Below are 71402 nucleotides of genomic sequence, written 5' to 3'. Positions count from 1 at the left end.
AACGACTTGTGCGTCGTGTGGAGTCTCCAGGAAAGGAATGGGCAGCGAAACCTATCGACTCTATCGTGTTGACATTCGCTCCCAACTCAGAGCGCCCCGAAAAAATTGATCTGGGATTCACAAAACACGCAGTTGCAGATTTCACTGCAGCTCCTCCACGGTGTTTTAGATGCCAACGGCTTGGGCACGTGGCCAAAGTTTGCACAAAGGATCGACGCTGTAAGCGGTGCGGAGGCGACCACGACTTTAACACATGCAAGGAAGATTTGGCTTGCGCCAATTGCGGTGGTGATCATCCAGCGAATTTCGGAGGCTGCATTTCCGTGTGAGCGCTCTGCACCGTCGGATATCCTTTATTGCTGGTCCAACCCGCCCCCCCCTCCCAACTGAGACGCCTGTCCCAGGATTAGACGAGTTCCCAGTGTTGGAGTCTGATGTTGTTGCGTTGCCCAACAATGTCCCTAAGAGACCTGAGCCCAGCAAGACGCCAAAGCCCAGTGCGCGCGAGTCGGCTGTTCAATCTTCAGCAAAAAGTGTCCATGTTCCTGAGCGGCCAGATCACAGCCAGACTCCACGGCAAGGGGGACCCTCATATGCACAAGTGACAGAAAAACCAGCTACTGCGGCCAAGAGTGTGTCCCCGTCGGCATCTTTTGTCGATGTAGTAAGTGAGTGCGTTGCGCAAAATAAGGAGCTTAAAAATCAAGGTATGTCTGACCTTCTTCATGTTTTGTTTCGGGTCCTGCGTTCACATGTTCCAGCGATGACGCCTGGTAACCTGAAGGACTTCCTACAGCTGGTGCTTTCTTTTGAGTCCCTAATTACAACCTTCACAGCAAACTTCCTTGCGATCTAAAATGGATGGGGTTAAACCTCGTGGATCTCATATGCACCAAAATGTGCCGTTTGTCTTGGAGTGGAACTGCGCTGGGATTTTAAATCGGTTAGATGAACTCAAACTATTCTTGAAAGAGACTTGTGTTCCAGTATTGGCCCTGTCAGAAGCTGGCCTGCCAAGCGAGAGATGTTTGACTGGATATGTCGCCCATAAAAACTGCAGCATAAAGTCATTCCCTGTAGGAAGTGCTGCGCTTTACATAAGAAGGGAAATCCCACATGTTTCTCTAAGCGTTGCTGATATTTGCACGGATGACATTGAGGTAGCGGCTGTGAGAATACAGCTCGGCTCTCGAACCCTTTCTATTGCATCCATGTACGTGTCTCCGCGGAAGAGGGTAGCATTGGATTTGTTTCTACAGCAGCTCTGCGATCGCTGCCCAGCTCCTAGAATCATCTGCGGTGATTTCAACGCCCATCATGCCATCTGGGGTGACAGGAACACGAATTCTCGTCGACGCAAAACTCGTAGAGGTTAATGACAGTTCGTACCTGCGGGTTGCCAATGACGGAAGCCCCACTTTCTTCCGGCCTCCAGCCTAAGCGATAGCTATAGACCTTACATTGCATTCATCTGACATCCGCGTGAGTTGGTCAACCGCGCCTGACCGCATGGGAAGTGATCAATATCCGATTTCTGTGTTTGCTGTAGACTTTCGTATCCATGGTCCTAAAATTAGCAATGTGGTCAACTGGGACAAGTACACAGAGCACCTAGAACGTGTTTCTGCTGATGTTGTTGACAAAATGATTTCTAATAAGCTAGCAGCAACTACGGCGGTCAAGTACCTGATCATTTTCCGGCCCCGGATTTAAAACTCAGGAACTTTTGCGCAGCGAGAAGGGCGGAGCGCCAACTCGTGCGGAGTAATAATGACAGGCAACTGAAGACGACCTTCAATAGGCTGAATTCTGCTGTTAGACGGCACACGAACAAGCTGTACAGGTCTTAATGGGCCTCATTCTGCGCTAGTTTGACTGTGTTCTCACTGATGACGAGAACATGGCAAGTTATTGGCAGCCTTGCTGGAGAATCTCGCACTTCGAAGTCCTTTGAAGCTCTTGCAATACGCAAGGAAAAACCTATCGCGTGCTTGGCAGAGGAATTTGCAGACTCACTCGTACGCGCTGATTCTGGAATAGATATATATACACCACCTGCTTCCTCCAGGTCTATCATGGACGTCCCGTTCACGCTTCGTGAGCTCCAGACTGCACTCAATGGCCTGCGGCGCCGGTGTGCACCAGGTCCCGACGGCATCACCAATAAAATGCTGAATAATCTGCCTTTGCAACTCAGAAAGGAGCTCCTCAACTTCATCAATCGAGTTTGGGAAACTGGCGATGTTCCTCCGTCATGGAAGGCGTCACATGTAGTTCCAGTACTGAAGCCTGGCAAAGACATGACAGACCTTGCCTCGTATCGCCCTGTGTCATTGACCTGCTGTGTAGCTAAGTTGATGGAGAAGCTGGTAAATTAACGCTTATCGTGGTGGCTTGAGGGCAGCAAGGCACTGCCAACATGTATGACTGGATTCCGCCGAGGTCTCAGTGCCCAAGATAGCGTCTTAGACTTGGTCAGTCACATTGAACACCAGAGAGCTTACGGCCTTTCCACCTTAGCCATTTTTCTTGACGTTGCGAAAGCACACGACAGCGTGCTTTAGAGCTCAATTCTAAACACTTTGCAAGACATGGGCATACAGGGCCATATGTTAAGATTCATTTCCAAGTTTATAAGTGATCGCGCGGTTCGTGTACGGTTAGGGAGTAAGTTAAGCACCGAAAGGGTTCTATCACGAGGTGTGCCTCAAGGAAGTGTTCTTTCCCCCACGCTCTTTAACGTCTTAATCGCTGGCCTTCCCGATTCGTTGAAAAAGAGTTGCAGGCAAGTGCGTATGTCCCTTTATGCTGACGACCTCTGTATTAGAATTACCGGCTACCAACAAAAGCGATTTGCCCTGATAGCTCGACAGGCTCTACTTTCGGCACAACCTTGCCTTCAAGGTGTGAGGTTGTCACTGTCAGTAGAAAAATGCGGCTTTGTTCTGTTTCCAGGTGTAGAAAGACGTCAAGCGCGGTTGAAGATTGACCTCGGTCACTCTTGCATCCGTCAGTTCAACCACACGCGTTTCTTGGGCGTCATTATTGACTCCCGTCTACAGTGGCGAAAAGCTGTAGACGCGATTGTTTTATCTATATCTTCTCTTCTCAATGTGATCCGTAGAATTTCACGTGAGCAATGGGGAAACCATCCTTCTTCAATGGTCAAACTTCATGAAGCGCTGGTGGTCAGTCGCATAATGTATCAATTTCCTTTAATTTCCTCCTCGGCATCACAACTTCAACGTCTCGAAGCTGTCCACAGAAAGAGCCTAAGAAAAGCCATTGGAGCTCCCCAAGCGGCTGCGAATAAGGCAGTACTTCATGAGTCCCGATCGAAACCTCTTAGCCTTATCCCTTCTCAGAGGCTACTAATGCATCTTGACCGCCGAGGAGAGACGGTAGCTGGGCGATTCTCCAGCGGCTCTGCAAGAGATATGAGTCGAAGGCTTACTTGGCACTCACTACTCTTAGTTCTTTAGGCATTAATGTCCGAAGGCAAAGGAAACGGTTGAAACCCCCTGGTCTTTTCCGACCCTCGACTGTAAGGTCACAATTCCCCATGTGAGCGCAAAACGCAGCTCTCCTTTGGCAGCAACGCGTTCGCTTGTACTTTAACACTTGGAAACAGAGTATGCCTGCCATCTTCAAGTTTTCACGGATGGTTCTGTGGACAAGGTCAAACAAGCTAGCGCAGCGGCTTTTTACATTTCTTCTTTAGACTGTAAGTGGTCCGTACGCTGTACTGCTGTCGTATCCTCCACAACGGCTGAAAGTGTTGCTATTGCGGCAGCTTTACGAAAGTTAGGGTCTTGTCCGGCTCAGCCTGTTGTCATCCTAACTGATTCAAAATCTGCCCTTCAGAGGTTACAGCGCGGATTCCCCACTGACGCCTTGTCTATAAGCTCTCTGCGCTTGGTGCAGAATCTGCACAGCAGAGGCTTTACTATACATTTCGAATGGGTGCCCTCTTACATAGGAGTCAACGGTAATGAGGTGGCAGACAATCTCGCCCATAAAGCTCTCTCAAAGATTCCATCAAAAAAAGTTCCTCAAGATGGAAAAATTCTCTGCTCGAAAACGGTGCTCGATCACTTACTGTGGAGTGCGTCCCACAAACCATGTGTGACCAAGGGACTGAAAAGATCTCAGGCGACCCTTCTACATCGAATTCGCCCGGCCTCTGCTTTCACTCCTGCATGGATGCATAAGACCGGCATAGCATCGTCTCCGCTTTGCTATTTATGTGGTGTGTGCGGGGATATCGACCATTATATTATGTACTGCCCAGAGTACAACGCGGAAAGGCATGTGATGTTCGCTTCCTTCAAGAAGACAGGAACCCGTCACAGCACAGTTCAGGACATTGTCTACCCGAGTGGTAACCAGACATGCAGAAGGGAGGCTGCACGCCTTCTTTTAACATTTCTGCAGGACACGGATCTTGTTTCTAAATGGTGACAGCAGGAACGGACTATGGCCTACTGTGATGGAATGTGCGCGTACATGGTGTCTTCCGGAGTGGAATACGTTATACTGTGAGTGAATGTGTGTATGGATTGTTTCACTACAATGGCCTAAGTTCTACTGTGACTGAATATGTGCATACATGGTGAATTCTGGAGTGGACTGTGAAGTGGACTGTGTTGATTGATTGTGTGCATAGATGGTGACTACGGGAGAGAATGTGTGCTATTTTAAGAGACTGTGCGCATAGCGGTGTGGATGCGAGAGGCTTCAAGACATTGTTAATATAGAAGGGACGCTACGGTGGAGCAATTGCCGGCAGATAAAGCAAAGCTAACCGCACCTGTAGCATTCAACACCTCAACTCAACTCAACTTGGCCACGAACGAAGGCATCGAACTTGCCCAAAACAGGAATACATATGAGCACTATGCTTCATTCGTAGCTTGTAATATAAATTCACCGATTCGCAATTGACCACGTCTGGGGGTAAACCATTCCACTTAGCGAAGGTATGGGGAAAGAAAGAATATTTAAAAATATTAGCTTTGCAAGAAAACGCGGTAAATTTTTTTTTTAGAATGGTAGGAGCGCATAGGACGGGGAAATGTGTGCTCAACAAAAATTCCTTCCTCTAGTTTTATTTCATTGTGATTATATAAGTAGAATAACTTTAATTTTTAGCGATGACGACGCATGGTCAGCTGTTCAAGTCCTGCTGTTTGCAGTAGGGCTATTGGGGAAATATTCCAAATGTAACTATTAAAGATAAACCTGGTTGCATTTGACATTTTCTATTTTAAGTTTGTTAGTTTCGGTCCCGGGGTCCCACACTGCCGCAGCATATTCCAGAATTGACCGAAAAAGTCTTTTGTAAGCTAAAAGCTTTATATCTTGTGTGGATTGTTCCAGCGTCCTTCACAAATAGTGCAGTTGCCTTAGCGCTTTTTTATCTATATAGGATATATGCGCGTTCCATCCAAGGTGAGAGGTTATGTAAATTCCCAAGTGTTTAAAACCGTTTACAGCTAAGAGAGGTTCATTTGCTGTTTAGTATGTAAAACTTGAAGAATTTGTTTTATGTGTGACGGTCATTGCTACAGTCTTATCGGAATTCATAGTCATTTGCCACGTGGAGCACTATTTTTCTATTATGGACTGAGAAATTGTTTAAAAGGGGCTGATCTTTAGGAATAGAAATTTCTTGGTAAAGTATACAATCGTCTGCGAATAGCCGCATTTTAACATGTACGTTTTGAACTATGTCATGAATAAATACTAGGAAGAAAAAGGTACCCAGCAGTGGGCCCTGCGAAATACCGGATTCTACTGGGACAGCATCAGAAAGGACGCCATCAAAAACCACACTTTGACGTCTGTGCGAAAGATAGGTTTTGATTCATAAGAGTAGGCACTCGTGTTATAGTATAGGTTTTAACTTCTGATATAATTTGTGATGAGACACACGGTCGAACGCCTTCTAGAAATTAAGAAAATATGATCAACTACTGCGAGTCAGTCTTGAAGGAACTAGTGTTTGTAAAGTTTTTAGATTTGTAGATGGCTTTTACTTGTTTCAGATATCAGGTTAGGGTTCAAGAGCTTGATGTCTTTAAAACACTCAATATTTTTCGTAAGTCTCTTAATCCGCTAACCTTGGCGCACGAACTTCCGGAAGGTGGCGCAATCCGTTTTTAGACCTCCAGGTTGTATTTCGTGAAAACCACGTGTGCTGTGAAGGTGAATTCCGGTCCAGTAAGTCACTGCAGCAAATTCATTCGGCGCATTCCAAACTGTTTCCGATAGCAGTGTCAGTTCATGTTTTGTGAATGCGCGCAACAAATCCTGTGAGCACCTTCTCTACAGCAGTTTCGCTCAACAAGCATCTAGGCTGATGCCGGAAGGGTACCCGAAGCAAATGCAGGTATCTGTTGTTGAGTGTTTGTTTATGGGGGTTTAACATCCAAAAGCTACTCAGGATGTGAGGGATACCGTAGTAGAGGGCTCCGGATATTTCGACCACCTGGGGTTCAGTTTGTTTACCCCTTCAGATGGCGATGAGAGGAAACACCTTGTTGATGATGAAGTCGGGGTTTCTTGATGACCCGGTGGTTCTACTCGCAAACATTCACGTTACTCGAGGAAAGGAGAAGGTTAACTATTTATTTACAACATAAACAAGACGAGAAGAAACAAAGCAAGGAGAAAACTATTTACATGCATAAACAGTTGATCAGACGAATTCAGCCCCCGTTCAACCCAGAGCGCTTGTTTTTAAACCCTCTGTCTCCGCCCTTAGCGGGGACAGGAACCAATAAGATTACAAGCGACCCACCTCACAAATCAGTGATTAGGGAAAGGAAAATACGGTTTCCGCCAACTAATCACAGATTGGAGAAAGAGTGCTGATCATACATTAGGGAAAAGAGAGGTTGCAATCAAATACACAAACGGCACCATCGCGACAACCCTCTCCCAAGGCACCCACGGCACAGCGGTTACCACTTTCCTAACATTCGTTTTCTCTTTCGCACACGCGAAAAACCTATGCCGACGAGACAACCACTAGAGTTGTTTATAGAACACACCGAAAGAGAAAAAGTCAGTCGTTACGCGAATAGTGGGCTTCCGGTTACTCGGCTAATACTCAGTCGTATCTCGTGCATTCCCGAAGCCTCAGCAACCCCTTGACAACACACACATGTCGACACCTGTACCTGGTTAGGTTTCTTAAGACGGGCTATGCCCGTGACGGCGCGGAGTAAACAAGGACGTCCGCCGCACGAAGGGAAGGCAAGAACGGGACGGGACCCTTTGTTGGCGACTTCCGACCCCACTGGAGCGGCCTTCCTTGCGAAACAAGACCAACGAGTTCGCGGAAAGGTCAGCGAACTCGACAGGTTCTTTAACGTGCACTGATATCTGACAGTACACGGGCGTCTGGAATTTCGCCTCCACCGAAATTTGACCGCCGCGGCCGGGATCGAACGGGCGCCTTTCGGGTCAGCAGCCGAAAAGCGTAGTCGCTGAGCCACTGGGGCTGCATGCTGAGTCTTTGCTATGGCAGGAACGGAAAAGCGAAGATAGTGGCATACAGAGAACTCAAACAAGCAAAAATAAAAGTGTAGTTATTCCCTACATGCATGCATGCATAGTAGTCCCACGACGAAGAGAAGTCTTGGATGTACTGCAAAGCGATTTGCTGATTGCACCGCGGGACTGGTGTACGAGCTTCCACTATCGTGTTGAAATATGTATGTTGGACAAACAGAGCGGTGCCTAAATGAAAGAATAAGAGAGCATACTATATACTATACTATACTATATACTATACACTATATACTATCAAAATTATGTAGCTAACTCCAAGTACCGTTACCTGCCACTTCACCGCCTAGAAAAATTGTAGGGTGCTTAAATATTATTTTATGTATTTTTACTTTTACATACCGGAGCCCCTATTGAGGCTATTGCTGGAGTGGGGTTAACAAATCGTGTAAAAACGGCAACGTACAACATACATACACAAAAATATTACATATAACATGTTTGAATACATGTTTGAACAAAGTGATCGGCTGTAAATAAAAATAAACCAATGCACAATGAACACAACACAAAAAAAAATGTTGCACCGATACCTGTTAAAAATTAGTGTAAAGGAAGAAACCGCATGATGCCAATAATTAAGTTCCAATGTTGAATAGTACGAGGAAAAAAAGGTGTGAGTAAAATTAATAGTACGGGCGAATTACGGCTAAACATTAAGACTGTGAGGACTCCTGGTTGATCGGGGAATATCAGGGGTAAGATAGACATTAGGTGTGACATGATAGTGTGAATTGGCGATTCAGAGCAAGAATTTCAGTGAATCCAAATGACGGCGCATGGACAAGGGGGTTATATTCAAAGCGGACAAGGCACAAGAAGGTGAAAAACGGCGGTCATACCGACGATATATGAACCTGATGGCTGTCCTTTGGATGCACTCGATTTGATCAATTTCAAATTGTTTATGAGTATTACAGACAGGAGACGCGTACTCAGGAGACGGATTAAGAATTTGTGCATCAATAGCTTAATTTCTGTTGGTGCATTAGTTGATGTTCTCCTCAAATACCCAAGTGCTTATTGTTCTTTAGTTCAAATGAAATTAATATGTTTCGCCAAGGATATATTATTGGCGAATACGACGCCGTGATCCTTCTACTTGAAAGTCCTGTGCAATGGTGAATCATTGTAGTCATCATTGAACAGTGAAGGGGACGTGCAGTTAGTCTAAGATATCACTACACTTTTAGTAAACTTTATTTTCAAATTTCAATGTATAACACCACGTTCAAAACTAATAAGTGAGGTGTTTAGTTGCAATTGATCATCTAGTGTGTTAATTACTTGATATAATGCACAGTCATCCGCACAGAGGCGTATTTGTGATGTGGCATGGCTAGCTAAGTCGTTGATGTATATTAGGAATAATAAAGGGAAAAGCACGGACCCTTGAGGAACGCGAGATAATAAGTCGACAGGACTGGAGTTAGTAGAATTATAGGAATCAAACTGTGAGCGGTAAGAAAGAAAACTAGCAATCCAATTCACCATAAAGAATTTTTAAATATAGCGTTTAGTTTGCACAAGAAATTAAAATGTAGTGCAATGTCAAAAATTTTAGAGAAATCTATAAATATGGTGTCCACCTGGGCTCCAGTTCGAGAGGGAGAAACTATCGTGCACGTGTTCAACTATTTTTGTTACGGTGCTGATACCTTGTCTAAATCAATGGTAAAAATTTTAGAGCACATTGTAAGATTCCATAAATCCTTCTATATGTTTTTGGAATATGTGTTTCAATACTTTACACGAATACGATGTTAATAAGATTGGTGCGCAATTAGAAGCTGTTACTTGATTTGAAAAATGATAGCACCTTCGCTATCTTCCAGGACGATGGTACCACACAAGAGGTTAACGACTCACGAAAGATGATGGTTAGATATCGAGCAGTCCATAATGAATAGCGAACAAGAAATGAGTGGGGTATACCATCAGCCCACTCGATTTTTTGTGTCCAATTTCAGTGTCACGTTAAACGTAACCTGTTCACTAATTGCGATATCTCCAGTTCAGTTTAATATGTCAAGAGGACCAAAGCCTGGAACTTTGTCGGTGTCAGATAAAAACGCAGATTGGAGGTAAGCATTCAATGCGTCAGATATTTTTTATCGGTTCTTAGTGACATCGTTACGGATGATGAAAGACAAAGATGCCGACTGTTTTGGTAAAACTGATTGCCAAAATTTACGGGGATAGCTTTTAAGAAGACTATCAAGCTGGCAGTTGAAAAAATCTTTCGCGAGATTCGTTATTAATGGAAGTTCATCATTTGCTGTGTTGAACCTGACATTGCTGACAGGATCGCTTAAGCGTTTTGTGCGCCTCTGGCGGCGGACACGGCGTGATGCATGCAGAATGTCAGGAGACATCTAAGGGGCCTTGGGATTTTTCTTCTTTGTTTTGAAAGGGACAAAAAGCTGTATGCAGTTTTAACAATGTTTTAAAAGTAGCAGACTAAAACGTCGATGTGGGCCCTGTGGCTAAGCGTGAGAAACGGCGCGAAGGCATCGACAAGAATGTAAGTGATAGCAGCGTCGTCGGCACTATTGAAGTCAGAAAATGTAGCGAAATTGCAAAGTGGTAAAGAAATACAACAGTTTAACGAAGAAACCACCGCCTTATGGTCTAAAATGCTCTATATGACGTCGAATTCGCAACCTTTTTCACAAAAATTGGTCCCTACAAAAAGCAAGTCAAGAAGTGAATCATCCCTTGTAGCTTCGTCAACTAGATGTTTAAGGCCGAAGAACAAGGAAAGGTTTATCAGCTCACGGAAGATACTGGCTTCCCGAGCAGAGAACGAAAGTGTGGGCCGATGGATGCCTGGAGCGTTGAAATTACCCATCAGAATAAGGTTAAACAAGTTAAAATTTTCACTGTTTAAATAATCGTTTAGGGTGTGCAATATTTGGTCAGAAGAAACAGAACAGTAAATAATAACAACAATAGATTGCTCGCTAAGAAATAGTTAGCAGCAAACGGATTCGGTATGGAGAGGCTGGTACGACTGCGAACTTGAGTTCAGAGCAAAATAGAATCGCAACGTCACCTGATTTGCTATATTGTTTGCCCGCCCGCACCGCCACGTAACCAAAAGGCATAAATTCACAGTCATGAATGCCATCGTGCAGCCACGTTTCCGTGATCACCACAAAATTTATTTATATATTTATTTCTAACAATAACGTCAACCCTTGTTCGAGGGTCCTTACATAGAGGGTATGAAAACTTCATAGAAAAACAGTATTATTCACAAGCACTAAATACTTCAGCATAAAACGGTACATTCAGTCGAGCATCAAATGGCACTTTAAAGCAGATCGTTACCCAGAGATCACTCGAATTCATGCAGAATACTCTGTTCCACAGCACTCATTGGCAAGTCATTCCACATTTAAATTACGTGTGTGAAGAAGGAATGTCTGAAAGTTTCACTACGGGCGTAGTACGGCTGAATTATCCGACTGTGATTTGTTCTAGAACTCCGTTTGCCTGGTGCTTGTATGTATGTTTGCATCTGAATATTTATCTGTCCTTGAAGCATCGGCAATAATAGGTTCAGCCGATATTTTTTTTCTACGTATTTCTAATAAATCCAGGTAATCGGAAGAAAGCATATCTGTAACTGAGTCTGCCCTTCGATATCGGCAGCAAATAAAGCGTACTGCGTACCTCTGAACTCTTTGTAATAATTTTTTAAAATAAATCTGTTTAGGACACCATACTACTGATGTATTCTCAAGGGTTGGCCTTACGAAAGCTTTATATGCAATTAATTTTACATCCCGTGTAGCATGCTCAAATTTTTTTCTCAGAAAACATAGCCTCTGGCATGCTTTAGAACATACCTCTTCTATGTGTGCCCCAAATTAAATTTTGTGTTATTGTCATTCCTAGACACTTAAACTGCGTTACGTTTACGAAACACTTGTCACCAATGAAGTATGAGAAAGAAAGAACAGACTTCGTTGTAATGTGCGTGTATGATGATTTCGAATAATTTATTTCCATGTTTCATTTTTTTCACCATTCGCTTAATACGACAGCAAGGCAGGCGAGTTGGTGATACAGATTTGAAACATTACAGCGCGCAAGACAGGGACTTCAAGGGTAGAAAACACAGGACAAGAGCTGTTACTCTCAACTAAAGTTTAATCACAGCAAACAGGCAAATATAAGCGAACAGGCAACAACCAAACACTAGAATCACAAGGCACGTGCACTATGTTGGGTCAAGATAGGTAACCTCACTGTCACGAGGAGCAGGGATGCTTTGCTGACGCACAATCTTGGTTTCTTTCTCATCTTGTAGGCTTCTACGATTTCTCTGGCAAATTGATCGGGGTATTTAATATGTAACTATAGTACAAGGCAGGAAAACATGATTTACACTCTCGGCAATGAGCAACTAAATTCGTGGAGTGGTTAGAATCTAACGAGTTTAGTTGTTCTCTCAGTCGTGTGTTAATACACCGTCCTGTTTGACTATGGTAAATTTGACCACAGGACAGAGGTATTTTGTACACCACGCCCTCAGAGCACGGTAAAAATTTCTTATCATGCTTAATGCCATAAAACGGCACATATTTGTCAGGATTGCGAGCCCTATTTTCAAGAATTGAACAAAATTTATTGAGCTTATTTAGTGCCGAAAAAACTATATCAACTTCATCCTTATGGGCCACATTTTTAAGACCATGTGACAGGCGGTGTACATAGGGAAGGACTGGGAACTTTTTCTGTTTCTGTTCATTCTGTGAAGACAGCGGCAAAGCACGAAGTCGCAAAACTTACATACGTTTTTTTTCCCTTTTTACGTAGCCTTTTTATTTTACGTTTCATATGAATCATGGTTTATGCTTTTATAGGGGTTTAAGGTCCCAGAGCGACTCAGGCTATGAGGGACGCCGTAGTGATGGTCTCCGGAAATTTCCACCACCTGGGGTTCTTTAACGTGCACTGAAATCGCACAGTACGCAGGCCTCTAGAATTTCGCCACCATCGAAATTCGACTGCCGCGTCCGGGATCGAACCCGCGTCTTTCGGGCATGCAGCCGAGCGCAATAACCACTAAGCCACCGCGGTGGCTCATATGAATTATGTCCCTGGTGATCTAGGGGCTTCGGTGCTTTGTCTTATTAACACGAGTTGGGATATACCTGTCAACGCATTGTTGTATAATTCTCTGAAATTCAATAAATTTTCTTAAACATGAGAGGAATAAGAACGGGTAAGGGAGTGAAAATGTGCATAGTGATTTGTTATACTTGTAGCGCTAATGTTCCAAACAGATAATTTTTCACGTCCGCCTTTGGGCAGTCAAGGGGCAGCGATGTTGACAGCACCCCCTTGCTTTCGCCTTCAGGATTGGAACGCGACAGCGTGCAGCAGCGCCGTCTGGTAATCCACAGAACGCAATCACCTGTTCGGCGCCACGCCCTGCCGGTTGGAAACAGCTTTATACGCGTTGTTCTATCTTTTTTTTTCATTGTTTAAAATAATTAATGGGTCAATTACACTCTCTAAATTTTCCTACTTACCATCATCAAGCATTGACTTTTTCTTTCTGAGAATTTGGACACCATTGAACCCCCTTTTTCCAGTTTTCTCATTTCCATTTCTTTAATAAATCCAATAATATGATAATCACAACGCTTTCATCCACTCCTCATCTCCTATCACACACCAGTCAATCCTTAACCACTAGAACCAATAATTACCATAATAGAATTTTTTTCACGGAGCCCCCGATTAATAAATTAAACTAATGAATAAAAATTTCGACACGCGGGGCCAATTACTACTACGCCGACGGCTGTTCGACCGAAAGAGCTGTATACGCTGTCGCGTAAAACACGAAGAAACATGAAAGGAGTGCAAATATTTGTTTAATAATTGCGTAACTCACAGAATAAGAAACACCGTATCACGAGATATAGAAGTGAAGCTCAAAGAATCTTCGATCGTGAGGACAGCTGTGTTAGCACCATTTCCTTGACGTTATCCTTGACAAAGAGCTGCCGTACACGGCAAGGCGTAAACAAAAATAAGTATATTCGGTTCTAGGCTTGAGGATGCCACCTGTTTCCATCTCTCCCGCATCAAGTCATGCGTATATTGATGGGAATTTCTGAAGATAAATTCCTTGTATGTCAGTTCTGTGCGTGTCCTCTTCTGATTACGTCCTGACATTACTCAAACAATTACTGATGAACTTCTGATGCAAAATTCATTGTATTTGTTTGCAAAACCCTTCAACTGTTGTTATCGGCTTTAAACAGTATTCTTTTTGCTGTACTTGTTTGTATGAATTTATTTTGTTTTGTACGTGCCTGTATTTATGTATTTTGGAAAAGCTATGTTTCCATCTGCTATGATCTTGTATAATGAATGAAGTATTCATAAATGAATAAATATCACTGTTATCATTTCTGAGAGATAATTGGTTTGCATTCTTTCCCTTTTCTCTTCGCTCTTTCTGTGGGCCTACTTATTAGTCCTTTTTGATATTTTCATTTTTACACTTTTGCGCTTGCCCGTAATTTTTTCTGCGGTGCTGCTGAATTGCTTTATCCTAGTTTCTTCTGGTCAGCCCAACCAGTACTACGATGCCATTTGTCGCAGCTCTCCATATGCGAACACGCCTTTCAAGTCCGTGTTCGCTATTTCTCCACCCTCTCAGTCCCAGACTCCTTTTTTTTTCTGAGCTGGCGTACTTCAACACAGTTTTTCAGGGCAACTCGTAAATCCTCTTTAGCAGCCATCTAGCCTGGACAACAAGTTCAACTTCAGTTCCCCATCCTACCTCCATATCCACAGTGCACCCTCCTTTGCACCGGAATTTCCGCCTGGGAGCGAAAGGCCTAATAAACCCTGCCAATGATCAACTCCCCAAGCAGCACAGGTAACTGGCCCAACGTTGGAACCGTATTGACAAGAACCGGTCCTACAAAGGACCAGGACGGAGCCATCCTGGTGCAGTACTGGCGGTCAAGCACCCTGAGGCTCCCCCCCCCCCCTCCCCGCGATTCCCATGTGTTTTAAAGAAACCTATCTTCCAGTCCTCTCTATACGATGCTCTTGAATTTTTACGACTTAAACAGTGACGCCGCTGCCTACGTAGGTCTAAAATGGACATTCAAATCTGTTTATTAGCGGGATTGAAAGCCTTGGCGCGAAGATGTCGCGAACTGTCTTGTGTTCTACGTTTGTGAGAACTCTTTTATTCTTGTTTTTGCACGTGTGAGAACATTCGTCCTAAGCTCTTCAACGAGGACGAATATTCGGTAGAAACGGCAGCCCGCTGATCAGAGCGGCAGAATTTTACTCGTCATCGTCTTTACAGATGTTCCCGTCGACAAGCGGAAATCTTACGTCGCACACACCTTCATAGTTTTCCACGCAGACTTTCGGGACGTTCCGCACCACAGATCGTGCTACCCACAACATGCAATCTGGAAAAAATAAAAAATAAATTTAATGCTAACCAATGTTAACCAGAGCTGGGCTGCGAGTTTTTTCAACACAAATAGAAGAATGCTGATACATCTTGAAAATTCACTACAAAATCTTTGCGCCCGCACTGCGCTTCCATTCCGGAGTCTTCTCTGTTTTAGTTAATCATGGGCTCCAAAGATTTTGTTCCAAGAACGAGCATGGTTTTCATGTCAGTCAGCTGTGATCAACGAAAATATATTTAGCTACGCCTGGCCTTTATGAATAAATTACGTTCTTCGGACGCATTGATTTCCATTTGAAAATTATTGCAATTTATTTTGTTTGCATTTTGTTGAGCTTAAAACTTTGGTACACGTTTAATTTTTGTTCATTTCTAGTTGCGCTTTTCAGCATTGTTGTACGCGGAAGTTCAATCGAAATACTGGCCAGCTCAAAAAATTAGTTGTGCCAACACCAGAGCTACTGCGGCAAAATGTCAGCGGTTACAAACGAGGTGATTAAAAACTATGTTTCATATCTGCATCCTCCTGCCAGGGATTTGAAGATATGTCGTACATTTAAAGCTCCTTTGCCCATTGCTCATCTACGTTTTCAGGCATCTTCTGCAGTGCCTCGAAAAATACTAATAAATAGCAGCTATAGTACACAATGTATGATCTAAATACTTCTTGGAAGACCAGACTATTCCATAACCAATATATTTCCATTCTCCAGGCGAAAAGGAATGTCGTAAAAATTTTCCAAGTAGTTAGCCTAAAGCAATCAAAAATACCCTAAATAATAAGGATAAAAGCCTTACGTTCATGATTTTCGTAGGGAATTTTTACCACGCCGCACGTATTGTAGTCAGTGTATTCCACGAAAACAGTGAATTCTTGTGTTTTATCTGCAAAAGAAATTAAATGTTAGTTACACTTATTAAAATGAAACAGCTGCCAGAGCTAGCAGTAAATTATTAGCTTATGATTAATTAATCGGTTGGCCTCGTTTAATTTGTTTACCTTGTTTAATTTTGGCGGCTTGGCCGCAACAGATATTGTACTTGTAGCAGAGCTGAGCAAGTCTGACGTCACTTGCTCCAGCCTAATCGAAGCATGAGCCAATACGTCAGCGCACTGTATATACATGCCTTATTATCGTGAATAAACGTTCTTCATCACATGATGCGGGGCCGTGCACATGGTGGCAGCGGTGCCCATTCACTGTGTCCGCCCCGTCTACGCTTTTCCCGGCTCCAAAACCATTGGATACCTCGGGGGACGCATGGACTGCTTGGAAAACATGAAAAAGTGACTTCTTGTTATTTTCCACGGCCACCCAGTTAAGTAAGCAGCCTAAAGAATTGCAAGCAGCGACATTTGTTGTAACGATTGGAGAAGACGGCAGGAAAACTTATAGCACTCTCAAATTCGACAAGTGGCGAAGAATAATGTGAACATTTCGCTTAAAAAGTTTGAGAAATTTTACGAACCATCTGCGAATCTGACATTTCATGACTTCCGCTTCGGATCAAGATACCAAAAACAAGGGAAACCTTTTCTTGACTGGCTGACAGACCTAAAGGTCCTAGCAAAAAACTGCGAGTTCGGAGGCTTGGAAGACCGCTTGCTCCGCAGCCGCATTATCCTGGGAGTCCAAGACAAAGGTTTACCGCAAAAGCGTATTGCCGAAAACCAGCCGTATGAGGGAGCAACCGCAATATGCCGAGCCCACGAACATGGAGAAGAGCAATTTAAGGAAATCGGTGAAGGCACTGAAGAAGTAGGTGACGCAGTAGTCTATGCAGTCGGCCCGCGAAAACGGCCTTGTAGTCGTTGTGACTATTTCACTCACCGTGGCGTAACGTGCCCGCCGGAAGGGAAGGTTTGCACGAAATGCGGTGGGCGTAATCACTTGGCCCATATATAAAAAGCATCCGCGCCCCGTCATAACAGAGGTTAGAAAAGGGAACTGCGCGAACTGCAAGGCGGGGATAGCGGCGATTTCATTTTGCAAACTTTGACCGTTGGTGCTCTAGCCTCAGACCTTTGGAGCGGGACAGTTTACATCGAAGTACGCCCATACACATGCAAGCAAAACACGGGCGCTAATACTGTGTAATTTCAAGCTAGCATATCGGCAAGCTGCCGAGCAAGCCTCACCAAGAATGTCGCATAACGTTAACGATGTTCTTTGGCCACAAAACTGACGAAAAGAAAAATTAGGCTGTATTTGCGCGCTAGCAACGAATTGCACGAAGAGACGTTTTTCGTGGTCGGCCAAAAAGTGAGCATCACTCTCAGTGGATCAGTGGGTGAACGCGTGGGTTTTATTTGTCGCATGCCAAATATGCGTGCAGACCTGTTGCAGCCAACAACGCAATTGTTTTAAGATGTTTAAAGTGGACTGGGGCAGTTTAAAAAATTTGAGTACACGATGAAGCTAAAGCCTGGATGCGTGGGAGTGGTCGTGCCAGCGAGGAGAGTTCCGGTGGCCCTTCGAGAAAAAGTCAAGAAGGAGCTCCAGTGCATGGAAGAACAAGGGGTCATACCCAAGGTAAATGAGCCAACAGATTAGTCCATTCATATTGTCATGGCAGTTAAGAAAGAAAAAGTACGCATCTGCCTATACCCCAGAGCACTAAAAGCTTTGCTACGAGAGAACTACCCCATGCTGACCGTTGAAGATGGTGTGCCTAGGCTTGCTGGAGACAAGTTCTTTACAACTTTAAACGCAACATCAGGACTCTGGCATAAGAAACTAGCTGACGTAAGTTCGAAGCTCTGCACAGTGAGCACACCTTACGGACGCTATCGCTTTCTGCGCATGACTTACGGAATTGCCTCAGCCCCGGAAGTGTTTTGAGGCACCGATGCATCGCATGCTAGAAGGTTTGCCAAACGGCGCTATAGAAAACGTTGGCATCCTCTTATAGGGTGAGACAAAAGAGCACGACTACCACTTCCAGCTTCCTTTAACAGGCTGACGAACATACCCTGGAACTGAACTTGAAGATATGCTAATTTTTCCAGACCGAATTACACTACCTGGGACACGTGCTCACTGCAGGCGGCCTGCAAGTGGATCCACAATGCGTACAAAATAATCTGGAAATGCCAACACCAAAGATAATAAGGAACTGCAAGTTCATGTGGGCACCTTTAATTATCTGCACCGTTTCATCCCTATCATGTCTTTAGCGAGCGTCCCTCTTCGGTCTTTGCTGCGCCAAGAAATCGAATGGGTAATGACAGAAAAGCAGCCAGAAAGCTTCTAAAAGTTGCGCGAGGCTCTGATAACAGCCGCGATCATCCGTTATTTCGACCCCAAGAAAGCAGTTACCTTATCAGTTGACGCAAGTAAGTTCGGGGTAGACGCCGTTCTGACGCAAGATCCGTACCCCGCTGCGTTTTCGTCAAGGTCACTCACATATGCCCAGCAAAGATGTGCTCAGAAAGAAATAAGACTCTCGCGATAGAGCACGGCTGCGTCAAATTTCATAATTATCTTTTTGGGCAGCATGCAGTAACAGTTGAGGCAGACCATCAGCCATTCGAGGCCATATTCAGTAAACAGCTACACCAGTGCCCGCTACGCTTGCAACGCATCCGATTGAAGTTTCAACATTACGGCATCATCGTAACGCATAAACCTGTCAAAGAACTTTTCCTTGTACATGCTTTATCTCGTTTTCCCTGTAAGCATGTATGGAGGAACACGAGCAAATTCAATTCAATCTTCTTGACTGCGTTTCAGCCTCGGAGCACTGCTTGAAGGACCTGCTTGCAGCAACCGGTGACGACAGCAACCTAACAAAGCTGCGGGAATACGCCGAGACAGCGTGGCTTCTTCACAAGCTCGAATTCCCAGCACAACGTTGGACCTACTGGGGGTACCGAGACTAGATGCACGCGCAGGATTGCCTCGTGTTTCGTAGCAACCAGGTAATAACACCAGAGTCAAACAGATACGACATGATCCGCCTCCTTCAGGCGACACATGATGGAGCAGATAAAATGAAGGCGAGGGCTAGGAACGTGATGTTCTGGCCGAACATGGCAAGGGACATTGAGCAGTTCTGAAAAGGCTGCAAAGTTTGTCTCAAGAATCAGCCGCGAAATGCCAAAATGCCCCTCTTAAGTCACCATGTTGCCACCGCATACCCTGGCAAGTTGTTGGCGTTCACTTGTTCTTTTACGAAACACGCGAATTTGCCTTCTTCGTCGAAATTTCTTTTTTCGAAATTCGGGAACTTTGCACCACCACAGCCACCTCGCTGAGCACCTGGTGTTCAGAAATCTTTTTTGTTCATGGCTTGCCTGTGAAGTTGTGCGGTGATAATGGACCGCCTTTTAACAGCCGTGAGTTTAAGAATTTTCTGAACAGCCTAGGTGTTACCCACGTCACGCCTAGGCACCGGCGGTCTAAAAAAATTCTCCCTTAAAATGCCTCCATTTCAAGGGGCTTTGCTTGAATTGCGCAATACTCCACGTGATTATGTGCTACTCTGCGCAGCGATGAATGGGTCGTCGAACTCGGACTCTTTTCCCTGTGCCTACAAGCCACTTGGAACCACAAGCGATACCTAGCAATGTGGTCCACAGCCGGCTTCGTGAGATCCGCCAACGCCCGAGGACGTACTAAAACCGTTGGAGCAGGTACGTGCGACATCAGACCGTGTGTGATACCGGTCACCGTGTGTGATGCCATCAACCAGGTCTGGTCTACAGCTGTCTTCTTCAGGCCAGATAACGAACCTCGCTCAGCGATCGTCAAAACGAAAGACGGGTGGGAAATTCGAAGCACACGAGAACGTCTATGACTGCAACCGGAAACCAGTCCCGCCCTTCAAGAAGGCCCTTGCGCAGAGCCCGCCCAATAGATACGTCGAAGCACAAGGTAGCGACGAGAACCCTGCGGTACCCTCCACCCGAGCGACGCTGAGCCCGGTTTGTCCACAGAAGGGAAGATGTAGCAGAGCTGAGCAAGTCTTACGTCACTCGCTCCAGCCTAATCTGCGCATAACCCAATACGTCAGCAGACTGTGTGTATCCATATATATATATATATATATATATATATATATATATATATATATATATATATATATATATATATATATATATATATATATATATATATATATATATATATATATATATAAACAGGAATAAACGTTGTTCATCGTGCCAGAGTACTTGTTATTTGAGGTGTTTTTTTGCGAAGTTTAGCGAACTACGAAACACTTCTTTGGCAGAAATTTTCCGAACAGTAAATGAGAAAACATGATGGGAGTGTAGAAGGAAAGATTCGTTTTTTTCTTAACACGAGAAAGATTTTCTTTCAGTTTCGTAAGCCTAACGTTAGGAGAAAAACTATTTCAATATCATCACGATAACCACGAACACAAAAACGGTAATATAACCTATGCAACAGCAATTGCTGCTCTGATTTAATCCATTGCTAAGCCATCAACATTGCGCAAGCGTATTCTATAGAACAGAGAAAATTCTCGAGAGGTGAAACGCAATCACCATCGTTCAAGTAGAATCTGATTTGGCCAGGAGTTTCTCCAGGGAAGAAGTGCAAGCTGACGTCCTTCCTGCAGTGGAGATTGTTGTTGGAAAATCATATACTTGATCAGGTGCGAACATTTCCAAGTAAATTGATTGTGTTTGAAAGCAACACTTCTGTCAACACATCACAGACACCAATAAGGAAGGAAGTCACTGTGCCGAATGCTACGCTTCGAGCTGAATCAAATGTTGGTGCTTACCAGCTTCTTGCTAATTGCCTAAACGATACAAGAGCGTGCGTTCTTCGTTTCATTAAGGAGCCGTGTAGTAATTGAAGATTGAATGAAGAGCGCTGTGAGCGCCATGCAAAGTTTAGAAGGCATTACCGTTTCATGCATATTCTGTAGAAGACAACTGCATTTTTAGAAATATGGCTCTCGCTGCAAGGGCTAATATGACGACATAGTGACCGCATTTTTAACTGGAAAAAGTGGAATGCTGGAAATAAATACGCCTTTTACCGTCCTTAAAAAAAAGGCGATTGCCTACCGTTGAACACGCATTTCTCAAAAGAGGTAGCATTTGAAGTATAAGTGAGGAGAAACGTATTCATCGTAAATCCAGAAAAGGAAGCAAAAGAATTGCATTCGTAGAAACCTTTATGGGGGACTCTTTTTCTCGCTGCTCCACGGCACTGGCGGGGTTCCTACAAGGTATAGTCTTCTTTTTTGCAACAAACATACTTGAGTTTGCAGGGAAGCATGCAATGGGCATATAGACAATTTTTGTTCAAGTGAAGGTATACAAGGAAGATTAAATGTACCGTGAACAATAAGCGCATGATAGAAAAAAAGCCGAGGGTATCTGTGGAGTCTCGTGAATATTAATGTGACTGTATGAAAGGGACACCCACGCAACGAAAGCTCTTTCCGCATATGTGGGGTTGGCTTTATCAGTGACTTCTGTGTAATCTGCACCTCAATGTATTTCATGCAGGAAGTTGTATGAACTCGACAGGGACAGTGGCTTCGTCACACTTTATTAGTGTTTAGCCTATTGTTCTGCAGTAAATTCTTTTACTGACTGATTGATTTACTGTATGACTGGCAGAGTGATTGAATGATGTGTATTGTTTGATTTTGCATGCGTTGACTGCATCAGTCCATTCTAGGTAACAGGCTGATGAAGGACGAGCCAGGGCTCCCGATTCAGTTTTTTTTTTTGCAGTTTCGATGCTATCTTCGTTATGAGCGCATGACGTAATTAATACTGTATCCAGTTTTGACAAAATAGCCCCAGAATTGGAGGCGCCTCCTTTGACTTCACGCCACCATTGGCGACCTGACAGTTGGACGTATAGTCGTAATGCTACATTACCTACCAAAATACATTCGTCTCCGCGTGGACGCGACAGGAATTGTTTCGACACACCTCTTATGTCCACTGTGACCCTTGAAGTGCCAGACGTAGGTGGCAGTCTTGGCCTTCGGATCGAAGGCTATGCGCGATGAACTAAGGCACTTGAAGGCGGTGTGGTTGCTCGACGTGAAGAGGGCTACGCCGCCAGGAAACGCCGTGTATAGCTGACCAGCAAAAAAAAAAACGCAGTGAATATGGGAGGAATGTTCCGGGAATTTGGGCCATGCTCATTTAATAGCACTTAAGTGAGCTTTGGCATGAGCGGTTTGTCGGGGCATTTCTTGAAGATGTGCGACTGAAGGCGTCAATCTCTTCCTCTCGGCCCCTTCAGGGGACCTACATATACAAAGAAGTGCTACAGAGAAGCATTTATTAGTGCTTCACTATGCTTGCCATTGTTCTCGCAGTTCTCGACCGCCTGTAATGTTGTTCCTGTTTTCACCATGCCCTTACAACCAGCTCCTGTCCACGCTTTATTAATTCTTAACTTCTGTTTAGTAACACGACGTAATGGACGAGTTGTTGACGGCTCATTTTCTTCGGCGCCCTGGCAAAACAAATGAATGCCGGCGAAGGCACATGATGCGCTTTCAGTCCAGGTTTAGCGCGCTTGTGGCTGAGGTAAGGCCATTGAGAATGGGCGCCTTCTGCATTTTCTCCTAAAGTTAACTCCGACTCTACGATTGCTTTTCTTTTATGCTTTTTTGAGTAGCCTGATAACTATAGTCTAAGAATACGAGAGTCGTGCAAAAAAAATGTGAAAATGTGTTGTTGTCCTGTTATAAAGACAATTTTTTTTTGTAGTATTGCAGTGCTTTTCTCTAGTCGTCGCGCTAAGACAAACAAAAGTGAAACACTACAGAATACTTTTGTTGACGCTACAAGAAGTCCGGTTGTTATTAAAACGTCAAGGTCCCAAAATACTATAAAAATTTAGTGACAACAGCAAATTTTCTTGTGTGTTTCTCGCAAGGTAAAGGTGAAATCTTTGTCTGGAGATGCATGGCCACTAAATAAATAAATGGTTGCATAATAGGCACTAAAATCTTAGCAGCGGTTGCGTGGGGGCTAATTCTGTCATGTTTTCAAGACGGAACTTTTTTAGCGCAACACATAAAGGGGACAAGACATAGCGCCAGTCTCGACCCCTTTATGTGTTGCGCTACAAGAATTCCTCCTTGGAAACTTCCTATCTTGCAGAGATAATTTTTTCGAAAACAATTGCCGATGTCATGAAAGCTCCCCTGCATGGCACTCATAAATATGCAGGCAGAAATAGCCAGAAATGAAATGTGAGCATTTCGTTTATCACAACAGCGTAACTCTATTATATATCTGATTTAATTCAGTCTTTCTTTTTCGATAATTTTAGTTTCGTAAATGACCTTAAGCTCTGTTTTCTCATTAGTTTATTGGTTCTTTTTGCAAAGCTCCTCAGATATTGAGTCATTGGCCTTAAGTGAAAAAAGAGACGCATGTTTTTCTTGACCTTTACTGATGAAATAAACGAGCACAACCAGTAGATGTTCGCTCTAGGTCGTGTCTTTGCGGTGGACTGATTCCTAAGCAGAGAGGCATAGGAAAATGCTTCGTAACTCTCCAATAAACGAGCACAACTGCTTTTAAACGCATTAATCAAATTTTCGGTCGCGAACTAAAAGTCAACACGAATTAAATGCGCCTGTCCTTTCGTCGGTCATTCCTTACGCATGGAACGACTATTAAGGGTGTTGTGTGGCAAACTGAATTTAGTGCCTGCGCTGGTTAAGGAAAGAGCTCACAAAAATGTCCACCTTCCGTCCTGCAAGTACCTTATCCGTTCTAGCTAGATGAGGAACGTCCGATTCTCCTTTTTAATGTACCAAGACAATGATTACACAGCTGTAAAATCACCTACTACGTGGCCATTTCTCTGTTCCCAGCTAATATCCGCAGTCACTCGCCGTGAATCTATCGACACCGATACACATTTTCTGCCTTTCCTGAAACGATAATCGTATATAATGTTATGCGAACGGCTGGCATTTTAATCTTCGGCATTCCGAAGTTATACGTACCGTTTAGTTTTTCCGTTATTTCTCTGTTTCCTTTTCGTCTGCACGTGAAACAAGGGCTGTGTTCGCATTCATTTTCAGGTATTCTCGAAATGACTGCCCAGTTAGGTCGAAATGCAGTTTTCAAAATCATTCTCAAAAGCGAGAACTTCAGCTTGTAAATTAAGACAAAGATGAGGCTCCCGTACCTAATGACGTAGCGGCGAGAGTGTGCCTACTGCCAGCTTGGGGCGCAAGAAATCCAAAAACGTGAAATCATGCTCACCTTCACATGGTCCGTAGGATCACGCCTACGATTATTTGTCGGTACAGCGCCTACTAGTGCGCACAGTAACAGGACAAAGCCCACTTTCAGCCAAACCATACTTCAAGAGATGGAACACAGTTTATGCGCCTGTAGGCAGGCATCCCAACGGCTTTATAACGAGACCTGGTAGATCCCTCTCCTCGAAAGGAGAAGTACTGGAACTTGTTTTCCACATGTGGCCATGTGGAATGAAAAGAAAAAGATGCACGGAAAATCATGACTTCAAACCATGAGATGGCTTAAAGATATCTCCATACGTGACTCCTGCGTTGAGAGGCATGTTTCGTTCGCCTCTCTCTTCTTGCAAATAACACGGATTAGAGAAGGGGAAAGTAACGAGGCATTGCAAGTCAAAGCAACTTGATAGATAGCGGCCCGGGTTATTGGACGACTTAACTGCTCCTTACAGAACTAAAACCAGACTAAAACAAGATCTGGCGACGACTTTGTTTTGCCTTGATTAACACCCCCAAGAAAGCCGGCAGATAGCAACGTGACTGGTGTTTCAACAGATGCGTGTCCATGAGTCTTTTGGTCACCCTCCTCCGCTTGTATTTATGGTGTGGACCTTTTCTGCTCCTTTCAGCTCCACACTGAGAACTCGTGCTACAGGTTCCAGCGACATGGTCTGTAGAGTGAAAACGATTGATAAAAGAACTTGGGCACATTATAATTCCACATGCATTTTCCTTCGGAAAGCATCGACGAACTGCGCAGGATTAAAATATTGACTTTCAATACAGGTTATGTAGTTAGAAAGATGTGGAGAGGGAGGATATGAGAGGTGTGGGCATTGTTCGATGTGGACAGGTTATCCTTCCGCTTCATTTTCTTTTTTTTTGTTGGAATCATGGCCTGTATACCAACGCCGCAGTTTCGTTGTCAGTTTTCCAACCCAGCCATCGCTCACAGACTTCAGTACTGTGTCTAAGCCCCATCCGGCTTTCAACATGCGCCGGCGGCTATCCCTGGGAACGACGCGATGGATTCGTCGGCGTGATACAGGTCCCGAAAGCCTACCAAGGTTTGTTCTCCCACAGGCAGAAATCCCTGACCTCAGCGGCATGCAAGGCCTGCAGACTGGAGCGACTGACACGGGTCAACCGCGGGCTACCAACTTCCTTCCCTAGTGCCAGAAGGGGTTCTGGAGACATCGCGGCACTGAGGCCGCAATAGTGGTTCTGGTCTCCACCCTCGATCAAAGGAGAACGCAAGTGTCGCCGCTGTACCGCTCGTGTTCTATTGGTTGTAGGGGTTTCCTGGATCCAGTCAAGTTGCCCTGGCAGCTTTTATCCAGGAAATTCTCCAGTTGAACCTGGAAAATAAACTTATTGACTATTGACTGTTCTGCTCCTGAATGTGCGGTAAGCCGTTGATAGCATTCCTGTTCCACTATTACGAATGCCCCCGACGAACTCGAAGTGACCGACTGCCTGGGGCTTTTCATGAACGTCATCCTTTCGACCCGAAACAAACAGGTACGGGTGGGTTGCATCCTGATCTAGCCACGCCCAAGCTCCTCAGTGTGCCTGAGGGCTGCGCGTTCAGTCCCTGCGTGTTCTATTTGGCGCTGGCAGGTCTACCGGACTCCATCCTCAAGGCCCTGTCTGCTGCTCTGTTCGCTCAGGCGACGTGGCTTTCTGGATCCGAGCCCCCACTAAGAAGCTTCATCTGCACAAGGCAGACCCTCTAGCGAGCACTCAGTGCCTTAAAGGATCATCTGGTCTGCGATATTTTGATTTCAAATGAATGCTGAGGCCTTAAAGGGATAAAGTCAGCATTGAAAGTTCTAGATAAGGCGCTTGCGGCAATCATTTGGAATATCACAAAAATCGCAGCGCATGAACATAATTTCTCCACTGCGCTTCTACCCTTTAAAGGGGTGATGCTATCCGAAGCTCAGTAACGCCAGATTCCGAAGACGTTGCGCACTCATTTCCCGATATGCCACGTAGCTTCTTTTTAATGCATTAGTACAAAACTTGCTCCCACTTAGACTTATTGATCGATTCGCTCTCGCCCTACCATAAGTTTGCCGTCCCGGTTAGCTCACATGGTATAGCGAGTGCTCCGGTGAAGCGGTGGTCCTGGGTTCGAACCCCGGACCAGGAAGAGTTTTTCTTTAACTGTGAAGTTTCTGAGAAAGCTGTATAGCTTTCCTTTGTAGCCGTATGGCTGCGGTCGGGTGGATGTTAATGAGTAATTACTCCCTTATTACTTCTTTTACCCGCACTCACACTTTTCATGCTGACTGACATCCCTTATTTTAGATTCTCACGTGATTCGCTCCAGAGGCAACTATCAATTGCTAGTACAAAATCAAATTGCTGTATTTGATGCAGTTCTCAAATAAACCCGCCGATTAGAATCACGGGCTACAGGATCAACTTGCCAAGAACCTATGCACGACGGTCTCTTTCGAATTACTAAGCATAGTGTAACAGTGTGTGGTATTTTAAGCAAAGCCGACACAATTGTTTAATTCCTGAAGAATTGGTACAATGAGGAGTTGCAAGTTGGTACTCGACTTTTTCCAAGATAGCGATGTCAGATGGATTTTATATTTCTTGCAGTCCGCTGAATCATTTGCAGCAAAGTAGCTCTCTGCAAGGCACAGGGTCGCCTGATGATAACGTCATTTCATGGGTCATCACCGCAGAGGTCATTTTCGTACTGCGGAATCCTAACTTCGCAGGTCTCCTCATAGTTGTCAAGGCAGTGCTGGGGAACGTTACTGACCACAGAGCGTGTCACCCACAGCAGGCAGTCTGGAAGCGGCAAGGGAAAAGAAATAAAAACATTAATAGACTTTTCTGGGGGTATGCCAAAGCGGTTCTAAATATCTAGCATTTATGGGGCCTATGGATGATGCACAACACAAACGACACAGTTGCAGGCATTTTATAAACAGAATGGAATGAAATCTAAAATTACATTTTTGCCTGGAATTTCATTGTTCCGGCGCGAAGCCTTCTGGAGAACCGGTTCAATAACCGATCCGTTATTGAGTTCGAACCCCGGCTGGCACCACCTCCTCCCATGACGCAAAAGGTTTAGCATAGCTGGTTTCAAATGCAATTCCACGAATACGCGCGCTAACTGTACTTAAAAGGCTTTTGTGGCCAACACTCAGAATGAAATCCACAGCAATCCCTAAGCGCCACAGTGTTTGTACTGTGGACACATTTTCATCAGTACATTATAGACTGCGTTCAGGTAAAGGCCTAAAGTCTGTTTCACATGCAAGCGAACCGCTCGCGAATCCCGCCACCGCGGCGCATACACCCTCTCTCAAACGGCGGAAGAAGCTCCAGCGGCTGGAGCGGCGAGGTTTGGGCAAGTTCGAGATTTTCGCGGCGGCGACGCGGCAGCACCGCATCTCAACCAATGACGGCCCGGCGTTGCCACGTGACCAGTAGAGGCCTCGTGCAAGAAAGAATGCGCATAGACCAGTGTTTGTGTTTGTACGCCGCACGTACGAAATTTTGTTTAAAAGAGAAATTATATAAAGTGGTATTTAATGCTTAAAACGCTACATTTATATCTATTAAAATAAACTATGAAAATAAATGACAAAATAGTGCTTATATATTACGCTTTTTTGTATTTGCAGGCCACCGAGACTGGTTGCAAGCGCATATCTTTTGCCAGCAACATTGCTTTTCGCAGCGGTGGGAAACGCGCAGCGGCGACGCATGTGAAACGAAAGCTCGCGAAACGCTTCGCAGCGCCGCGCCGCTGTTCGCTCTATTCGCCGAATCGCTTGCATATGAACCACCCTTAAGCTGGCTGAAGATGCGTCGAGCAAGGGCTGCACCGATGAAATATTTAGCACGGCATTCTGGCGCTGGAATAAACACTGCTGGCTTTTAACATCCATTGTTGCGGTCGATTCTAGGTCAAGAATGTTGCAGAAATATCAGCTCTCAGCTTAGAGATGAACGGTCTTACGGTCATGGTTGCTGTACGGAACTATCATGACCATACAGTTCCGATAATCGGTGTAGTTGTAGTAGGCTGTATGCGGACGAGTTCGGTCTGAAAGAGAAAATAAATGAAGCAATGTAGATGAGCAAAACAAAAGCACCAAATCTGATGCCTCTGAGGTGAAACTCGCCAAAGTAGCCCCATTCTGCCACAAACGAGCAGGCATGTTCTTAAATTTAGCAGTAGGCTATCTGAGAAACTTGCGCATTTATTCACATATTTAAGAAAACAGTTGCAAAACTTTGTTAGGAAAGCAGAATACACCACACAATTCCGTAGTCTGTCCTCCTCGGCAAGGACATTTATAAAGGGTGCTTTATTTCCAGATACTGGAGCTAATAATTGTTCTCACTTACGAATCGTCAGACTCGTTTCTGTCGCAAGAAGGGCGGAACGTTCGGACCAGAAAAACGCGAGTGTTGTCGCCATGAACACATGATTGACAAATTTCACAACTCTTTCTTTAGGCGCGGTCTTAATTCTTCATAAGATTGTGCGAATTCCGATACCATGGATCACTCTACTGTACTACTATATATTGGACTAGTGTCTATTTGGGGTTCTTCTTGGAACGTGTCACACTGTTCAGGAGGATTATAAAATGTAACAAGGGTTGGCATAATCCAACAGAATATGGAGTACTCCTTATGCATGGTTACGTAAGCAGAATACACAAATTCTGTGTACATATCTCCTTATGTGCATTCATCCTGGTAACAAACGAAAGTAGCAAATTCCAAAAACCGAAGGTACCACATACCATTGTCGACGAAGTAGGTGACCTGGTCTGGGATCTCGCCTCCCTCTATGTCGAAGGTGATGTTTCTCCTGAAAAAAAAAAGTTCTCAAGTTCAAAACTACCTCTGCCTAGAACATAATAAAATGGAATTAGCATTCATTTAGGCGGATTCCCTGTTGGTTGTGTTAGATCTCAAAGAGCACAATCCAAACAATGTCCCTGAAATTGAACGCATTAAGCATGTCCGAACAAGGCATTCTTTTCTGAGATCTCTCCATGCAAGCTTGCTAACGAAGACAAAATACAGGCGAACAAATAAAAAATGCTTGTTCCGGTCTGTGCTGCGGATGGAGTTTTCTTTTCGATGCTGTTTAATTCCTCGGATTTTATTGTGTACTGGTATGACTTAGGCTTCCCCAAGCTGCTACCACGTGTTCACGGCATACCGACAGCATGCCTCAGAGCGAAAACCTTAAACTCACAGGCACCGCCACACATGACAGATGCCTTCTTTTAAATGCAATCAACAAAAGACAATAGAGCAGTGTAGCAGTGCTGCCGTCTGAAAAGCACTGCCGCAATCTTCGCACGCGAACGATTAATTTTCAAGAATAGAGTGGTACCCTGCTGCAGAATGGTCTCAACACGCCTGCGTTTGCTTGGACCCAAACTCTGATATTTTTAGGGAAAAACTGAAACACGGAGCGGCGCTGTTTCTATACAATTCAGAAAAAGCAGCATCCTCATAACTAAACTTAACCGGTAAGGAAATCGTGGCACACCTCTAGAACTAATAACATCGTACCTAATGAACGTAACAGAAATGGTATGACTGTCAAATCGCCAATCCAGCTTTCTGCCAGTCGGCATGGGTCTTCTTAGGGCCTGTGTTGTTTAATGTTTTGAATATTGACATTGTCTTAATCAAAAACTCAGTGAAATTTGTCATATTGTAACAGTTGTTACACTGAAAAGGAACTGCAGCGGCTGAACGAGGGCACCAGAGAAACGGACCTACACTTCAGCGTCGTCTACTTCTATAGGCTGCGATCTCTTTCTTCTTCTACTTCCAATCCTCGTGTCACTGCCCCCTCTTCAGGAGCATCGCCCCGATGCGGTGTTACCGTCAGACCGAATAGCGGGGAGAAAAAGTGTCCAAGAGGTACACCACGAGTCTGACATCACGGAAGATGACTACATGCAGCCGGAAAGTCACTCGGGGGGTCGCTCGTAGTACGGCTTCATTCGCACCACATGCACAACGTCGCTGCGCTTGCCGTTGTGCGATGAACGAGCTGGCGAGGCTGGTGCAACTTCGTACGTTACGTCGCTGAGGCGGCGGACAACAAGGTAAGGGCCGAAGTAGCGGCGCAGTAACTTTTCGGACAGCCCGCGACGACGAACGGGCGTCCAAACCCGCACATAGTCGCCTGGGTGGTAGGTAACGTAGCGGCGTCCAAGGTTGTAGCGGTCAGCATCGATCTGCTGCTGACGGTGAATGCGGTGTCTGGCCAGTTGCCGCGCTTCTTCCGCCCGCTGAACATAGGTGGCGACGTCGATAACAAGTTCACTATCACTGTCAGGGGGGTCCATGGGTAGCATAACATCGAGGGGGCTGGTAACCTGTCGACCGAAGACTAATTCGAACGGAGTGAACTGCGTCGTCTCTTGCTGCGCGGTATTATACGCGAATGTTGCGTATGGGAGAATTTCGTCCAATGTCTTGTGCTCGATATCAATACACATGGAAAGCATGTCGGTCAAGGTCCTGTTGAGGCGTTCTACCAAGCCATTTGTCTGCGGGTGGTAGGCTGTTGTACGTCTATGGCTGGTGTGCGTGAGCTTGAGTACAGCCTGAGTGAAGCTGGCCGTAAATGCGGCTCCACGGTCAGTAATGATAGCTGCAGGAGCGACATGACGCAGGACGATGTTGTGGACGAAGAAGTCGGCGACTTCAGCAGCAGTACCGTTTGCAAGTGACGTGGTCTCAGCGTATCGGGTCAAATAATCTGTCGCGACCGCAATCCACCGGTTTCCTTTGGTCGACTTCGGAAAAGGGCCGAGGAGGTCTATGCCAATTTGCTGAAAAGGGGCCTTTGGTGGTGCTATGGGCTGCAGAAAGCCGGCTGGCTTCAGAGGAGGAGATTTGCGCCTTGGCAATCCCAGCATGTTGTTACGTATCTACGCACGGCTGGGAGTAAATTGGGCCAGTAATACTTAAGCCGAATCTTTGCCAGTGTGCGACTAACACTCAAGTGGCCGGCGGATGGTTCATCATGACAAGCGCTTAAGATTTCGGAGCGTAACTGGGATGGCACAACAAGCAGAAACATCTCTTTGTTGCTGTCAAAGTTGCGCTTGTAGAGGACTCCACGCCGCAGAATGAAGGTCTGTAGTCCACGGCGAAACACACGAGGTACATGAGAATTCAAACCCTCCAGATACTTAACGAGTGGCGCCAACTCAGAATCTGCTCGTTGAAGCTGCGCCATACGGGAGATGCTAATGGCACAAAGAACAGGGCAATCTTCGGGGATGTCTTGCGTAGCCGGTTCCACGGGCGCTCGTGATAAACAGGCCGCGTCCTGGTGCTGCCGACCCCATTTATAGACGACCGTAACGTCGTACTCCTGTAAACGGAGGCTCCATCTGGCCAACCGGCCAGAAGGGTCTTGAATGCTGGCCAGCTAGCATAGCGAGTGATGATCGCTGACAACACGAAACGGTCGGCCGTAGATGTAAGGTCGAAACTTACTCAGAGCCCAGATGACGGCAAGGCACTCTTTTTCGGTCGTCGAATAGTTCCGTTCCGATCGAGAAAGTGTGCGGCTCGCGTAGGCGATTACTCGCTCTGCGCCGTCCTGCCACTGTACGAGGATCGCTCCGAGGCCGACATTGCTGGCGTCAGTGTGGACATCAGTCTCTGCATTCTCGTCAAAATGAGCTAGTATTGGTGGACTTTGAAGGTGGCAGCGCAGTTCCTCGAAGGCTGCGTCTTGGGCACTTCCCCATACGAAGGATGTGTCATCTCGAGTCAAGGCAGTCAATGGCTCGGCTAGGCGAGAAAAATCTTTAACAAAGCGGCGGTAATACGAGCAGAGGCCCAAAAAACGTCGGAGGGCCTTCTTGTCGGTTGGACGTGGAAAACTGGAGACAGCGGAAGTCTTGTCGGGGTCTGGAAGAACACCTTGTGCGCTGACATGTCCTAAGAAACGGAGCTCCTCGAAGGCGAAATGGCATTTCTCTGGCTTGATCGTTAGTTGTGCAGACTAAGAGCTTGATGGACAATGCGCAATCGCTCCAAGTGTTGTTCGAAGCTAGACGAAAAGATGACCACGTCTTCCAGGTACACAGGGCACGTCTGCCACTTCAAACCAGCTAAAACAGCGTCCATCATGCGTTGAAATGTGGCCGGAGCGCAGCAAAGTCCAAACGGGAGCACCTTAAATTCGTACAGACCGTCGGGTGTCACGAAAGCAGTTTTCTCGCGGTCTCGCTCGTCCACCTCGATCTGCCAATATCCGCTTTTCAGATCTAAGGAAGAGAAGAACCTGGCGTCCCGGAGTCGGTCAAGGGCATCATCGATCCTCGGGAGTGGGTATACGTCCTTTTTGGTAACATTATTCAGTTTCCTGTAATCAACACAGAATCGCAACGTGTTGTCTTTCTTTTTCACCAGGACCACCGGCGACGCCCACGGACTTGTTGACGGCTGTATAACGTCGTCTGCAAGAATTTCATCGACTTGCGTCCTAATAGCTTCGCGCTCTTTGGGCGAAACGCGGTATGGACGCTGACAAACTGGTGGCGTGGCCGAATCGGTGACAATGCGATGCTTGGCTAGCGGCGTACGTCCGACCTTGGAGCTCGCTGCGAAGCAATCTTTAAAATCAAGTAGCAGCGACGACAGAAGGTTCTTCTGATGAGGTGACAACTCCGGGTTGATTTTAACCTTCTGAAGGGCGTTACTTGGTGCGGCATCGTCGTGAAGATTCACCTGTACGGGGCACAGATTCGGCAACCTATCCACGTCGTCGAGGAAGGCGACGGCCGTTCCCTTGGCGAGGTGCTGAATTTCGTTCGTGAAATTCGTCAGAAAAACTGTCGCACAGCCGTCATTCAGTTCAACAAGACCGCGCGCGATACCCACACCCTTCTCGAGCAACAGCGAATGGTGACTGTCCGCAATACCTTCGTAGTCGTGAAACGAGTCGTTCCTCACTAACACCAGCACACTGGACCGTGGTGGCAGCATTACGTCGTCTTCGACTATACGCAGAGCGTTGACTCCTGGGCCTTCTGTGTTACTGTGCGCCACGGCTTGCTTCGTCGAAAATGTGACTCGCGCCTCGTGTAGATCTATCACAGCATCGTTTGCCTGTAGAAAGTCGAGGCCCAGGATCAAATCTCTCGAACAATCGCTCAACACGACGAATTCACCCACGTAGACGAAACCGCGGATGCCGACTCGGGCTGTGCACCTTCCGGCCGGGCTAATGAGGTGACCTGCAGCCGTGCGTATGCTAGGGCCCAACCAAGGTGTCAAAACTTTGCTCAATTCCTGGGCGAGGGTGTGGCTCATCACGGAATAGTCAGCCCCAGTATCAAGTAAAGCGATGGTGTCAGTTCCGTCAATCGTCACACGCAAATCAGAAGTAGCGCGTCGGATGCTGTCGCTACCCTGCCCCGGTGAGGAATCAGCGTATCGGTATATCGGCGGCGGAGGATCTTCAGTTTTCCCGACAGCAGCGGCCTTGCCTCCGGAGACCGCTGGAATTAGTTTTCCCGGCGTGGACTGGGAGAACGCCGCTCAGGGTAGCCGGCGTCTCGGCGAGGGCTTGGGGAACGGTAACGCAGCGGAAATGACGACCTAGGATCGTAGGGACCGTATGTCCCAGGCCTCTGACGGGCCGACAGATGAGCTTCAATTTCGAATGGTCGTTCGCCATTCCGGGGGCAAGGGTCGTCGGGCGCGAAACCACGCAGACCCACTCGGCGGTACGGGCAGGCCCTGTAAAGGTGTCCCGCCTTACCACAGTGGTAGCAAAGGGGCCGCCGGTCCGGTGTACGCCACACTTCACACTTCCGTGGCCGCTGATAAGCTGGTCGAGCAGGCACACGGGAAAGACCAGACTGCTGCGCTGCGTGAGTCGCGGTATTCACGTCGTAGCCTGGCGTTGGGGCCCGGCAGAGGACAGATGCATAGGTTGGTCTGACCTCAGTCTGTCTTGGGATCTCAGGCAGTTGTTGCTGCTGTGCTGCTAGGCGCACCTCGTCCCGGACGACTTCAGACAGCGATGTAACAGACGGCGCGCTGGGAGGCAGCTGGAGGGCTTGTAATTCCTCCCTGACGATCGACCTGATTAGGTCCCGTAAAACGGCCGCATCACTCCCTAGCGGCTTCGAAGAAACAGCGGGCCCAAGCGTGCTTACATCCCGATTGTATTGCCGGGCTCGTTGCAGGAGCGTCGTCTCCATGGTAGTCGCTTCCGTGAGGAATTCGGCAACAGTACGCGGTGGACTGCGCACAAGACCGGCGAAAAGTTCCTGCTTGACCCCGCGCATGAGGTGGCGAAGCTTCGTCTCCTCCGCCATGGATGGGTCAGCACGCTTGAAGAGGCGCGTCATGTCCTCTACATACATGCGGACGCTTTCGTTAGTCCGCTGGTTACGGGAGCGAAGCGCAGCTTCAGCTTCATCCCGGCGGTCTGCGTTGGGGAATGTAGCTATGAGATTTTGGCGAAATGTCTCCCAGGTGGACAGGTTGCTCTCGTGGTTCTCGTACCATGTCCTAGCGGAGTCCTCGAGCGCAAAATACACATTATGGAGCTTACGGTCGTCGCTCCAACCGTTGTAGCGGGCGACCCGCTCGAAGGTGTCCAGCCAGTCTTCCGCATCTTCGTACACGTCGCCGTGAAAAGATGGCGGTGTTCGCGGCGTGTGGTAGAGGATGGGCGCCGGGAACCTACTGTCTGTGGCCATTTCCGGTGGGACCGTCGGTCGAGGCTGCGTCTTCCTCGTCGGGTTGTCAAGAGGTCAGAATTCAGGTGTCTCACCGCGGAGGCGGCGGCTTGGGCGCTGATGGACCGGTCTGAGTGCCGTCTTTATCTCGTAGGCGTACGCAGGTCGGGAAGCGTACCCAGCACTGCTCCACCAGATGTGTAACAGTTGTTACACTGAAAAGGAACTGCAGCGGCTGAACGAGGGCACCAGAGAAACGGACCTACACTTCAGCGTCGTCTACTTCTAGAGGCTGCGATCTCTTTCTTCTTCTACTTCCAATCCTCGTGTCAATATACGCCAACAGCTGTTTTATACTTATGCCTGCTCCGGATGCAGACATGTTGATAGAGCAATGTGAAGAATTTCTTATAAACTAATCGTCATTGTGATGATCAAACAGGCTGAAAATAAAACCATCTAATACTAAAATAATGATTTCAAGGAGAAAAATAAAACACAATAACTAATTCATGCCACAACATACGAAGGGAAAAACATTGAAATTGTAGGATCACATAAAATAACTAGAGGTACATTTAGCAGTACATTAAGCTGGGACATGCATACTGTTATTATACGCAAAAAAATCTCCGCAGTAGGTGGGGCAGTTTCTTAGGACTGAGAGCCATATTGGAAAAAGCAGGATACCCTTCTAAGCTTCTGCCCTTGGTTGCTGAAGCTGTTTTGAAGAAGACTAAACGACCTGCAACTGAATTCAAGTAGGACCAATGCGCAAAACGAAATTGTGCTACTGATTCGGAGTACCCGGGTTCGAACCCGACCCCGGCGGCTGCGTTTTTATGGAGGCAAAACGCTAAGGCGCCCGTGTGCTGTGTGATGTCAGTGCACGTTAAAGATCCCCAGGTGGTCGAAATTATTCCAGAGCCTTCCACTACGGCACCTCTTTCTTCCTTTCTTGTTTCACACCCTCCTTTATCCCTTCCCTTACGGCGCGGTTCAGGTGTCCGCCGATATATCAGACAGATACTTCGCCATTTCCCTTCCCCCAAAAAAACAATTATAATAATTGTCTTGCCTTACAAGGATCAAATTTCCGACAACTTAAGAAAAATTGGAAGAAATTAAAGTAGGTGTTGAGAGCGTTTTAAATGGGCCATGACATGGTCGTTCTTCATATAGCAGTTTTGTGCTTCAGGAACTAATACAAGAGCTTATGATTCAATTTTCGAAATTTGGTTGCCCTAGACGCGCTGTATATTCCTAAAAATGCGATCGAAATTGAGACCGGGAAACTCCTCCCACCGGCAGCGGCCGCCATATCGAATGCTATCGCGACGTCACTAGGGCCTACCACGGAGCAACGTCGTCTGCTCTCGTTGCTGCAATGTGCGCAGCGAGGTCTCTTGTCCCCTGTACTTCCGCGGGCGATCGAAGTAGCAGTCGTCCTCCATATATGAGTGGCTGGTCCCGCGAAAGCGTTAATAATAGTAGCGCAGTTATTGTTCGGTATGGGTATAGGGTCCGGTTACACTAGGCCGATGGGACGGCGGTCGGCTGCCGGTTGGCTGGTCGGTATGCAAATTCCATCGCTGACGCACTGGTCTGTCAAGCTAGACCGACGACGACGCCAGCACGACCAACGACCCCGTATCGCAGTAGTGTAGAAAGTGAACTTAGTGGGAACTGGCAGATTGTGCTGGGGGACTAGTTGGTATGACATTCTATAAACTTGAGACCTTTAAAGCTTAATGGTCTTGATCATGCTAGCCACGGCGTCATACGCGATGTGCGTGCACCAGCGAAGATGTGCTTTCATTCGGTGCCTGCGCGTAGAACCTATCGGCGAGGCATTTGAGCGACACGGGCAGAAAACGCCGCACGACGGTGCCGCTCGTCGCCGTCGCCTGGGCTTGCGCGGCCGAGCGAAAGCTTCACGCCCCGCGAATAGACGACCCGAAAAACTGCGTTTGTGTACCTTATCCTTATCGAAAAAAGCGAAACGAGCAGATGCATTTCACATCTTCACACTGTCTTACTAGTCAGCGGGGAACTCTTGCCAGATGCTTGAATTTCGGCCGACGGTGGACCGCCGGCCCCTTTCATGACGAGGCCTAGCGAGTACGCAGGATTCGTGTGTGCGATTTCGGCAATAGCGGAAAGCGAATTCGCAAGTTTTAGCGCCTGCAAATAGCTGTCGAGCGTAGTTTTGGCCAGAGTGCCCTCAAATCTACGACCGCCTACATCGCAGGGCGCCAGTACAGTAAGGGGGAAGTGCCGATATGTGACCCGGTGTGCACAGCATGTGCTGAAGGCAGCCGGCAGCAGCCGTCGGCGTCGGCTGTGGACAAGAAATCTGGTCGTTTTCGTTAATTCAAGTAATGTCCGAACGTATTTTAGCTAGGCCGCTTTAAAATCAAATACTGATGACATAAAAGAAGCTGATACAATTAGCGGGAAGCGCCGGTCCTAAGCGATGCGCTCCCCAAGCAGGAAATATAGCATCAGCTTGCGCTTATTGCAGTGTTATCATAGTGTGTAAATGAGCAAAACTACAATTTGTGAGCAATACTACGTAATATTAATGATAAGGAGAGCTCACCTTGCGTTTTATGCCAAGCAAACGAGCAGTACTGTTTGCGCACAGCTATGTAAACAACCCCAGCGCCGGGCTGCAGTTGTAATCGTCGCATTCCTCGGCCACAATGCGCACGCACAGTGAACGCTAAATGATGTACTTTTATTTTCAAGCACTCATTTAGACGGCGTGACTATTCATCGGTGCGGGCAGTGAAAGCATTAGTGTTGCGTAGGGTTTTGCAAGCGGCTTGGTTCCTGCAAAAGGGTTCTACGAGCCGAAGGGAATGTATGTTCGACTTACAAATGCAGCGGGGAAGTCGTCTCATTCGGCACTTTTCTCTGCTTCTTTCGTGCCTCAATGTTACTCTAGTGCCGCCTTGAGATAATTTGAGTTTAATTATCGAGCCGATGAATTGCGGACAAGAAATTGGTAGCCAGCTACAAAACGCCGCGGCTTTCACGGCGCACATCGGCGAAGGCATGCATGGCACGTGCCGCTTTTCACGCACGGGAGCACCTGACTGCTCAAAAGAGAACACACTCATAACATAAAAATAGCATGTTTATCAGCGTAAATAATAAAGCAGGGGTCCATCGATTTCTGTTTCCTCAACAATCAGAAAAGGGGTGCCACGAGCAAGTCCGATTTTTTAAGGATCACTCAGGTCGCGTAGTAAGCTGACGGCTTCCGAAAAGAAAACACTAAAAATGCACTTTCTTTCGATAAGCTAAAAAAGAAAACTTTTCGAGTGACCGCTGTCTACGGTGTGCATGCAAGCACCTCAACAGCGCGCAGCAGACGACGCGGGGCGGGTATGCCCCTCTGATGTCAGTGATCAGAGGTTGCCAGACCAGCAAGCAGTTCACAGAAGAAACGAAAAAAAACTCGTTTTATAAATATTTACCGCACAGAATCAACTGAAATTTGGGGGAATTTTACTTTAACAAGTTCAGAATTAAATGCGATAAACAGGGTACGCGTGACAATAGCCTCTCATGGCCCCTTTGAGTGCTCCAGAGCGGTTATCTCGTGTCTGCAATTGTTCTACAAAGCCTAGAAAAGTGAGGAGTATTTGCACCACTCGCCACCAGCAGTCCTTCGTTCAGTGCTCTCAGTCGGTTATTTATTCCATTGCTCTGTCTTGCAGCAAAAAGTGCATTGTTCAGAACGGTTGCTACATCAATGAGAGACTGAAAGAACGCAACTAAAATGTGAGCATTTAAAAGTCGTGCCATCTTGGAATTCACAGTTGAGATTGTAAAGTCTTTGACTCAGGCTGTTTGCCAGATTTCGAAAAAAAGTACCTGTGATAGGGAGACACGTTGATAAGCTAATACGCGAGATTATGGAACCTACCAGCATACGAAGGTTGAATGGTCAGTGCGTCAGCGTCTTCAATTTCATCGTCATAAAAAGAACTATCCTTTTTCTCCAAAAATGCTAGATTTTAGGAACATTCTTTAGAGCGCGATTTTTATTTTCATCTGAGTTTTTCTTCTGCTTCTTAGTTGATCATCGCTGTTTTGCATATTTCTGGCCGGTTCTTGTTGCCCTTTTATTCTTTTACCGTCATGCTTGCCAGTGTTCTCAAATGATCATTGCTGTTTTTTTTTACGTATATTTTCAGGAAATACTCTCTGTTTGGCTTTTTTCATCTTCATCTTGGGCCCTGTCATTTCATTACTGTTTTTTGCATGTTTAATTTTATGGTCTTGTTTTTTAGCCTTCTCGCCGTAAAAACATTTTTACTGTCTCATTGTTCAACCTTCGAATATATGATACTTCGTCTCGCTTTGGGTGCCTGTTCTCTAGGCCCTGATTCATTCGTGGTTTTCCTGTGAAGAAAAAAAAAGTTGGGCTGAGGCTTAGCTAAAGTGTTAAGCCTGGATATCTCGAAGGGAAAAGGTTCGTGGCGATGCTCGTGGTTTAGCTTAAGGTTTCATACATAGGGTTACAATTTGGGAATACCTTTCTAGCTTTTCCAAAACGTGTTGTCTATGGTATGCACAGCTTGTAAAATTGTTATACAAGGCTATTAAAATCTTCAACTCCCACGCTAGAACTTCTGGGTCTTCTCCTCCTTCCATGGCGAAAGGTCAGACGACGCAGGCAGTGCGCGGCGGCGACGACGGCTGCGGCAGCAGCGGCCACCTGCGCTCCGCGTGACGTCACTCGATTTCGCGCATGCGCAGTTGTGGCAAATCTGTAGTGTGGCTCACGCGAATCCCGGTGTTGACGAGCCTAGTGAAGCTGTTCGCTTCGGCCGCCGCGGTGGCTCAGCGGTTATGGCGCTCGGCTGCTGGCCCGAAAAACGCGTGTTTGATCCCGGCCGCGGCGGTCGAATTTCGCTGGAGGCGAAATTCTTGAGGCCCGTGTGCTGTGCGATGTCAGTGCACGCAAAAGAACCCCAGGTGGTCGAAATTTCCGGAAACCTTCACTACGGCGTCTCTCAAAGCCTGTGTGGCTATGGGACATTAAACCCCGATAAACCATTTTCGCTTCAAAAAATTTGCAAGTTCGCTACTGTGTGCGGAAGTGGTGGTAGCTCTAATGCTATCACTTGAGCTGGAGCTTTAGTCATTTTCAGAGCTTCACCAACTTGAGATTTAAGAAGCTTTCGCTTCACTCACGGGCTTTTTTTCTGACTAGCTGTGTTCTTGTCTTTATTTTTTTCTTATTCCCTACAGAACCTTTGCCTTGGTCATGTGGCCCGATATTTACCTCTTAAATGGAAGTTCGCCTCTTTTCGAAATAAAAGTATTTAGTTGAGCGTTGCGTCCTGTCTTCCTCCTTGTTCTTGGGTCCCGTTCATTACTGCACTGTGTCCTGAAAGCACGCGTTGAAGGCATTTCGCTTTGGGGTGAGGAACCCAATTTTCAAAAATGTGGGGGAAAACTCTGCAGGAAAACTAAAGCACGCTTTGTACCTTTGTTTAAAGAGATGGTAGGTTCATATTTTATTCTGCCAAGCTTTTAAATTATAATAAATCTTAACTGCCAAAGGTGTATCAGCCTGGAAACTTTCTAATTCCTTGTTTGCTTTTTGCGAATTACTTCTTTTTAAATTTACACGGAAACCACGAGAAACGGGCGAAAACTGCGTCCTTTCCGGCGTATGCAACGAAGCAAGAAATTAAGCCAGAGCCTTTGCGCCACTGGAACACATTTAGGCTGGCAGTTCGAAACGCCTTGGGTTGTCCAATGTTCCAACAATGCAGATCTATTTTCAGAAATACTACGAGGTGTGTGTTGGTCCATGTGGGCAGGCACCCGCTTGGGTCGCGGTGTTAACGAAATGTGTATTGCGACACAAAAACGGAGGAACTGCCTTTCTTGCGACACTTGCAATGCACTTGGCGTTGGAGCCACGGTTATAGTGTGTGCATCGCAATAACACTGATGCCTTCCGCTGCCTTGCGCGGTCTTGCTTTTGGAATTATTTGTCATTTCTTCTACTATACTCTCCTACACTGCAACTGTTGCTTCCTCGAACCACACATCCCTTCGACTCGTTCCCTTCCAGGCATCTTACTTTCTCGATCTATCCCTGTCTCCGCTGCCCCCCCCCCCCTTTAATCTCAGCGCTGTCGGCTCGCCTGCCCACCAACATTTCACCCTCCCTCTCATTCGCTTTGTAAGAAACCATGGCGACGATAGTGCCGCTGATTATGCGCCTGCAAAATAACAAGCCTCCGCCTGAGACGCTATCAACGGTCGCTGTCACAATCTCCTCACCGGCCGCTGACATGGAACAGTGCAAAGGTCTAAACTGGAACAGCCAGTAAAAGAAAACAACCACTGGTCTGCTGGACATAAGACAAGAAAGCGCTGAATGTGCTAAAGACAAAACTACAGCGGGCGACCTCTTGCTCCGCGATGTCACTCGACGCCTTTGCGAATGCTTTTCGCTGTCGCAAACTCCAGCCCATTGCTTCTATCAGCGCATGAAAAACCGGTGGCTGCAGTGAATTTCGCCCATGACGCAGACATTGCTGTTTGCCAACATTTCAAGTACACCTGGTTATTACAGGAGAAAAGCTCACGTGCTTTTTTCTTAAACCATGAATAATTCTGGTCGCGTGTTCCCACGCCATGTTTCGCATTTCGCTGTAATTTTTACGTTTTACTTTGCGAAACAATTCACAGAAATTGTTTGGACCCATTGCCTTTATGGCTACTGCTGTGCTGCAAATGCGAATTGAACACAAGGGTAATGAAAGAGCTTAGGCCTATAGCATACCAAACACAACACTTCAAACATTACCCTGTAAATAGTCGGCATTCATTACTGCAGCAAGAAAAAACAAACTCACAGGACGGTTACGACTGTGTAATTCGATGTTCAGCGATTGCTGTTTAGGCGTTTAGTTTGGGGGATCTATTCCTGGCGCACTGGTGTAGTGACCAAATGATGCCCCTCTCCCCTGGCAGGCGGCTGCTCAAAAGAGAGCCATCTGTAGACTTATGCGACCCAGACTGACTGCAACGTAAGGTCACGTGACATTAACGCACCCACCGGTGACGCTGACGGCGACGAGAAAGCCAGGGACGGACGCCTAACAGCTATAGCTGTAAAATTAGGCAAAATTAAATGCACAGGTTTAACCAAGCAAGCATCGTATTGCATCCACTTCCACACTTTTGCGTAGTTAGGGGAAACATGATTTAAGGATACAGTAAAATCATGGTTCGGTTGATGCTATTGGGGACTTCATTCGCCATTAAATTGTAGAAGCTTTTCACCTCGAGTTGGAAGCGGGTGCCAGGTTAAATCCATTATTAGTAGCTCCTCTCGTTTGTATCAGCGGTTGGTTATCTGCGCAGTGTAAGGGACATGGCATCATTACTTTGCACAAGTGAGCTTACTTCAATTGCATACCTTGATATAGCCGCTGATATAGGTAATACGCATAGTTCTTAAAAACTCCTCAGGAAGGGTTTTTCAGAAGAGCACGTTTCTCTAAAAGAATACTCGGCACCAAAGATGTTTTTTTAAGTGGCGCCTCATGTCCTATCCAACAGCACACGTCTTGAAGCGACTCAAATTACAAGGGACGCCTTGGTGAACGGTTTGAGATTAATTTAGAACACCTGAATGTTCGTAAAATAAAAACAGTATGTGCAATATCGTAAAACCAGTATACATTCTGCAGCTTAATAAAATGTGACAGTTATAGGATTGTCTGGAATCCGCAGTGATATATACCACTACCAACCAAAAGCGTTCTTCGCTGCTTTGTCAGTACGACCTGTATAATTTCGATGGACTCTTGAATACAACTCCCACTTTCACGGATCGATATTTGAAGCACTGAACATTCTTTGCCCCAAACTTTGAGATTCGGAAGCGCACCACGCGCAAGCTTTCACTGTGCCTGAAGTCAACAAGCAAGCCACCACCCTTACCTTTTAATATTGCTGGCCCCGACGGTGCGCGGTAACCCAGCATTATGTTATCCAGCCGAGATTGTGTCCGTGAGGTCTAATACTAGCGGCAGTCGACCCAAGACCAGCACAGAGAAGCACTACGACCGGGGCACGAAGCGGAAAAGCATGATCGTCCATTTCTGAGGCATTAAACGTTATGGTTTCCAAACCACAAGAGCGGCCATCACACTTTGTTTGCTCTGAACGCCATCTATACAGATCGAATTGGCCTCCTCGCCGGACACAGCTTTCTCGAAGGACAATGTCTTTGTTGGCTGCGCATACCAGAACAACGATAATTTTGATAATCCTACGGACCATACAGGTGTAGGCCACCGAAGAGCAGTGCACAGGTGAAAACTACTTGTGAACGCGGTAACCTTACGAACCACACAGCGCATGAAAATAGCCGTTGACGCGTTCCATATGTTCCTAGCGAAGATTGGAAAACCTGTAGCTTAATTTAGTTTAAAATAATAAGTTCCATTGGGGTTATGGATTCTCCATCCTCAGAATTTTACAGGCATAATCGGCAATGCATTTCGTAACGTGGGTAATCTTGTCTTCGGGCATAGGTTAGCTAACGCGTTGGCGCTGGCAAACGACATCTCCGATATAATTGGTGATAATTTTGGCGTTGTCGTAAGCGCGAGAACGCAGACGATGCACTGCGCTCGCCGGGGCGATTCACCAAAGTGGCACTCAGTAAAAAACAAGAAGAGAGGCCGGTTTCATGGTTTTTAAACATAACTTGGAAAAGTGTGCGAAATAGGAGATCGCAATTACGTCATGATCAGAGAAAATACGCGCAGCCACTTGGCTTTAGGGCAAAAAATCTCGCTTATTGCTTTTTCAAGTTGTTTCTCAATACAAGGCCTTCATTCGATAAGAGCTTGCTTGCAAGCTCTCTCTTTCCCGTAGTTCTAAGTGCTATCGGTGTCTCTCTCTGCTGCGGGCTGGCGAGCCTACCAGGAGCAGGTTCCAGATGTACTGCCTTTTTCAAGTCTTCTTCTTTGTATCAGCAATGTCGGATCAGTGGCTAGAATGTGGCGCCTCGATACTTCTGAAACCAGATCACCGTTCTTCTAGTCACAGCCGCCACTGAGGCCATCGACATGATCTGCTGGCTCTGCGCCCTCCGAAGACATGCTGCGGTGGCTTTGCGCCGCTGTCGGCGGCGGTGTAAGAACTCGTGCACAAGTAGCACTAGGTCATCGAGCCCTCTTTACAACCGAACTTCTCCAGTGCGCCTCGTCCTTTGATCATAATATCCACTTGTAGTATACTCATCGGTCATTTTCACCTCGTCCAGTTGCGCTTGTTTCTGAGAAATATAAATATTTGAGGGCACTTAAAGGGGCTGTGAAGGGGGCTCTTATAAAGTTGCGGCATGCCTAGGATATTGAAGCACGCCGCTTCACGAATAGTGTACAGCAAGGATTCTTTAAATGCGCTTTTTATAATCAGAGTTATCTGTAGTTAAAATTTGAATTTCAGCGTCTTCGCGCCTTTCTCTCTCCTCTCGTCACCTTTTGCACGCTGGAAGGTAGGCGCTCCTTCGCCGACCCCCTTCTGGGAGCGGAGCTTCCCGACCCGCCGGAGATAAGCGGCTTACTGGCCGCGGCCACGGTAGCTGCCTGACGTCTGAAAGATTCTAACCAATGGCCACCTCTCACCTTGTCTACGCAGATGCGGGAGACGGAGGAGGGTGCGAGCATAAAAATGTCGCCGGAAAGGGCTCGCCAAAGTTGACGCGCGATTGTGGGTGTTGAAGAGTATTATTTGGCTCTGGTTTTCATGGCAACACAGTGCAGTGATTAAGTGAGCTAATGTTGTCTCCTCGGAAGGCGTTTTAGAGCCCCTTTCAGTCTGCTTACGGGGAGGGATGCGAAAGACTTTTTGAAGAGAGGAAAGGGCGCAGTAGCTTTCACTTCTCGACATCTCGGTGGACACCTCAGCGGCGCCTTAAATCACGCAGCTGACGGTGCATATGTCATCGGTCCAAATCTCTGTCCCCAGCTAGCCTCCAACTTGACTAAAACATGAAAGCTATGTGTAGAGAGAAATGCTATCATTCCACCGAGAACGCTGTACGATGAATGGTTGCTAAAAATTTCGGTGCGAATGTAGTTGGGAATGCTGCCACCACGTTGGGGTAAGCCAGTCATGCTCTCGCTGGGATTTCATCTACACTGTGTGGTATCACCACCACCATATTATATCTGATACCTGTTTTAATATCTGCTACGGTTCCTTGGAGATAAGATATTAAACCTATTTTTGGAATATGGCGGAGTGCTTGACTTAAAGCACTCTGGCACGAGTCGGCCCGGTATTGCGCTGCCGCCGGGATCGGCCCGGGGACTATTAGCGCGGCGCGTCTTTTCTTTCACTCTTTGCTCTCCTATCTTTTACCCCTCCTACTTTCCGCACGTGACAGCGAGCGTGGCTCGGCTTGAGCCAGTAGGCAGGCCCGTGCTCTTTCCTTTTCCTTCTTCCTCCCAGCAACAGCAGCAGTCTACACTTTCATGGATTAGGGGGCGGATATTGGCGTGTATTCTTAAAAGAGGCATATAGCTTACTTGTCATGTGGCCTAAAGTCTTTGCAATCATCTGTCACGGGACTTTATATGACGTTACATTACATCGTTGTCACGTGACTTGATATGACGTTGACTCATGGCATCACATGGTGCCGTTATCTGTGGACACGTTTTGCGGACGTGAGCTTCAAAGTGAGCCATATATTGCTTTTGCATTAATAAGCCGTGTTCCAAGAGGCAAGAACCTCACTTCGTAACACGGTTGAATTCTCCGTTCATGGGCGCTGCACTTCAATGCGACACCGTTTGTGATAAAATCAGTAAGATCACGTCATTTCCGAGTTTCTAGGACCGTGCTGAGCCTCACACAGTAAGCATTTCGTAGAAGACAATTTGGGTATAAGTGAGTTTCCTGTTCAGCATAGGTGCTTGGATGATGACATCATGGGTAGTATATCTTCTTGCGATTGCGATTCATTACGCCGTCATTAATCATGCCAGTGCCAAAATTTCATAGTCTCCGATGACACAAAATAACGATGCGTTTCTTTCTGGGTGATTAAAAAGCTTTCCCCAGAAAAAAGGCCCTCTCTCTTGTGTTTTATTCTTTTGACCGTCAACTGGGATTGTCTCCTTGATTCGGTTGGTCTCTTCGTGTGAATTAATGCCTTTGCCCGCAACCAAAGCTTAGTCTCTCCATCAGCGGCCCTAAAAAATTCCTGTTACAAGAGCGCCTTAAGAGTTGCTAATAAAGAGAAAATACAAAACTGCCAGGTGCCTATACTGAATGCACTGCAATTTTGCAGCCTCTTGCTATTATGCAGTAGTATATTTTCCCCACACCCCAGGTGAGACCTGCGCTTTATGCTTTGGATGGGCAAGTACTTGCGCTAAATAGTTAAGTGCTCAAAGGCATCTCCATCGCGCCATCTATATCAGGACTCCTGTGGTGGTTTGCAAAGGTGAGTGATCACAATAGTGACATATGGTATGCTCTTTTGCGCCTCTGAAGCCAATATAGTCTGCGGTTTATGAAAAATTGACGGTTATTGTATTCTCGAAATTTGTCTTATTTCTGCTTTCTAAGTAGGAACACCATGCTTACTTCCCAAGGACTACTCGACTGTAATGCCTAATAACATCTCATTTCCACTCTTTAAGGAATGACTGCCTCGGATCTTTGCGAGGACTAGGAAGAATTGTGACGCTCCAAACGGTATTTCGAGGAATGAGCTATGACGGCGCCGCGGTTGAGAGCGTACATTGTCGTGGAATGACCTCAAATCCCGATAGATTTTAATACTGCTCCGTGGCCACAGGTAGAAATTAGGCCTTAGAAACTCCCTGTAGATCGGAGCAGAGTACGCCCTTGATCCTACAAGGCTGAGTATAAGACAAGAGCGTATGATGACAGGTCATGCAGGAGACTTACGCCGGCTTCTCTCCACGCGCCTTGAGGTGCCAGACGTAGGTGGCCTTTTTGGTTCGTGGGTCGTAGTGGGTAAGAGTAGCGCTGAGGCACTTGAATGACGTGTCGTTGCTGGAAGAGGAGATGGCGATGGCACGCCGGAACACGCCAAACATCTGCAGCAGTAAAACAAGCGACTGTTCGGTCAAGATCGCGCTGTTGCTTAAGAGAAGAAAATACACGTCCATACATAGTTATTCTAATAGGCCGCACACCATTCGTGCCCACCGTATTATCAGGCACGCACACCAAGGTGCACCTCTTAAACGGTTGGACACAAGGATGACAACTGCAAACTCTACTGGGGTACTTTTCAGCGCCATAGCTGGGCTTGTTTTTCAAAACTAACCGTCATCAGTTTTTTTTCACAGAAACTCTCAATAATCCTAACTCTCCCCATCTGTGCACAATTTATCATTCATATAATCTCTCACCAACCACTTCATCTCTGTCCTTTTTCCTACGTTTCCAACCGACGAGATAATTCGTTGTGTCGTCCAGCCACAATGCTCTCGACAATTTTCCTTTTCCTGCTTCTATTCGCGTTTCCAAACCAACGGGAAAACCCGTCTTTTTTTTTTTCGTGCTCAGCATAGGATTGAAGACATCAGTCAACGATATATAACAAAAGAGAGCAACAACTTCTCTGAGTTGCACCGTCTTCCGTTTTGTAACAAAACTGGCGCTCTTACTCCTGCTGCACGTGAAATCTTTACTCAGTGCACCGCCGCGTTTGATCAGCGGTCAGAGCGCTCGGCCGCCTGTACTCGAGGATGCCGATTCGTTCCGGTCGCGGAGACCGCGCTTCGATGGAGGCGAAACGCAATTCGCCCATGTATCGATCGGTGTCAGTGCGCGTTAAAGAAGCCCAGTTAGTCGAAAGTAACCGGGAGGCCTCCACTACGTCGCCCCTCATAGCCCATATCACTTCGGTAGGTTAAGCTCCGTCTACCGTACAATGCCATCTTCAACCCTTGCTATCAATGTCCAAACCTTGCATTCATTCATTCATTCATTCATTCATTCATTCATTCATTCATTCATTCATTCATTCATTCATTCATTCATTCATTCATTCATTCATTCATTCATTCCCTTTCGAAATAATCATGTAAGGTGTACAGGCATATCTAAACTCATTGTATTCATCCAGTCTGGACAGCCGGCTCAAAAGGCATGTTCAGACGCCTGACGAGCCTTAAGAATCTATATTGCACACAACGCTTCAGCATTAAAGCGGGGCTCCCAGTTTTGGTACTGGAAATACTTTGTATATATTTCATAAAATATTTAGGCACACAGTAAGAGGTGACACTGAATCAAGTTATTACGAATAAACCTCAAACAAATATAAAAAGTTTGACAACTTCTCTCCAGAGTTGTTGTTGTGGGCGCTAGTATTAAAAGAGAGATGCGGTTATGAGATGCTTGCCATACGACAAACATCAGAATCTGCAGTGTAGAATGTCAGAAATGTTTAGTTATCTCTTTTACTTATGGTCTTCTGGCAACATATTACTCGAGCGCTGTGTTTTAAAGTGTTAAAAATGAGCAAAGTACACAGATAAGAATTTTACTAACGCTCCAGATACGTTTACATGGCACCTAAGAAAAATCAGCATACAACGTCACAAACAAACGACCACGTTTCCTACCGGAGAGATTAAATATTTTTGAAGCTGAGATTGGTTGTTGGCATCGGTCTTCTAGATTATCCTAATTTATTTCCCCTGAATGGTTTTTATTGTCCTCCCATCGGGTAATTTCACACGACGTTGAGTTAAGGAACCTCGGTCGAGTGGCTGTTGTTGGACCCGTACAAGTGATGCAGGCGTACTCTGACCTCTGCAGCGACCCGTCTAGTCATTTCTGTAACCGTAATAGCTGCACTAGGACTGATAACACGGCTGCGCAATGTCTAGATAAATATAGGGAGTATATTCAACAGCAGGAGGTTTTAGCAGTTAGCCTAACAAGGCTTCGGCTGCTACAGAGCTGGTGTTGTTATTTTTTTTTTTCACTACCGCTACCTGCATGGAAAGCGCTGGTGGTCGCGGCTCAAACGCTTGAATAAAAGGTGAAATCGCCACTTCTTGAAAACAGCGGGCTCATGTTTACTGATCTGCAGTGATTTTATAGCTCATAATACTGCTTGGGGTAGTGACCACTGTGCCACTTGTGGAAGGGTCGTTGAGTTCACCGCAGAGAAATGTAACTTATGTATTCTGAACGACGGTTCTCCATCCTGTCTTCGCGGTTCTTGTCATTGCAGCTGTTTAGATCTGACTCTATGCACTCCAGATCTGGTGTCTAACGTCGGGTGGACCACAGACATTGAGAAACGCAGAAGTGATCACTATCCGATACAAGTGAATCATCCGAGCTTACGATGTCAGGGTGCCCAACGTAAATCCAAACTTACCAATTGGGAAGCTTTTCGTCACTATATAACTCAAAAAAAAAATTCCACGAACAATAGTATCGACGACTTCACTTCGCTTGTGCAAGATAGCCTAAGTCGTTGTACCAAGGAAGTCCCCATACTTGATGAGCTCACAAGTATTGATGCAGAGTATGAGCGGCTTAGGGCACTACAAAGAAAAGCGGAAAGGGATTGCCGTCGATCCGGGCCTTTAGAATCGTATCGTGAGGCTCAAATGCTCCATTCGACAATGCGTAAACGTCCGCAGCAATTGGGAAGGAAAAAATGGCGTGACTTCTGCAGTACATTGACCCTCACACTCCGGTACCTAGGTAATGGATGATGGTCCGCTCCTTACCCTGACAAAAAGGGTCTATAGACAGTCTATAGATTTCTTGTAGGCTCTATTGCCTTCCTATAGACATTTCTTTTTGTCTATTCATAGTCTATAGACTGTCTATAGACAAAAGTACACAAAAAGTGTATGGCCATAAAACTGTAGAAAGAATTTCTATTGCCTACAGACTGTTTTTTAGGTGGCAAACAGCGCAACGACGCGGACAGAGTGGAAGAAAATACAGGACAAGCGCTGACTCACAACTGAAATTTATTTAAGGAAAGCAGTACATTTTATAGACAAAGTGGCCAACTTATCAGCTAGTACCTAGACAAAACCCAAGTTTTCTACGTGGCATCGAGGTATGCAACCTCACTGTCATATAATGAAATATATGGCTTACTGACACATAACCTTGTTTTTTTCTTCATGTGATATGCTTGCATAATCTCACGTGTTAATCGGGCAGGGTGTTTGTAGAGGATATCACAGTAAGGCAATGAAGGAAAACAAAATTGGCAGTCTCGAACATGGTCAACTAGCAGATTAGATTTGTTAACTTCCAGATTATTTGCATGCTCTTTCAAACGTGTATTGATGCAACGCCCCGTCTGCCCGATATATATTTGTCCGCATGACATTGGGATTTTGTACACAACCTCTTCAGCGCATGGCACATACATTGTTTCGTGCTTAACCCCACAAGTTGTTTCAGATTCTTTTCGTTGTTCAGCCTTTCTTTCCAAAACAGCACAAACCCTTTTAAGTTTCGTGGGTGCTGAAAAAACCACCCCTACGCCATACATTTTTGCCACATTTTTAAGATTATGTGACATACTGTGTACGTATGGGAGAATGGCAACCTTTTTCCTTTCGTTCTCTTTTCCCGGGCTAGGGACCAAAGATGGATTCCTAAGCTTTTTGGCTACCTTGTTACATCCCAATAACATAACACCATCCGGGTATCCAGCTTCTTTCAACCTTTTAATTTGTTCGTTGAAGCTGTTGGTTGCCCTATGGATACAAGATTTTGATCATGAGGACAAAAGAGATGAGACCACAATTCCTGTTTTAACTGTTTTGGAATGATGCGATTTATAATTTAACAGCGGTTTTCCCATCCTTGGACGATATTCCCAACAGACGTGCCCCGTCTCAACCTTCAAACTCAGATCTAAAAATTGTAGCTTACTACCGACCGTGACCTCAGTGGTGAGCTCTAGACCTAAAGCATTTTCTTTAAATACTTTTAGTACATCAGTCATGCGCCTTGAAAAGTTAGTTTTTTCTACAAAAATCAAGAAGTCATCGACGTAACGAAAGATGCGTGACGCCATTCCCGACAGATTTTCCTGGATACCACGATCAACAAAGGACAAAAATATATCGCTAATCACTGGTGCCACCCTAGATCCAATGCAAACACCCGCTTTTTGGGTATATAGTTTACCTTCCCATTCAACGAACATTGACTTTAAATAAAAAGACAGCAGCTCAAGAAAGCTAGCCACAGAATTGCCACACCCTCTAATAAACTGTTCTTCATCATTGTCAATTGTTACACATTTTGAAACCGCGTACATCAATTAATTGTGAGGGAGGGAATAGAACAGATCGACCACGTCAATACTGTCTTCCACTCTGTCCGCGTCGTTGCGCTGTTTGCCACCAATATGTACCCCCAACTCGCCCGTTTGGCTATTGTGCTGTTTTTTAGGGTTTGTCTATAGAGAGTCTATAGACTTTAATGACAGAAGTCTACGGACAGTCTACAGTCTGCCTAAAGAAATGTTTGTAAGGGTAAGCAGGCCCGTTTCTCAGAATAACCCTCCTAGTGCTCTTGCAATGGGACGGGAAACTGTAGAAACAGACCTGGCTGATGAGTTCTGTCGACTTATTTCTCGTCCTGGCGTTTAATTTGACTGCGAAGAATTAAGAAAAATTGGCGGTGGTTTAGCTCCGGTTAAACCTGGAGTGACGCGATAGCTACAGCTGACCGAGTGGAACTTGGTCACGTTGCCAACCACTTGACGAACCACGTGATCAGCCACGGAGCCGCGCCGCCGGCAGCTGTTCCGCTTCACGTGACCAACCAGGTGACAGCGCGACGGCGCCGCCACAGAGTTGAAGCGCCGCCACCGGGTGGCAGTGCCGCCACCGCCACGGCGCCGCCACACCGAAGGCCCGGAATGCTACCATAATGTAGCTGTCGCTACAAAAACACGGCCTCATATGCGCAGCTGAAAGTTTGTGGTTGCTTCAATGCGCAACATGCCTATTTGGATTCCGTATTCACAATCAGTGAACTTAAAAGTGCTCTTGCATTGTGCCGTCCAAAGACTGCTGTTAGGCCTGATGCCCTTTTATATGGAATACTTAAAAATATTGGGTCCAAGGGCACTGCAGTACTTTTGTAGATATTTAACAATGTGTGGGTCAATGAATTTGTTCCCTAGTCATGGACGATTGCGCGTGTCATTCCCGATTTAGGACCTCATAAATCCCCTTTGCTTCTCCACTCCTTTCGCCCTGTGAGCCCGAGGAGCTGCTTATGCAAAGTGATAGAGAAGCTGACAGACGCTAGACTTCAGTGGTGGTGTGATGAAAGAGGAGTGTTTCCTAAGTTCATGGCTGGTTTTGGTAGACGTATATGCGCTATGGATGCAATTATGGACCTAGTAACATGTGCAAAGCGTGAGCGTAGCAAAGGCGATATCACTGTCGCAGTATTTTTTGATATCGAGCGTGCATTCGATATTCTACGTCATATTCATGTCCTCTCAAGTTTGCTATACCTCGGTGTGAGTGGAAGACTGCTACGTTGGATTTCCCACTATTTAGTTTGAAGGAAAATATTCATGCAGTCAAGTGAGTTAAAAAGGGCGGAACATAGAATAATGCAAGGAGTGCCGCAGGGCAGTGTGCTAAGCACATTTATTTTTAACTGCGTGATCGAAGATTTTCCGCGAAAGTTCCCTTCTGGCTTACACTGTTCGTTGTACGCCAATGATGTTTGCATTTGGCTTTCTGGACAAACTGCAGGCCTCATCCAGTCTGCCTTGCAAGAAGGCCTTAATACCATTGTCTCCTTTTTAAAAGACAGAGGGATGATACTCTCTCATGCAAAAACAGCCGTTCTGCCTTTTACGCATAAGAATCTGAAGGATTTCTGTCTCTGCTTCAATGGTCAATCTTTAGCGTCTGTTATATGCAGCACCGTTTTGTGGGTGTATTTCCTGACAGACAACTCTTTTGGGCTCATCATATATAATCTATCGAAGACCAAGATAACATTGTGGTGAACATGCTAAGCAGGCTTGCAGGTGTGTCTTGGGGCTGTTCTTCGTCATCTCTGCTCACAGTTCACAATGCACTCATTTATCAAAAAATTGCGTACTCCTCACCGATTCCTCACGGTGTGTCGCGAACCTCCTAGGAGCGCCTGCAAAGGCTGTTAGCTAGGTGTCTCCGTGTGTGTTTGGGAGTTCCTCAAGCGACTTCCAGCGCTCTGGTGATTGCTGAGGCACGGCAGCCTCCGTCTGGACAACAGAAACCTGCAGGCACATTTTCCGCCTGATAATGCAGCATGTAAGGCACCCATTAGCTTTCGCGCTTCATGAACGGGATGGAAGTCATTTACATCAAGTGTTTAAACACCACTTCCAGCTTCTTCCAAGTAATGATTTTTGTAAACGAGACACAAAAAATCCCCCATGGCTTTTAGTTACGCCTACTATACAGTTGTCTGTCGAAAGGTTAATTAGGAAACCTGACATCACGATATTCGCTGCTCAGCAGTTAGCACTTTACCAGATACGCATGCGGTATCCCGGTTACATTCACGTGTGTACTGACGGTTCCAGTCTTCAAAATTAATCAGCGTCCGCATTTGCTTTTCCGCACCTGAATGAGCGACGGGCATGTAAACTGGCTCCCGCGACAGGATCAAAGACTGCTGAGATTTACACTATTTATTTGGCTCTCCAGTTTATCTCATTGTTGCGAGCCCCACGTATGTGGGTAATCTTTAGCGATTCCCAATCGGCACTGAAATCAATTGACAGCGCTAGCTCCGTACCATGGAAAGCTACACTGGTTACGAAGTTCTCAAAGAGTTTTCCAAGGCTACCAAAAAGAAGCATATCATAGTTTTCCAGTAGATAACCGCACATTGATTTCTTCCTGGAGGCCACCGCGGTGGCTGAGTGGTTATGGCGCTCGGCTGCTGGCCCGAAAGACACGGGTTCGATCCCGGCTGCGGAGGTCGAATTTCGATGCAGGCGAAATTCTAGAGGCCCTTGTACTGTGCGATGTCAGTGCACGTTAAAGAACCCCAGGTGGTCGAAATTTCCGGAGCCCTTCCCTACGGCGTCTCTCATAGCCTGAGTCGCTTTGGGACGTTAAAGCCCCATAAAACATTAAAAGAAATATTATTTCTGGAAACACTGAGGCGGGCGCACCGGTTAGGCAAGCACACCTCAATGCCCTCACTTCTGACCTTTCGTTATCGAGAGGTGCATTGCGCCGTTTCTTGAAGACCATGAGCAATGAAATGAACGAAAAGATGTGGTTTGAGCCAAACCATACATGTCCTGATATGTTTTTCATCCATACGTTGCAGTGGTTAAATATTGAATTATCTATCAGCCGAAGTTTATAAACGCTCTTTCACCGCCTGCGTTTTGGAACGGCTTGCGTGAAATACTTTCTTCAAGAAAACGAGGATGTGGCTCACCTATTAATGGATTGCCGAGTGCACGGCAACCTCAGGTCGCGATTGAGGACAGACTTTAACGTTCTTGACAAAGGTCCCTTAAGTCTGAAAAAGCTCTTAGGCCCATGGCCGACATGTGAACTGCAAAAGCGAGCACTCTGGCATTGATAGCATTCCTTAAATACAGCGGTGTCCTTGGGAAGTACTAGCTTTGTAGAATTGGAGTCAATGCTAGCGCTCTCACCTCTCTCTGTGCGAATTTCAAGATATTGGTTATTTGCTTTTGCTGTGTTTGCTGCAAACTTATGTTTTTCTGGTTTTAGTGAGTGAGTGCTTTAATAGCGTTTTAATCTACTTTTACTGTGTGTACGGCAAAATCAGCTTATTTCTTGTTCTTCGGTCCTTTTTTATTCATATCTCTTTTGTATATTGTATTGTATACTGTTCTCTTATCATTCAAGGTGTTTTTGTTCTTTCATCATTGTTACTTTTACTGACGCTCTACTTTGATTTTTATGTTGTGTACTGTTTATGTTTGTTTTATGTCATGTTGAACTCTACATCGTCGGACCAAGTGGTTGTTACGAATTGGTGAAAAGGAGTAGCCGGAGCCGCTATGCAGCACCAACCTCTCCTTTACTGTTCACGCAAAAAAAAGGTGAAATCGGCGTTTGTGCAGCTGAACGTCTATATTGCTACCTCGCCTCATGTCGTTAACACCCTTTTTATGACTTCGCAAAAAGTCTTAATATTTAGTGACAACAGTGAATACACAGCGGCTAACTAGCTGCACATAACTGAAAATTTGGTGTTCATGAGCCAACCTTGCTTTGCGCAAATATTTACATTCGTTTAATAGGTAGATGCGTTGACAACTGCCTGGAGAAGCCTGCGCTAGCTTACCGAGACTACGGTACAAATGAAAACTTCTTGCCTGATGTTGACGTAATAGACGATTGTAATAACCAAGAAACAAGGACTTATAGTTCGTTGCGCATTGAAAGTAGCACAAAAGAAGCTGAAGTGGCATTCTGCAAATAAGCCTTGTTATGACAGTTCTATCGCAACGTGTGCCTTTCTCGGCACGCGCCACCCTTGCATTATTTTCTAGCGTGGTTTTCGCCAGGGCATTGACGGCTTGATTAGTGTGCTAATGGCTGCGGCGATCGCCACTACCCTCGTTCCCCAATCTGTCTGAATGAACTCCTTATCTAATTATCAAGTTGATGGCAAGCTGCGCCAGCCGTTTCCCGTTGCATTTCGCCGCGCCGTTTCATTTATCACGTGCATAATCGTCCTTCTCGCGTTTACGGCCGTTTCTACGCAAGCAGTGATGTGTGACGTTTTGTGTTAAATGTTGTACCGAAAGAGAAAGTTATGTGTAATATGACGCGTCACTTGGGAACCAGCTCACGCTTTTGTTGAGCAATCTTTTGAAATTTAAGGAATCTGGAGCACAAGAGGGGAGACGGTGAAGAAGGAACCGCATTGCGCTGCAGATCCCGTTGAATTCCACGCAACTGTCGTAGCCCCTGTTAGGTGGCGAATTTAATGGTATTTCCGACAAATAACATTAGCCTGAGTTTACATCCTTTCTTCCATCGTTGTCACGTGAGTAAGGCTGTAATGTCATTTAAAAATGTTTCCAGTGAGAATTACCCTGCGGAGATGCTGAGCTATGCGCTCATCGGCGGCGGATGGCCGTGCGCGCTGCCGTACAGCCTAAACCCGTATCCGCCTCCATTCTGCATTGGCGTGCTCCGTCTGGGTCGCCCATTGTTAAAATACTGAAGCAGCTGCGCTCACAAATCACATTACTGGTAATTGCCATGGAGGCCCAATTTTTTACAGTCGACTAATTATTAATATTCAAGGGACGGATTCAGTAACCAAAAGACGGATAGACTCATTATTTCATTTAATTTTATGCTTCAAAGCAGCAGCGTGCGTTATGGTGCCGCCGCAGTGAAAAGAGAGAGACCAAGTAATTTAATGAAAGGAAAGGTTGAAAAGCCGCAGTGGAGGAGATTGAAGAACCATAGAAATCAATTTTAATTGCGTGTTTTCTGCTCTCAAAGGATGCGTTAGCCTTTAAACTACGTGGTTAATCATGTGGTATTCAACTACGACCGCTAAGTGCTGTATAATTAAATTTCTCGTTGATGCTTTTTTTCGGCTCAGGCCACTTGAGCTATAAAAAAAACGCTAAAAATAGACCATGATTCATTGCATTAATTACTTAAATCACTTAAACCAATTAAACCACCTTGCTTCGAGCCAGCGATGGCGTAGAGGTAGAGCGTCCGCCTCGCATGCAAGACGACCGGGGTTCAAATCCCGGAGCCTCACAATTCTTTACCGGGTTAAAAAAAAAAGCGTGTCGATGGAACTGCATAACGAGGCCTGGGGTGCGGCCTGATCTCGGTGACCAGAACCGACAAAGCACTCGCTCACCAGAACAAGACTTGGCCACCCTGCTGTAGTACTTGGCCACAACCTTCTGTGAACAAACCAGTTAATCCTCAGCCCTCAGTCCCCAGCGGCTGCGGAGCAACTGACCACGGCGGCGGTCAGACCTGTGACACAGCGGAGGGTGCTAAGAATTTCTGGCTCCGGACAGGCCACCATTGGAATCTGAACCTAGCGAAGCATGACGCTAGATCTTTATCTAGTGAGGCTAGCCTAGCAGTGCTGTTCGAGGAACTAGCGGGAATTAAATAGGATGTATAGGGCCTAGTGAAGCTAGTGAAGTTACTAACTAGTGAAGTTAGAAGGACAGGTGAGGTGTAAACAGTACTAAAGGACGGGCACATACTGTGCTATCGCGGATTTGAGGGTAGCAGCTATTGTAATTGGGCTCAATAGGAGGTACAAGCTGAAAGTGGTGCAGGCCTACGCGCCTACATCTAGTCATGATGACCAGACCGTTGAAAGTTTCAATGAGGACGTAGAATCGGCAATGAATAAAGTAAAATCACAGTCCACTGTACTGGTGGGCGACTACAATGCGAAGGTGCGCAAGAAGCAGGCTGACGACCACGCGGTAGGTGACTATGTGATAGGTTCTAGAAATAGCAGGGAGGGTTACTAGTCGAATTCTCAGATAGAAATAATTTACGGATCATGAAGACCTTATCCCGCGAACGAGAAAACAGGAAGAGGACCTGGAAGAGCCCCAATGGCCAGACTAAAAATGAAATCGAATTCATACTATGCGCTAAACCTGGCATCATTCAGGATGTGGCCGTCCTTGGAAAGGTGCGCTGTAGCGATCACAAAATCGTAAGGTCTCGAATTACCTTAGACTTGAAGAGGGAACGGAAGAAGCTAGTGAAGAAGAAGACCATTAACGAGTTAGCCGTAAGAGGGAAAGCACAGGAGTTTAGGATAGCGCTGCAAAACAGATATTCAGCTTTAACTGAGGAAGACGATCTTGATGTTCATACAATGCACGATAATCTGACATCAATAATTACGGAGTGCGCAGTAGAAGTAGGCGGTAGGACAGTTCGAAAGGACACTGGAAAGCTATCTCAGGTGACGAAAGATCTAAGAAACGCCAAAGTATGAGGGCGTCTGACCTTACCAAGAGAATAGAACTGACAGAGCTATCGAAGTTAATAAATAAGCATAAGGTAGCCGACATAAGGAAATTTAATAGGGAGAGAATCGAGCATGCTCGAAAGAACGCAGGTAGACTAAAAGCGGTGAAGAGGAAACTAGGCATAGATAAAAACCAGATGTACGCATTAAGAGACAAGCAGGGCAATGTCATTAGCAATACGGATAAGATAGTTAACGTAGCCTAAGTGTTCTACACAAATCTGTACAGTAGCCAATGAAATCAGAGCTTTAATGAGAAAGACAGTAGTGCGCAGCAATGCGTCATCCCGCCAGTAACGAAAGAGGAAGTAAAGAAAGCCTTGGGAGCAATGGAAAGGGGACATGCAGCTGGGGAGGATCAGCAGATCTGTTTAAGGATGGAGGGGACATCGTGCTAGACAGACTAGCCCCCGTGTATACTCAAGGCCTTATGACCTCAACCGCACCAGAATCTTGGAAGAATGCAAACATTATCTTAATTCACAAGAAGGGAGACGAAAACGACTTGAAAAATTACATACTGATCAACTTACTATCCGTTGACTACAAAGTATTTACTAAGGTAATCGCTAATAGAGTCAGGGCAACCTAAGACATTAATGAACCAAATGATCAGGCAGGCTTTTGTAAAGGATATTCCACAATAGATCGTATTCACACTATCAATAAGGTGATAGAGAAATGCGCAGAATATAGCCAACCTCTATATATAGCCTTCATTGATTACGAGAAAGCATCCGACTCAGTGGAAACCTCTGCAGTTATACAGGCATTGCGTAATCAGGGTGTACAAGAGCCTTATATTAAAATACTGGAATATATATATAGCAACTGCACAGCTACTATAGTCCTCCATAAAGTCAGCAATAAACTTCCTATAAGGAAGGACGTCAGGCAAGGAGACACGATCTCGCCAATGCTATTCACCGCCTGTTTACAGGAGGTATTCCGAGGCATGTATTGGGAACAGATGGGAATAAGAGTAAATGGAGAATACCTAAATAATTTGCGATTCGCTGATGACATTGCCATGCTGAGTCACTCAGGAGGTGAACTGCAAATCATGATCAATGAGTAAGACAGGCAGAGCAGAACACTGGGTCTAAAAATTAACGTGCAGAAAACCAAGGTAATGTTCAACAGTGTAGCAAGAGAACAGCAGTTCACAATTGGCAGCGAGAGCCTGGAAGTTGTAAAAGAATACGTCTCCTTAGGGCATGTACTGACAGCTGATCCTGAACATGAAAGGGAAATAACTAGAAGGATAAGAATGGGGTGGAGCGCATGTGGCAGGTTCTCTCAGATCATGAATAGCAGTGTACCAGTATCCCTCAAGAGAAAAGTGCACAACAGATGTACCTTACCGGTAGTCACCTACGGGGCAGAAACGTGGAGGCTAACGAAAAGAGTTTAGCCTAAGTTAAGAGCAGCGCAGCGAGCCATGGAAAGAAAAACGATAGGTGTAACATTAAGAGACGGGAAGCTGGCAGAGTGGGTGAGGGAACAAATGTGGGCTAATGACATCCCAGTCGAAATCAAGAGGAAGAAATGGGCTTGGGCAGGGCATGTCATGCGAAGGCAAGATAACCGCTGGTCCTTAAGGGTAACGGAGTGGATTCCAAGAGAAGGTAAGCGTAGCAGGGGTAGGCAGAAGGTTTGGTGGGCGGATGAGATTAAGAAGTTTGCTGGAAAAGGGTGGATGCAGCCGGCAAAGGACAGGGTTAATTGCAGACATGGGAGAGACCTTTGGCCTGCAGTGGGTGTTGTAAGGACTATGGTGATGATGATGATGATGCTTCGAGAGCTCGAACGGCAATAACAGACGCATCGGCAGCTATGTTGCCGTTTTTTTTCATGCATTGCGTGACCTGGATGTTAACTACATGTCACAGCCGTTGTTCGGCTGATAAAAACGAAACCGGAATTTCATAAAGAAGAAATTCAATTATAATTTATTTATTGGTGTCGAAGGCGAGCACCACGTGGTCATCTAACGCATCATTTGAAAGAAGAAAAACACGCAAGCAAGAATTTGGTGTCTATAGTCTTTCTAAGGATGATTTCTACTGCACGGATATGTGAGATACGGGCACTCACCCGAAAACTATCCGTTGGATCGCGACGGCGGTTCACTGCAATGTGAGCCGTGACTAGTCCGGCGAGAAGCATGCACGCGGCAAGGTTGAGCCAGCCCATCTTCACTCCGCGAGGTCAGCCGGATGTCCGCGTTGTCGACCAAGCTGCAGTGCCGTCACGTCTACCGGCGTGCGACCGTGCTCTTGTGCGGCAGGACAACGTGACCGACGGGGTAACAAGGAGTCGGAGGGCGAGGCGGAGCCAGACAGAGCAGAGGGGGTGCTCCTAGCCTTGAGCCATGTATGTACCTCTGCCATGTGCACGTCCATTTAAGTGGACACTGGCGACCGCTTGTTTATCTCCTCGACCGATACCAGGGAACAGGTCTGTTCTGTCATATTTTCTGTTTAGCGGTGTTTTTTTCCACTCGAGGGGCTCGTTGATGCAGTACTCAGGGAACTGAACTTCGCCTAAGAGTGCGCACTGTAGCGTTGCGATGCGTTATCTAAGAGCTGTTCCTCGGTTTCGGGTTCCCACTGGGCTCTAAGATTTCACTCAATTATTCTGGCCGCCACCGCCTTCCTCGAGCAAAGCAAAAGAGAAGAGAGGCCTCTCTCGCCGCCACGCCGCGATCCTTCGTGTGTAAGGAAAAGCCACAGCCAATGTACAGATAAAAACCAGCAACACTACTCAGTAATCTTGCCGCAGAAAAATGTGGCCTCGAGAGGTTGTTGTGAAGCACCGTCTGGAACTTCAGGCACCTTCCTTCACCTCGTCGCGGGCCCTGCCACCTCAGACAGGCCGCCTGTGAAGGAATTAGTGACCTCAGTTCCGCAGTCGTTTCCTTACGCCGATGAAATTTTAGACACTGTGTCACTGAACTTATGAAAGCGATGCACACTTTAATGAGAACTGTAGAAATCCGCCTGGTACTCTACCTTACTTGCCATTACAGACTGCAGTCGGAATAATGAGTGAACCGTATTCGCAAAAAACAAGAAAGTTCCCGTACACACATTTCCACACAATATTACTACAGGCTTTGTGTAAGTCCGGTGCCCTTAATGCATTGTAACAGGACTTTTGTACCACGCTGTACCGATGCCGCGTCGCACGACGACGTTCAAAATGAAGCAGAGAAGTTCAGGCTAAAGGAATGTCGCAGACCCAATGCAAATTTTATTGTTCTGCGGGATGTAGCGCAAATTACTGCAGCGTCAAATTCAGCGATCAAGGGTTTAGCGCATGTTGAGCCGTGGGAATTATTGGGGAATCGAATTTTGTGGATGAGATAATGTACGCAACATCGAGGTGAATTCGGTGGAGGCAAGTACAGTGACGTCAATCTAATATCCGCGGAACATGCAAACCACAAGTTGAGGTCGATGAGTTGCAGGAGATCGTATCGATGGTCCGAGCCGCACGATAGCGCGCTCTGCAAGCGCCAGAGTACGGTAGCCAAAAGTCTCGCCTCATTACTCTCAGAAAACAGAACAATTCGGGGAACTCTTAAGTCCGGCAGTATGACGCGAAAACGCTAATGGGCCCCTTCAGCTACATTGCCTAAATACCAAGTGTTTCTGGGAAGACTTTCAAAATTTTCAAAAATAGGCTTTTTGGGGTAAAAATATGGCTTTTGCGGCAAAGCCCTAAACCGGGTTAGCGGACACTGGAAACCCGGCGAATCGTCTTAAGTGGTAAGCTGGTTAACTAATTTCTGATAATTAACTTTTTAGCTATCACAGATAGGCAACTGGTGGCAATTAGAGATTTGTAGCCGGTTGTTAGAGGTATAGCTATATCAGTTTCTAGAATTTCGGAAATGCGATTATTATCGCCGCTGTCACTCGACAAAATTTGGCTGTGGCTCGAGAAAATTTCGTTGTCGCTCGACAAAATTTGGATGTGGCTCGACAAAATTTGGCTGTGGCTCGAAAAAATTTGGTTTTCGCTCGACAAAATTTGCCTGCATCGTGCGAAAGTACATGCGCTTTTTAAAGCATGCAGGCAAAGCAACCCCTTCAGTGCACATAACTAGTCGGAAAACCTAAGAGTTTTAAACGTTTTATCAAGCCACAGCGCCGAGGGTATTCGCGTTTTCTGGTTTATGGTCTATGGGGGATTTAACATCCCAAAGCGACTCAGGCGATGAGGGGCGCCGTAGTGAAGGGCTCCGGAAATATCGACCACCCGGGGTTCTTTTACGTGCACTGACATCGCACAGCACACGGGCCTCTAGAATTTCGCCTTCATAGAAATTCGACCGCCGCGGCCGGGATCGAACCCGCGTCTTTCGGACCGGCAGCCGAGCGCCATAAACACTCAGCCACCGCGGTGGCTATAGCGTTTTCAAAACACTAGAAACTGATATGGCTGATGACCGGCTGCTAACATCGAATTGCAACTAGGCGCCAAACTCTATTACTTAAAAAGTTAATAATCACAAATTAATTAACCAGCCTACTACATAAGACGATTCACCAGTCTTCCGATGTCTGCCAACACCGGTCATACTATTCCGAAAAAGCAATATTTTTACCTCAAAAAGCCTATTTTTGACAGTTCTAAAAAGCGTTCGCTGAAACACCCGGTATCCTGGCTGGTGTATCGTGTACCGGCAGCTCGCCACGGGAAGGAGGCGCCGTTTACAATATCGCCGAGCCAGTACGCTACTTACTGGGAGTGTGCGTCGCCAGAGGACAGTAACTTTTAGCGCAGTCGCCGTTAACGTGCGCACCAGTGCGTACAGGCGCCCACAAAAGTTTTCAGACCGCAGTGGTGGCCAAGATGTGCTCAAGCAATTCGCTGCTGATGTTGGTTAACGATATGGATCTGTAATTTGATGGTTTAGAAGCATCGCCAGATTTAAAAACGGGAATGTCACGCGCAATTTTCCAGTCGTTTGGAACAGAGCCCGTATCAATGGATTGCTGAAAAATAGCAGCTAAGATGGGGCATACTGCAGGTTTTGCTATTTTGAGTAATTTAGGACATATCCCATTGAGGCCGGGTGCGGAGTTAGCGGGTTGAAGGTCTATGGCAGAGGATACACCCTCTGGCGTGAAAGTTATGTCGGGCATAGTTTAATGCAGCTTTGGTAATCGCAGGTCAGTAGCTAAAGGGCTCTCATCCGTGAGCACTGAGCAAAAAAAAATTGGTTAAATTCCTCTGCTACCTAAGGAGAGGTAAGGAGCTTGCTTTTCTTTAGCTATAGACACTGGGAGTTAGAATTGTAATTTGGATTAACAACTCGGCCAAATTTTTAGGATTGTTCTTTAACGGATGTGAAATATAATTGTTATAAAACTTGTCCTTCGCGTCTTCAATTTAAGTTTTCCACAGTTGCGCATGTGTGCGGTATTGATTAAAGTCGCGTTCAGATCCTGACACTTTATGTTTCGCGTACAACCCTTTCTTTTTATTTACACATCTTCTGACAATCCTTGTGAAACATGTGCTTTCTGTAGATGGGTTTATGATGACTTTGGGCACGTACTTATCTTTTAGCAAAGTTAGTTTCTCGCGAATAAGAGACCAGTTTTCGTTGGCATCTGGCGAGCTGAAAGAAGGAAAAACATGGGCAGAAAATAACGATAGTTCATTGAGCAGCATATCAACATTTGCCCTAGCATAATCAAATATAACTGTATTTGCTCTTTCTGGTTTATTCCTGGCTACTGTGAAATCGCACTGCAATATCCTGTGGTTACTGACACCATGGAGCACGCTTACAGATGTCTTGTCCGGTTGCGTTGTCAGCACAAGATATAAGAGTGAATTGCCACGCGTACGAGTGGAAACTATTTGATGCAGATCGAAAAGTGATAGTACATTAAGAAAATTTTGGCATTCAGGCTTTCTATTGCCGTGAAGGGGGCTGCATGTCTGCTTATCAATATGCGGAAAATTTAAGTCCCCGGCCAGGAATATTGCAGAGCGTGGAAATTTGTTCTGCACATAAGTTGCAGATTCATTCAGGTTTTCAGGGAATTCCTCGTGCAAGTCAGGTAGGCGATAGCAGACGCCAAATGCACAAGTTACAGACGTGATAGACGCAATGGAACCCATAAATTTTCCAGACACGATCCTGTATCAACAATATAGGCTTGCAGGCGTTTCCTTGCGGCGATCAACATCCCACCACCGCGCGAAGGAATGCGATCTTTTCTAATTTTTTTTCGAAAGGGTGGCAGCTATCGTAATTAGGCTCAATAGGAGGTACAAGCTGAAGGTGGTGAAGGCCTATGCACCTATATCCAGCCATGATGAACAGAGTATTGAAAGTTTCTATGAGGATGTATAATCGGCATTGAACAAAGTATAATCACAGTACATCAGTACATCGTATTCATGGGCGACTTCAATGCGAAGGTGGGCAAGAAGCGGGCTGACGAGCAGACGGTAGAAGACTATTGGATAGGTTCTAGGAGTAGCAGGGGAGAGCTATTAGTAGAGTTCGCAGATAGAAATAATTTACGGATCACGAATACCTTCTTCTGCAAACGAGAGAACAGGAAGTGGACCTGGAAGAGCCCCAATGACCAGACTAAAAATGAAATCGACTTCATACTATGCGCTCACCGTGGCATCGTTCAGGATGTGGACGTCCTCGGAAAGGTGCGCTGTAGCGACCACAGAATGGTAAGGTCTCGAATTAGCTAAGACTTGAAGAGGGAAAGGAAGAAGCTATACTACGTTTCATACATCAGGTGCAACGCTGACAAAGGTACGGAAGTAGTCTGGACGGGGAAATAAAGGGACGCGTGTTACTGCGCGCTTCCTCTCTGCCCGAGTGGTCTATGACACGAGAATGCGACAGCGCGTTATCAACAATAACAGGGCATTTAATCAAGAACATGACAAATGTGTCATGCGGTAAGCCTGCAGGCAATGTTTTACTATGTTTCGCTCACCACAAATGATGCACTATTTCTTAGTCGCGGATGCATGCAGCGTAAACAAGAGCGCTCGCTTTGACAGCGTTGCACATGATTGAAACGGAGTACAGTGAAGAGGGAGTCCAGGAACGAATTAGCGATAAGAGGGAAAATAGAGGAATTCAGCATATCGCTATAGAACAGACATTCAGCCTTAACTGAGGAAGACGATGTTAATGTTCATACAATGAACGATCTTCTGACAGCTAGCAATACGGAGTGCGCAGTAAAAGTACGCGGTAGGGCGACTCGACAGTATACCGGCAAGCTATCTTAGGAGACGAAAGATCTGATTAAGAAACGCCAAAGCATAAAGGCGTCTAAATCTAAACCGAATAGAACTGGCAGAGCTATCGAAGTTCATAAATAAGCGCCAGGTAGCCGACCTAATGAAGTATAACATGGAGAGAATCGAGCATGTTCTAAAGAACGGAGGTAGCATAAAAGCGAAGAGGAAACGAGGCATAGGTAAAAACCAGATGTAAGCGTTAATAGACAAAAAGGGCAATGTCGCTGGCAATATGGATAAGATGGTTAAAGTAGCCGAAGGGTTCTACATCAATGTATACAGCAGCTAATGTAATCATAGCGTTAATTATAGAGACACTAGCGCACAGCAATGAGCCATCACGCCAGTAACGAAAGAGGAAGTAAAGAAAGCCTTAAGAGCAATGAAAAGAGAAAAAGCAGCTGGATATAATCAGATAACAGGGGATCTATTGAAGGACGGAGGGGAAATTGTGCTAGAAAAACTATCCACCCTCTATACGCAATACCTTACAACCTCGACCGTACCAGAAGCTTAGAAGAACACAAACATTATCTTGATTCATAATAACGGAGACGCCAAACACTTCAAAAATTACAGACCGATCAGCTTACTGTACGTTGCCTACAAGGTATTTACTAAGCTAATAGCTAATAGAGTCCGGGCAACGTTAGACTTTTATCAAACAAATGATCAGGGAAGCTTTCGTAAAGGATATTCCACAATAGATCATGTTCACACTACTAATCAGATTATAGAGAAATGAGCAGAATATAACCAACCCCCAAATATAGCCTTTATTGATTACGAGAAAACGTTCGACTCATTTGAAACCTCAGCAGTCATACAGGCGTTGCGGAATCAGGGTGTAAAAGAGCCTTATGTCAAAATAATGCAAGATATATATCGCAACTGCACAGCTACCATAGTCCTCCATAAAGTCAGCAATAAAATTCCAATAAGGAAGAGCGTCAGGCAAGGAGACAAGATCGCGCCAATGCTATTTTCCTCCTGTTTGCAGGTGTTCTTCCGAGGCTTGAACTGGGAACAGTTGGGGATAAGAGTTAATGGAGAAGACCTAAATAATCTCCGATTCGATGATGACATTGCCTTCCTAAGTCACTCAGGAGATTAACTGCAAAGCATGATCAATGATTTAGACAGGAAGAGCAGAACAATGGGTCTAAAAATAACATGCAGAAAACCAAAGTAATGTTCATTAGTCTAGCAAGGAAACCGCAGTTCACAATTGGAAGCGAGGTGCTTGAAGTGGTAAAGGAATACGCCTACTTAGGGTAGGTAGTGACTGCTGATCTGGATCGTGGGAGGGAAATAACTAGAAGGATTAGAATAGGGTGGGGCGCATAGGGCAAGTCCTCTCAGATCATGAATAGCAGTTGACCAACACCTCACAAGAGAAAAGTGTACAACAGCTGTATCTTACCCGTACTCGCCTACGGGGCAGAAACGTGGAGGCTAACGAATAGGGTTCAGCTTAAGTTAAGGACAACACAGCGAGCTATGGAAAGGAAAATGATAGGTCTAACGTTAAGAGACCGGAAGCGACAGAGTTGGTGAAGGAACAAACGCGGGTTAATGACATCCCAGTCGAAATCAAGCGGAACAAATGGACTTGGGCAGGGCATGTAATGCGAAGGCAAGATAACCGATGGTCCTTAAGGTTAACGGAGTGCATTCCAAGAAAAGGCAAGCGTAGCAGGGGGCGGAAGAAGATTCGGTGGAAGGATCGGATAAGATTATGAAGTTCGCAGGTATTGGATGGGCGCAGCTGGCAAAGGACAGGGCTAATTAGAGCGACATGGGATAGGCCTTTGCCCTGCAGTCGGTGTAGTCAGGCTGATGATGATTATGATGATTATGATGCTGGCAGCTTCCTCCACGTTGTTTTTTTCTCGTTTTCTTTTTCATAATATATTTTCTCTATATTTTTTTAACGGTTTCATAAATCGGTCTATCAATTCGCCATTTTCTTTAAATACCGTTTTAATCCTGCACTGTTAGCCTGATGTCACCTCTCTGCTTTTGAGTCACCAATATTTCAATAGTCTTTTGCTAACTTCCACCGCAGATTTATTTACATGGCCATTGTTATCTCTAAGCCCTAAGGCCTCAAGAAGAGTGAAAAGAGTGAATGTGCGTGCATCGACATCGGGATAGATACCATCACTTTTAAGGATGAGGTGTGCTTTTGTTTCTACCGATTTACCACACACAGCACATGTGTCACCATCTTGGTTAAATTGCTTTTTATAGCTGCGCGTTCTAAGACACCCTGATCTAGCTTCAAAGAGGAGGGCATTTCCTCTTGAGTTATCATATAACACTTCCTTCCTGATCTGCTGTTTCCAGTATCGATATAGTTCGACACTATGTTTCTTTGCCATTGAATTTATCCAATTTTTAACCTTCCACCTTTTTAACCTGTCGTTTAATGCCCTTTCTTTCTCCGTCCTCGTGTCTGGCACACTTAGTTGGTTAGCTTCCTAGTTCTTTTCCGCCATTGTGAGTAAACTCTCTTTCTGTATAGCTATAGCTGTATAGTTGTATTCTGAAGTTATCCGAGAATATTATTACTTTCTACTTATAACTGCAGTTCCGTTCTGAAGTTATCCGAGAATATTATTACTTTCTACTTATAACTGCAGATTTTAATTTCACCACCTGCGTTCCAAGCCTGTTTATAACAGATGATGATGAGGAGTACTGGCCACTGGCCAAGGTCATGGAAAGTTTGGAAACAAGATGGATGGAAACAAGGCAGCCGTAGGGCTCCCGAAACGTCAAAATTTCCATCTTTATTGATATCGGCCAGTGACCAGTGACCAGTACTCCTCATCGCCATGATTCCTGACCAGACGGTATATTGTCAAGCCCTCGACTATAATAGATGCTATCGCAATCGGCCTGGATGATTTTTCGTGCGTCCCCTCTCCTTTATCTTTATAAATCAAATTCATTTTATTCGCTCACCGGGCGTGCGGAATTTGCTTTTTTGTTATGCATGGTTCCAAAGCTTTTAACAACGTTTCCTTGATTCTTGGACCAAGTTCATCTTGATTCCAATTTTGTCTATCCCTGTGGACGTGCATTTAAGAATATTTGCTTTAGCCCTTTTCCACTTAAGATTGGCCGGTTCTAAGCTGCTTTCTCTTATTCTCTCCTCTGTTTCTCCCCCTTTCGGTGGATTACCCTGTGAGGCACACGTTGTTCTTCCCGATAAACTTTGCGCCACCAATCATTAATATGACTTCCACGTGCTGCGGTGGAGAACTTGCTCACACTCCAATGAGCAAGTTTTGATGACGTCGCAAGGTCACTTAATGTAGGTGGCCCACAAGTCAGCTACCTATGTTGCTTTTCTACGAATTTTTCGTGGATTTTTCGCTCGCGGTCACCGACGCCAGTTTTTGTGCGACACGGTCATTTTGACGCTAGCGCGCTGAAATGAGCTGCAAACCGGTGGAAACACGTGCCATTGCAGGACTGAGGCGCATTGCTTATCCCCTGCACCACTAGGCTAGGAGGTGTTGTATGAGGACTCTCAAGGCTCTATAAATATCATGTAGAGAATGCCCAGCTCGCGGAATTAAAAGAACATGATGAGGACGAAGTTGCCAAACACGAAAAATAAAAAAAATAAAAATCGGTGTGATATTAACGAGCGTAGCTCGTAATGGCACCGCCCGCGTATTTCCCTCGTGTCGCCCAACCGAGCGCCATTCATTTTTTTTTCTTTTTGGAGACGCCGGCGGCGGGCCTCGGCTGACTGGCCGTGGAGGGGTGAAACGTTTTTGCCGACTATGCAATGTCTCCCTCACCCTGGTAGGTTGGCGTCACTTTGCAGGCACCCAAAGACATCGCATATTTTCGGTATGCGCGCACTACACCCATGGGAAGGGTTGGAATTCTTCGTGTAAATGCTCCATTACGTGGGCACCGTTCCGACTACATAAAAATTTGTTCTCCATCCACTACCTACAGGGGTTTCCTAGAGTACACGTGGCAGGATCTAACTAAAATTTCAAACGGAACACTAACAAAACACTAACAAAACACTTGCAAGCTCATCACATCAAGCATAGATTTGCGCTGAGGTTGATATAGTGGCACAATAAGACTTTTGCCAAAAACAATTGCTTGCAGTTCAGCATTGCTAACCACGAAATACTGTGCGAAAGCAGGTTTTTGCACCTGGTTACCAACGCTATGTACCTATAAGCACGATCGAAAGCGCGTTCCCTTTCCTTTCGTAACTTGCCCACAGATACATTTCGATCAAAACAACGACGAGCAATGCACAGCGCGAGAATGTGTTACAGTTGAAAAAGTCTCGGTTGTTTCCCTCCATTTTCCCACGTAACCTGTGTAAATTTTGAGCTTTATCCGCACATCGGCATTTTCCAGGTTAAGAGGAAACAGTGTTTTCGCCCTAAAAAACAAACTAAAGTGCAAGGCTCACTTAAGCTCTGCCTTAAAGGTTTGAAGGGACAGCTTTAGTGGCTTAATGTCCACGTATGCGGATCGTAGATCTCCGGGAATCCTATCACCCTTCCGTCACACTGGTGCAGCGGTTAGGTGATGCGTCAGTGCCTCGGCAAATGGCTGTTTCAAACAGCTACGGGGAACCAAAAGAGGCAAAGAAGGAGTGGTTATCTCATGAGGAAGTGGACCAAAAATGGGAATCATATCGAAAAAAGACCCCGCCGTGGTGGCTCAGTGGTTAGGGCGCTCGGCTACTGATCCGGAGTTCCCGGGTTCGAACCCGAGCGCGGCGGCTGCGTTTTTATGGAGGAAAAATGCTAAGGCGCCCGTGTGCTGTGCGATGTCAGTGCACGTTAAAGATCCCCAGGTGGTCGAAATCATTCCGGAGCCTTCCACAACGGCGCCTCTTCCTTTCTTCTTTCACTCCCTCCTCGGTCCCTTCCCTTAAGGCGCGGTCCAGGTGTCCAACGATATATGAGACAGATACGGTGCCATTTCCTTTCCCCAGAAACCAATTATTATTATTATCGACAAAAGAAACGACGTACCGGTCCTCGTCCAGGGTAAAATCAAGCAGTCCACTGATCGCTGAACGGCTGAAGTTCGCGGTGCAACTAAAGGGAAGCCATGAAAATTCTCGAAACATAGAAGCTGTCTGGGTAAAAAGAATAAACAAATAGGAACGGGTTCAAGATGCTGAGGGAATACGTTTAGAGCGAGAGGGCGCTTGGAACTACAATACATCAGTTGTAGCTGAGTCATTTAGGAGTGACGATGCCCCACCTGTGGCAACGTCTACCATGGCAGTGCAGTGGCGCATCATTTAATCGCTGCACAACTGCGCCAGTTGTCGTATGAGGACTCCCCAGCGATCTATGAGCGTAAAGTAGAGAATAACCAATTCCGCATATATGGGCAGTAGCCCTTAGTCATTATCGTGCCATACCCTTAAGGTGGGGCTTAAGTGTCTCGTCATGTTTTAATGGAGGCAGAATAAAAATAACTTCCGCTTACTGAGATATCACGTAGTCTTCGCAAAAGCTGCTCTCAGTGGTTGTAAAAAGGTTGTTTTTTGACCAAACACTCATCGTGTGGCACCTGGCCTTAGTCCTTTCAACTTAATAAATTATTATCGAAAGGCTACGACGGTATCACCGGCATTTATGTTACCCCAGCTAGGCATTGCTCTTCATGGGGGCTTCAATTGCACACAGTCGAAGCAGCAACCGAGTGCACTCAAGCTTCGCTTTCGGGTAGCATTCAAAGGCTGTGTCGTAACCGCCGCTGGTGTTGTTGTCACCTTTTCGCGCCCTTTAGCGTGCACTCCCAGACACCCTTAGACCGTGTGAGGGTAGCGGTCTCGGTCACACAGGAAATGCCCTCGACTCAGCGTGGCAAGTTCAGCCGGATACCAGCTACCAAATGACAAGGGAGGGGGGGGGGGGGTCGTTTGGTGCCCAGCTTTCGCCGGTCGCAAGCCAGAGAATGGGTCGGAGCCAAAGGTTCACAAACAAACAAAGTTT

The 71402-nt window shown here is 46.0% G+C and overlaps 3 protein-coding genes across 3 annotated transcripts; 1 reads left to right on the top strand and 2 right to left on the bottom strand.

Annotated features, from left to right (window-relative positions):
* Window positions 1-17454: 17454 nt before the first annotated feature.
* Window positions 17455-18923, top strand: LOC144134710 (uncharacterized). The gene is made up of 3 exons (XM_077667556.1): window positions 17455-17574; window positions 18051-18159; window positions 18775-18923. The coding sequence occupies exons 1-3, from the start codon at window positions 17455-17457 to the stop codon at window positions 18921-18923; spliced, it is 378 nt and encodes a 125-aa protein (XP_077523682.1).
* Window positions 18924-18977: 54 nt separating this feature from the next.
* LOC144133892 (uncharacterized) lies at window positions 18978-24392 on the bottom strand. Its single transcript, XM_077666956.1, has 4 exons — window positions 24273-24392; window positions 21966-22117; window positions 20553-20620; window positions 18978-19063 (listed from the first exon to the last, which is right to left on the bottom strand). The coding sequence occupies exons 1-4, from the start codon at window positions 24369-24371 to the stop codon at window positions 18978-18980; spliced, it is 405 nt and encodes a 134-aa protein (XP_077523082.1). The 5' UTR covers window positions 24372-24392.
* Window positions 24393-26762: 2370 nt separating this feature from the next.
* Window positions 26763-60467, bottom strand: LOC144132452 (uncharacterized). The gene is made up of 5 exons (XM_077664864.1): window positions 60193-60467; window positions 46984-47135; window positions 29062-29129; window positions 28266-28352; window positions 26763-27082 (listed from the first exon to the last, which is right to left on the bottom strand). Exons 1-5 carry the CDS (start codon window positions 60289-60291, stop codon window positions 26955-26957), a joined length of 534 nt encoding a protein of 177 aa, XP_077520990.1. The 5' UTR covers window positions 60292-60467; the 3' UTR covers window positions 26763-26954.
* Window positions 60468-71402: the final 10935 nt, after the last annotated feature.

Source organism: Amblyomma americanum, chromosome 5, assembly GCF_052857255.1.
Source record: "Amblyomma americanum isolate KBUSLIRL-KWMA chromosome 5, ASM5285725v1, whole genome shotgun sequence".
Taxonomy (NCBI): Eukaryota; Metazoa; Arthropoda; class Arachnida; order Ixodida; family Ixodidae; genus Amblyomma; species Amblyomma americanum.
This window is presented reverse-complemented; position numbering and strand designations above follow the sequence as displayed.

Bases quoted from the DNA above. Each gene is read 5' to 3' on its own strand.
- LOC144133892 (XM_077666956.1), bottom strand. From the start codon at position 24,371: ATGGTTTGGCTGAAAGTGGGCTTTGTCCTGTTACTGTGCGCACTAGTA. The intron at 22,118-24,272 runs GTGAGCATGATT...TTTGCTGGTCAG, and splicing joins ATCCTACGGACCATGTGAAG to CTATACACGGCGTTTCCTGG. The intron at 19,064-20,552 runs GTGATTGCGTTT...ATGTTCGGCCAG, and splicing joins CAGATTCTACTTGAACGATG to AACATCACGTTCCTAGCCCT.
- LOC144134710 (XM_077667556.1), top strand. From the start codon at position 17,455: ATGAAGCTAAAGCCTGGATGCGTGGGAGTGGTCGTGCCAGCGAGGAGA. The intron at 17,575-18,050 runs GTAAATGAGCCA...TAATTTTTCCAG, and splicing joins AACAAGGGGTCATACCCAAG to ACCGAATTACACTACCTGGG. The intron at 18,160-18,774 runs GCAAGTTCATGT...ACTGCGTTTCAG, and splicing joins ACCAAAGATAATAAGGAACT to CCTCGGAGCACTGCTTGAAG.
- LOC144132452 (XM_077664864.1), bottom strand. From the start codon at position 60,291: ATGGGCTGGCTCAACCTTGCCGCGTGCATGCTTCTCGCCGGACTAGTC. The intron at 47,136-60,192 runs GTGAGTGCCCGT...TTACTGCTGCAG, and splicing joins ATCCAACGGATAGTTTTCGG to ATGTTTGGCGTGTTCCGGCG. The intron at 28,353-29,061 runs GTATGTGGTACC...TTTCTCTTTCAG, and splicing joins CACCTACTTCGTCGACAATG to ACCGAACTCGTCCGCATACA.